The 72,089-nt window shown below is 43.5% G+C and overlaps 2 protein-coding genes and 1 long non-coding RNA gene across 3 annotated transcripts in view; 1 reads left to right on the top strand and 2 right to left on the bottom strand.

Moving 5' to 3' along the window:
* Positions 1 to 13,981, bottom strand: part of tedc1 (tubulin epsilon and delta complex 1) — a 19,467-nt gene extending 5,486 nt beyond the window's left edge. The window contains exons 1-5 of the mRNA XM_035385537.1: positions 13,625 to 13,981; positions 7,394 to 7,484; positions 6,758 to 6,972; positions 3,761 to 3,973; positions 1,236 to 1,301 (exon numbers count right to left, since the gene is read on the bottom strand). Coding sequence (XP_035241428.1) covers positions 1,236 to 1,301; positions 3,761 to 3,973; positions 6,758 to 6,972; positions 7,394 to 7,484; positions 13,625 to 13,756 — 717 coding nt within the window. The 5' untranslated portion in view covers positions 13,757 to 13,981. The remainder of the gene's footprint in view (positions 1 to 1,235; positions 1,302 to 3,760; positions 3,974 to 6,757; positions 6,973 to 7,393; positions 7,485 to 13,624) is intronic.
* Positions 13,982 to 15,864: 1,883 nt separating this feature from the next.
* Positions 15,865 to 29,063, bottom strand: dnal1 (dynein, axonemal, light chain 1). Its single transcript, XM_035388956.1, has 8 exons — positions 29,001 to 29,063; positions 24,573 to 24,611; positions 23,989 to 24,098; positions 23,755 to 23,810; positions 23,388 to 23,443; positions 22,709 to 22,835; positions 21,502 to 21,642; positions 15,865 to 20,016 (listed from the first exon to the last, which is right to left on the bottom strand). Exons 1-8 carry the CDS (start codon positions 29,001 to 29,003, stop codon positions 19,967 to 19,969), a joined length of 582 nt encoding a protein of 193 aa, XP_035244847.1. The 5' UTR covers positions 29,004 to 29,063; the 3' UTR covers positions 15,865 to 19,966.
* A 2,188-nt stretch (positions 29,064 to 31,251) lies between these two features.
* Positions 31,252 to 62,310, top strand: LOC118211617. Its single transcript, XR_004762040.1, has 3 exons — positions 31,252 to 31,490; positions 49,334 to 49,385; positions 62,299 to 62,310. It is a non-coding gene; the product is annotated as an uncharacterized LOC118211617 (long non-coding RNA).
* Positions 62,311 to 72,089: the final 9,779 nt, after the last annotated feature.

The raw sequence follows: 72,089 nt of genomic DNA, 5'->3' as shown, positions 1-72,089 counted from the left end.
AACGCCCGCCGGCTCGAGGGGATTCGCTCGCGGCTCCCGGAGGCGCCCCCGCACCGCGGACCGCGCCGCACGTCTCGCCGCCTATCGGGTTTTTTTTTTACGGGTTTCACTTTGAAATATGACACCGGGCTAGAAAAGATATGAGTTCCCCGGCTGTCAGACCTGCCTCTCACCATTTAAAGGGGGGAGGGAGGAAGGGAGGGAGGAAGGGGGAGAGGTGAGAGACTGGACTTTTTTTAAGTGCCTTTACTTAGATGTTACAATACATTTTTGTATTCAAATTTTTTAAATCCATTGAATAATATTTGAACAAATTCTAATTGTATTAAAAGGACTACTCTACTGAGATCACTACAGATCACTAAAACCTTAATTACATTTTAAAAAATTAAAATGCATCAAATCTAAACTGCTAATCCCCTATCAAACCACCCTTACTAGATACTATCCCATTCAAAATCCCATTTTAAACTGCCATTGTCCACAGTGCCAATTGCTTCAAGATACCAAATCTTCTGAAACAAAAAAAAATCATTTCATTGTTTGTCAAACAAGATCTAGGTGTCCTTGTCTGCCCGTCCCTCTGATAGTGTCTGTCCTTCCGTCTCTCTTATCGTCTATCCCTGACTCTTCCTGTCATGGACTGTCTCTATGATTGGCTGAAAGCGTTAGCCTGTCTGTCTCCATGTCTATGGAATCACCCATCATTTGGAAATGGAGAACTCACTTTGATGCGTTTACAGATAAAAGGTTGGGTGCAGGTGGACAGAGGGGCGATTATAGAGTTAAATATGTCCCTACAATCCCTCCTGTACTTTCTTGCCCTAATCATCTGTATCAGCCATCGACAAGCTCAGCAATCGTCTACTATTCCTTAGCGTGAGACTTGTAATCGTAAATTTGAACATCACAGCCATAACAGGCGTGTGTCCTGTGTGCATGGTGTGGATTCACAATCACACGTTTGAAGATCGTTTCCGCGATGAACGCCAGCGTACCCATCAGGGCATGTTAATATTTTGCTTCAAATTTATTTCATTTACCAAGACAAACTGTAAATCGTGACCGCAGACCGCGATTTACGATTACGATGATATATGACACTGATTTAATCAACCGATTCACACTGATTTATGACACTGGTTGCACTGGTGAGAAGCATGGACGTTGCGTGTCGAGCAGAGTGATCAGCATTGGGAGTATTGTGTGTGTGTGTGTGTGTGTGTGTCGGTCACCTTGTTGTGTCCGGTACAGCTTGTGGCAGGGTGTGTGTCCAACGGGCCACTGGTGGCGGACAGGACCTGTGGGAATGGAACACTGGGACTATTAATACTCATAGTAACATAAGGATACTCCATTGTAACAAGCCGTATCATAAACATACTAAGGCCTGGACTTGTTTTCTCTCTCCACAGGCACATTTGGCAAGATTACTTTGGCCACTGCCAAAATTTAAGTAAAAGTCAAGGACAAATATGGACAGAATGCAGGTATGCATGAATAATATTGTGCAAAGATTAAACTAAATATTGCGTACAGATCGAAACAGCTGTGGTGAGGACGTCAGCTCTTTGAAGAGTCGGTTCTTCTCTAAGTCGGTCTTCTAGAACTCCAGTGCTTTCAATTAACAGTAGTGATTGCTACTTCAGCTTTAAAATGTTCAGTTAAAAACATTCTAATCCCATATTAGCGGCCTTACTGCGACATCGGCTGTGTTTTACGTTTGGTACATGTCAGATTGTGCGATGCAGCCTGGGTAATGTATTGTCTTTCACTGCTGTCGCACTGTGAAAAATAATTATATAAATAAGCGATTCCATCCAACCGTTACGGTAGCCCACATCGACTGAAATCCATGTGCAGAATTTGAGGATGGCGCAGCAAAATAAAAGAAGATGTCGGAGTAATCATGACAATTTTTTGCCTGAAAAAAAAATGATAATAAAAAACAAAAGATGAATTTGGATCCTGTCCCTTTTTATTACAAGAGGACACTACGGACTGCCAATTTTACACAGCGAATTTGAGGGAATGTTATTTTTTCCAACCAATTCTGACAACACTGTTAGTCAAGCTCAGTGGTTCTCAAACACGGTCCTGAGCCCCACCCCCGCATATGCTGGTTTTCGTTCCAACCACAATCGCAATCCCGGAATTTTAACAAGCTGGTAGTTTTTCTTAATTAGGTGCTTTCCATGTTTAAAGGGACTATTTACCTTAAGCCATATTATGCCTGAAACAGCATTGCATGCCATAAAGAATATAATTCCCATGTTGATATTGTGTTACCCTGTTCTTATTGTGCAACATTGCAAGCAATTACATAAAAAGAGGTAACTTTTTCCTGATCAAATAAAAAACAGAGTTAAGTCAATAGCCTCCTAATTAGGTTGTTGAATATGTGTTTATTTCATTTTTTTTTCTTCCCTTAAACGTATTAACACAATGCAGGCTTGACTCACTATTATTTGCTTTGTCTTTGAATTCCTCATTATCTTCCAGATGGTTAGTTTTACTGGCCTGGTGTCCACACTTCTACCAATTAGGAACCTATTGATTCACCTCAATCTTAAGTTGCATTAAATGTATTATTATATAATAAGCGCAATATAAGCACAATATGAACGTGGGAATTTTATTCTTTACGGCACGCACAGCTATTTCTGACAAAATGCGGCTTAAGGGGGTAAACATGAAAAGCACCTAATTAAGAAAAAAATAACAGCTTGTTGTTGTAGTGGTAGCAGCAGCAGTAGTGTTAAGAGCAGGTACAGTTTTAAATGCACAGCAGAACGTTCTCTCGAGATTTCCCAAAAATATTTAGTCGCTTCATATAGCACACAGCCAAGGTTGCCAACCTAGAGGATTTTAACCAAATAGTAGGGGAATTAAAAATAAATAAGCATAGGGGAAGTTTCCCGAAAAAAAAAACGTATGGGAATCAATGACAGATTGTGGATTTTAAAAGGAAGGCTGGGGGACAAATTTTGAGAAATTAGCATGGGAGTCGACTTAAGATGAGGGATTTTGAGGAGTCTTTTTCGGGGGAATCTGGCAACATTTCGCACAGCTAGCCGAGCTGCACGCAGCCGGCTTGTTTATTCCCTCGTTTGTTCATTCAAGATGGGTGGAAATTATCTGGAGTGGGAGTTTCGCTGAGAGTCGTGCTCAAAGGTAATTCTCAACATGTTTACTTTCTTCGCTTACCTTAAGGATATTACATTGTTACTAACAAGTCTCAACTTAAGGCTGTTTATTCCAGATGCCGAACAGTTTGAGAGTGGTAGCAAAAGTGGCACCATTTTAAAGGGGGGCTAAGAACTTCATCCACGTGCAATAAATATTTTAGTATTGAAGGTTAAATAGTGACTGAATGTGTTTACAAAAATGTGTTAACAGTTGTGGTTAGAGTGCGACATCCTGTTGTTTACACCATGCATTGCTCTGCTCCTATTAGTTGTTCATTAGACATCCATATTCTGTGGTCGTAGCAGCTGCCACAATGCAAGATTTAGGCCCAAAATTTCTCATACTGCCAGTCTAAGATTTAACAAATCTGTCGCCTGTGAGTACGAGATATAAGATGGCCGATTTCGACTCGTGACTAAGTAATTCTTATACGATTCGCAGATTTTGTCCGCTAATGCAAAAGTATAGCAAATAGCGCACAGTGTGTTTACCCAGCCTTAAAGGGTTAAAGTGTTAAGGAGGAGGAGGATGGTATTAATGGCAGTGAAGGTGACGCGGGGGTGAGTCTTGCCTGATGCAGGAGCCTGGCTCTCTCGGCCCATGCCGCCTGAAGACCCCGCCACAGCAGCCGGAGTTTCCCCTGCTCCCACTGCAGCCTCCTCAGGCCCCCCTCCCACTCCCCTGGCCCCGGCCCCACCCCCTGCCCCGTCAGGCCCCCCCCACGCTGCCCCGCTCCTCGCCCAGCCCCAGCAGGAGGCTCCACTCTGGGCCTACAGTCGGGGACCTGGGGAAGACACAAGCGAAACGAGAAAAGGTTTTAACGGAAACTTCCTCCCTAAGATCAGGTCAAAGAATTGCTACCTTCCCTGGAGGGAGAGTCATCCATCTGGCCACGCTTCCCTCCTCATTAGCCCTGCTAGGCTGGAAGAAGGCTGTGACAGAATGAGCGGTCCGGCCATTTCGAACAAAGACAGAGTCTCCGGTCTGTTTGCATTAATCAGGGTGAGTCAGACAAGAGTTCCTCTGGTCCTTGAATAATGCACGACGCTGGATCTAATTCAGTCGCCACTTTGGGAGCGGAGGGACCTTGATACCCTATGTGTTCTGGTGACACTTGGAAGCTGGAACTGTTCTATTTGCCCCGAGCTGAACCGTACCGCCATCTTGGCTCCACCGGAGGCAGGCTCGCCTATCCCGTCCCCCACACTTCATAAGACACAGCCCAAATGCACTCCGTATTCGACACTGTATCACAAAACGGCAGCACTTCATTTTAAAAATAGTTTTAGTTTTAAAGTGTATGTATTTAACTGCGGCCCGGGCGGGGCGTAATTGCCCATGGTGTCACTCAGGGAGGCAGGCTGCTTTTGGTTAGCGGGAATGGCGTCACGCGCCAACAGCTGTTCTGGTCGACGGGGCAGCAGCGGCACGCCGGCGCGGCGCCCGCCAGCCGTCGGCCGCGGCCGGCAGCGCGCGCCGAGGGCCGGGAGGACGTCGCCGAAACGAGACAGGCCCGCAAACTCAGCCCGACTTCTCCAAATTAAGAGAAGGAGGAAAATCGGCACGGCCGCTCAAGTATGACCCCACCTTCCCCTCCCCCCCCCCCCTCCACCCCCCCCACCCTCCCCCTTCCCATCACTCCCCTTCCCAGCGTCTCTTCCTATTTTTTTAACAGGCTGCTTTGTGTGCGCTGGCCGTGCTCGTCTCTCAGTCAGCCCTCCGTCTGGGTGCTGCGGCGAAGCAGAAGCACCCGCCCGCTCTCTCTCCTGCACCCGAATAGCTGTGCTGCCACCTGCTGGAGTCGCGCGGTTACTGCGTCCACCCACCCGACGGCGTCCTCCTCCCGGGCACTGGTGTCCCCGAGCAATGATTCACCGGTCGCAACCGCCGCCATTTCTCTGCTCTCAAAACAGGAGAGGCTGTGAGGAGGTCCTGTCTGACATCACAGTAATTCAATGTGCGCGCTTTATTTTTTATTTTTCTGCTCTGACACTCCGGCAATGCCACGCACACCCAGAAGAAAGCGGCTAAGCTAAATGATGTAACCGCAGTACAATCACTTAACCTCTTACGGGTTATGCATTTCAGTAGCTATTAAAGCAAACATAAATATGAGCTGCATAACGAGACGACTGACCTCTGACCCGGCTGAAAGGGTCAGAGGACACCAGGAGAACTGCAACTGAATCTGGAAGACTCCTCTGACGCACACCAAGATTTTTTAGACCCTACAGACTTCATAGGACCAAAGGGGAGCTAGCACCAACTAGAAGACAAGTGCATCGCTCATTAGTAGTCTGTACATGCCCCACGCATCATTTAAAGGAATTAAGCAGTAATAGAAACCCTGTCCAACTTAATCCCAGCAAATCCCACGCGGGACAAGGCCAAGGCGAGGCAGACTCTCGTTTGTAGTCGACCGATGATACAGCTGCGGCAGAGGCATCGAACCCGTGACTACATGGCCCCAAAATATCTGCATCCTGACGAGTAAGACTGATGAGCAACACCTGCAGTATTGGCATCGGCCAACGGGGGCAGCTATCCCTGAACATTCATCTCACTCCGGATATTTGTCAGAGTTGCTGCAACTTTAGCCTTCAAAAAGCATCGACAACAGCTTCTTCAGCATAGCTCTGCTACTTCATGAAACATTCATAAGCGACTGCAGGGTTTCAATTATTGATAATGTAGTGACGCAACACATTAAGATGAAATTAAACCATGCCACGGGTCGGTCTGCGTCAGAAAATCATAAAGCACAAAATTAGTTTGTAACCATCTGAATTCATAAGCTTGTGTACGCATTATGAATTTACATGATAGGTCTGACCAACATATTTTTTATGGGTGCAGGGTTGTTTCATTGGTAGTTTTACTGTAGTGCTATAGAATTCCCACATTCACACTTTCAGACCAGTTTGTTGGGAAAATTGGAAAATTTGGAAAGCAGAATGTTGATGCACCTGAATATACAAATACAAATACAGAATATACAACAATTTTTCCCTGCAAGGAATATGTACAATAGCTACAGAAATAGGACAGGTTTTTTAATGAAATTTATAAAACATTTCCCTTCTTACATTTAGACCTATAAAAGTGGAAAATCAAGCACTTTAAACCACTCTGCAAAAAAGCACTTTCACAGCCTTTTTGAAAATTTGGCCTTGAGAATAAAGCACTTTGAAAATAAAGCACTTTAAATGTTTTCAATGACCCGTGGGAGCTCCGACGAAGACTCTCACGAACAAGCTATTGTTCTCACACTTAAAGTAAGTTACCAGTTTAAGGTCACGTCACATCTATTCATTCCCTTCCCATTCACCCGAATTCATGGGCCCAGACAACTGTACAGTAAACCATCAATACAGCCTCATAAGGATGTCAAAAATATCCCTGAAAATTAATGTCATCTTCCCTTTCAATCCCAACCCAAACCCCAACTATCCTGAGCAGGATGTCCCTTTCAATGGGCGTAATTTTCCTATAGGATTGAGGCCTCCGTTCAAACTTTTGTAGCGATTTTAAACAGTTTCAAGCAGCGAGGGAACGGTGGAACTCTCACCCCCGGCAGCGTGGTCAGGGTCCCCGCGGCCCGTTCTCCCAGCAGGCTCTCCAGCAGGCTCCCGGAGGAGAGGGCCCACCCCAGGGCCAGCAGGAGGTCTCGGCTCCCCGCCTCCTCCGCCCGAGCGCCCTCGCCCCGCGTCCGCGCCGGCGCCAGCCAGGGGGCCCCGTAGCCGAACCGCCACAGGACGCCGCACACCAGCCTGGCCCGGGCGTCTGCAGCGTCGCACGGGACAGGCGCCACACAATAAAAATAGGAATCCTGACCTTAAAACACCGCGACTACGGTAGCGTGACACACATCAGCCGCTCATTAATCGCCGTTTGGCACAATGCAGACACCACAGCTCGTGGCAGGGCCACTTTAATTGATCACCGTTAGGCTCCAAGTGATGTAATTAAGTTTCTCTTCAATTAATTATCAGGACCAGGTTTGTTTGTTTTTTTTTTGTATTCTGTTTAATCTTTAACGGTTAAAGTAATTCTGTGTCCTCCGTAGTGGTGCTAGTACTTTTTTTTGTTGCTGTGACGTATTAAAGATATCACACGAGCCGAGCCGTACTAGCCGTCTGGTTAAAAAATATTGGAAAGCTAATAAAACCATGTTTTAGTATAACAAGACAAAATATCATCTTACCCACGTCATGCTCCTGCGTAGTTTGACATGCGCACTCCCACCGCACGGCTTTGGAGAGCAGGCTATACAGCAGCCTCCACAGGTCTTCCACCTACAACAGACACCCTGTAAGATACACTCGCCAACACCCGGAGCAACACACTACTTTTTAAAATGCATTTTGCCCATTTATTGCTGCATATTTTGCTATATCAATTCAGGTTAAGTACCTTGTTCAAGAGTACAACAGTGGTGTCCCACCAGGAAATGGAACACGCAACCTCAGAGCTGCAAGTTCGGTTTCTTAACCACTACACAACGGTACACTACCGGACAGCGTGTATTAAAACAGCTTCTGAACTTCAAATAACCCAATAAACATGAATTCATTATTTCATCTTAGAGGTAATGAATGAACGAGGCATGAAAGGCTAAGCAGGGGGGCCCAAAATGGTGTCTGGGGACTTGCCAGTGTCTGTAATGGAATCTCAGGTGAGTGTGCGAGTGTATGTGTGTGTGTGTGTGTGTGTGTCTGTGCACGTGTGTGGTGCCAGGTTTTTCCTTTCCATTATTTTGCTGAACATGGCAGTTATTGCATGGCTTGACTAATTAGCACTTCAGACACTTTCAAACAAAGGAATTCAGGTGCAGATTATCCTTTTGTTCGCACTCGGCTGCACTGTTGACAGAAATGGCTCCTCTCAACAATAATTACCTACAGCAGCCATTTGGCCCGAGACGGTCACGTTTAGCCAACGCTAAATTTACAATGGTGTTTTCAAACGCTTTAAAGGGGGAAAAAAAAGGCTCGGCTGTCACTCGCTCTGACAAATCTCATTTAGGGTATGATTTGCATAATTCACTCCCATAATTCGCATCCTCCGTCAGCATCCGCGGCATTAGTGCAAATGCACGGAGGCCGAGGGGCGGCGAAGCAAAAAATCTCCCCTCGTTTTAATATATGAAAATGACACCGCGCGCGTTTATTAAATATCCTCATGCGCCGCTATGCTCTCTGTGATTAAGCCTCGTTTGAGTGTTTCCCAGGACGCCACATAAATGATCACATCTGCACCCTTTGCCCCCCTGTCCTTAAGTTAATAACACCAAATTAAAAAAGGCCCGGTTGCTGCTGCATCATTGACTTTTACAGAGGGCATTTATTCAACCTCGCTTCGACACCTATATTATTAGGCTACTTTCTTGCTAAGTGGTGGTGTGAGTAAAGATCATGACACAACAGAAAATAATTTTTAATATAAATGAACGTTTAAACAAATGTGAAATAAAACATGGCAAAAAAATTTTAATGCATAGTTCACTCGGGGATTCGAGGATATGAAGGAGGACGAGTATTGTTTGAGATGAATTAATTGATTTTGCATGTCATTATTTAATTAGCAGTGTTACATAAGCAATCCTCAGCTTCTAACCTCTATCTGAACAAAACAAAAGTTGAATTCCAGCTCAGTGCAGATGACCTGGTCCACAGAGCGGGATTTATAGCAGCACCTGGACCTGCTGGAGAAATGCTGTCAGAAGTGGGTCCTTGCAGTAAAGACTATTGTCTTTCAAGGGAAACCTACATCTCAGGAAAACACTTGCAGCTTTAGACTAGGCAAAAATGGCCCTCGTGCATGCTCTGAGTTACTGTTACTTCCCACAGGCAGAAAATCTCTGTCAAGGAGCTTTACTCTGGCAGCCAAAGCATTCAAAGGGAAAGCCTGCGATGCTATGAAAAGAAGACAGCCTACTATGAAATAGGCTACATATATTCCCATTAGAGGGAAGTCAAAAATGGTTGATAATATTAATCCCTCTATTGTGCTGCATGGAAAAAATGTGAGATACACTCATATGGGATTTACTGCACTAAAACGGGTAGAAAATCCAGCTGAAACCTTTTATGCAGGATTCTGTAAGGAACCTACTGCAAATACAGGGGAATACCCCCTACTAATACACTCAGGGCTGAATTAGGCATGGTAAAATATCAAATTCCATTTACTCACTGCACAGATATCTCAAATTGACTGAAGTGCACTAAATATAACAGAATATCTTAAAATATGCTCAAAAGACCCACTAAAGTACAACATTCTCCACACCCAAACGGAGAGGGATCTGTCTGCAGCACGCTGGCAACCTCCACCAGGAGGCTCCTCCACACTCGGGCCAGAAGTCACCTGACCTCTCCTCTCAGGCCAGATATCATCAGGGTTCAGAAAAAAATTTGTCAAGTAATGTTCAACAGTGTGAGGCAAACAATCAAAGAGGTTGACTGGTTTCTTGAACATAGAAAGCTAAAGCCGAGATATATCAATGTTTCATTTTTTCCCCAATAATTTCAATATCAGCAATGATAGCATACAAGCTGTATAATGCCGCTACTCTCTGGGTATGCTAGCTAAACTTATGCTAATGTTGACTACGTCTGTTAGCCTTGGTTGGTAATTGCAACTAGCCTAAGTGTTGTTACTGTTGAGCAAATGAGTACAGCGTGGGTTTTGAGTGAGGGCCAAATACCTACCACATGTTGAAAACTACCATAACATTAGATGTTCTGTATATTGAACTACACAGTATTTTCCCCCAAAACGTTTATGGCCATCCTTGCAAGTGGTCATCCATTCATCATACCAAAATCATGTTCATTTAAACTGTTTTTACTTTATTAGTTTAAATAACCGAATATTAGCCTACATAGTCAGCCTCAGTTAATTGTTTGGCGCACAGTGACACTCTTTGGCAGTAAATTAATTTAAGACACTGGAAGGAATATAATAATATTTATTCTGCAGTATAGTTTTCCAATATCCATGACTATAGTGTGTACCCACAGGGGGTACATATACTGGTTAGGATTCACTGGTTTTAATCAAACCTTAAAAGCTAGCAGGCATATTTTTATCAGCTAAACAAATTAAGAGCCCCTTGCTATTAAGTGAAATCATAAGTGTCCTTTTAACTACCATCTGGAACACATAATTGTTACTGCAAATAAGATATGAAAACTCTGTCTGTTTCAGATGCATCTATCCATATGGGATACTGGATCGCAGCCAGTAATTGAAGAGTGCAACATTTGTGTACAAGCTATTCCACTGCCCTCTGTGCCTCACCTTTAAAACAGCAAAGAGGGCCAAGATTCAAAGGCATATGGACGCAAAAATGCTCGGCATTTCAAAGGTATGCAGATGTTAAACCCACATGCCAAACCATTTCAAATGACACTGATTCTGCCTGGTCCTTGTGAACATCAGACATTTTCTTTTTACTGAACATGTTTTTAATGCCCTGCACCTGTTTAAACTGTTCAAATATGCAAATGTTTTTCTCTGACTCCCAATTTGCAATCAAGCTCCTGAAGTCTGTAGCAACTGCTACAGGTGTGCAATACCAAATTGAAAGTGGTAAGTCGTGCTTCAAGAGGTGAGATGTGAATTATGACTTATTTCTGATTGGTACTGGATACTGATCAAGTAATTGCACATAGGTTATGTTATCTTAACGTAAGTGCCACCAGAGAATTATCGACCATTAACTCAAACTGGTATACAATTACATGGCATAGCGTACAAGTGGCAACATCTTACTAATCAATGTTCATTTTATCAGTCCTTTGTTTACATAAAAAAATAATAACAAATGAAGGATTAATACAGTAATCACTGAAAAACACAGTAATAAAATAATAAACAAAGGACCAATACCTTCACTTTGTGGCCAGAGGTCACATGACTTCTGGCCCTGAAGTGGAGGCGCCTCCTGGTGGAGATTATCTGTGCTGCAGCCAGATCCTCTTTGGTGGCCCAAATACACTACATTGCCAAAAGTATGTAGACACCCCTTCTAATTAGTGGTCTTGGCTATTTCAGCCACACTCAGTGCTAACAGGTGCATAAAATCAAGCGTACAGCCATGCAATCTCCATTGGCAAACATTGGCAGTCGAATGGGTCGTACTGAAGAGCTCAGTGACTTTCAACGTGGCACTGTCATACCTATCCAACAAGCCAGTTCATCAGATTTCTACCCTGCTAGAGCTGCCCCAGTCAACTGTAAGTAGGCCACACAAACTCACAGAACAGGACTGCTGAGTGCTGAAGCATGTAAAAATCATCTGTCCTCGGGTAACACTCACTACTGAGTTCCAAACTACCTCTGGAAACATCAGCAGAACTATTCGTCAAGAGCTTCAAGAAATGGGTTCTTATGGCTGAGTAGCTGTATACAAGCCTAAGATGACCATGTGCAATGCCAAGCGTCGGTTGGAGAGGTGTAAAGCACACTGCCATTGGACACTGGAGCAGTGGAAACACATTCTCTGGAATGATGAATCATACTTCACTATCTGGCAGTCTGTTGGACGAATCTGTTTGGCAGCATGCACAGTGCCGATTGCACTGGCCCGGATAGGGCCAACTGTAAAGTTTGGTGGAGGAGGAATAATGGTCTGGGGCAGTTTTTCAAGGTTTGGGCTCGGCCCCTTAGTTCCAGTGAAGGGAAAGCTTAATGCTACAGCATACAATGACATTCTAATTGTGTGCTTCCAACTTTGTGGCAGCAGTTTGGGGAAGGCCTTTTCCTGTTTCAGTATGACAATGCTCCCCTGCACAAAGCAAGGTCCATAAAGAAATTGCTGAGTTTGGTGTGGAAGAACTTGACTGGCCTGCACACAGCCCTGACCTCTATCCCATCGAACACCTTTGGGATGAATGCCCCACCTCACTAATGCTCTTATGGCTCATTGGAAGTGGATCTGTAATAAAACATGGCTTGTATATACGAGATGTTCGACAAGTACATATAGGTGTGATGTTCAGGTGTCTGCATACTTAGTATAGTAAATTTAGTGTAGCTCAGCTCAGAAAAGTGTCCACTGAGCCCTGAACCTTTCCAAATACAAACCAGCTTAAAATCACCTCTGCTTCACAAATACCAATTAGAATCAAATCAGAAACTTGAATCTGGAACACTAAAAAAACTTAACCTGATCCAAACCAAGGACTTACACAGAGCAAACACTTTCAGAGTATCTCTCCTCCTTCAGAGACACAAAGCAAAGACGGATCCACACCAGGTTAGAACTGCTGTGTCAGTGACATTGTTTAAATCTCACTTGAAGACTTATCTTTATAAGCTTGCTTTATTATTGGGTTTAAAAAGCTCACTTTTACTGGGTTTGGTTTTATTGTCTGTTTTCTGTCACTGTTTTTATGCTTGACCCTTTCAACTGTCTCCATCTACATTTCTTTGTTTTTAGATTTGTCTATATTTTTTACTTGTCTACAAAGTGTATAGTGTTATGCTTTATTGCTTGAAAGGTGCTACAAGTTTACCATTATGATTGGTTCAGATAACAACAACTTAAAAATGCTAACACAAAAAGGCAAGGTTGCCAAAACAATCTATAGCTATGTATACCACTGTGAGATGAGATAGACAGATATACTTCCAACACAGTCTGAAATATTCCAAAATAATGAATTTTTAAGTATTGGATAGTCTCATTTTATAAATCTGACAAGTGATAATTAGCCTACAGGTCGGATAAACAGCCACCAACCGCACGGCTAGAGCTCAACCACCACGCATTGAGAAGTAACTCATACAACATTATAAAGCATTAGAGTAGAATTTATTATCATACATGAAAGCTTGAAACAAAAAAAATGCACCAAGCAGCACGACTCAAATAATAAATCCTTGTAATTAGCTACAATGTTTGGTCGTCATGTGTGCGCACAACTTCGATTAACGTACGTATCTGTTTTTGCTGCGTTTTGGTAATACAGAGTGTAACCTACATTAGTCATGCCAATATATGCTAGAATGAATTGAATTTCATTTTGAGAAAGTCACTACCAGAAATGAATTTTAAATGAGACAGTTTTATTGCTTAATAAAAATGACTCTTCGCTGTGGATTCCAGGGCAAATGTTGGCTATAATTCTGAAGCTTGAGGGGAAACCAGAACTGAATGTACTGTAGCTGGCAACAGTAGCCTACGACATAATAAAACGTTAGCTGGACAGTAATGCGGAGGTAGAGCTAACTTACTGTAACAGCAAGTCAGCTGCCGTCACAGTTTATCTGACTGTCAAGTGTCAGTCGTAAAAAGTGACAGCTAGTTAGAGCTAGAGTGTGTATTTAGGAAATAGAAGCATGTGAGTTGAATAACCTTATACAATGTGAGCAACAACTACAGTGAACATTGGATAGGCTACATAGCACGCCTATTATAACTTACCGCGTCTCCTTTATTAAATTTCGCCCGTCTGAAGGTGTCTGTACCGGGGACGGAATCCACTCCCAGTTCAGAAAGAAGCTTACAAAGCGATTCAATCACTTCTTTTATTTTCACACTCTTTCCACGTTGCATTGTGTCAACTAACGCTACCAATGTATCATTACTGTCTTTAAATTTCCCGACGGACACCCACACAAGAAACTACGCAAACGTACAGAAAAACACATAATTAGAAAACTGTTAGTTAACTCAGAAAAACTTTCATCGTCTATTTACTAATGGTTGTCATGGTTGTGTGGTTAAAAAACCCGTTGAGACATTAAATTTACCCGGTTATTTCTACGTACATTACATTTCCGGTTCCGGGACCAAGTCGTAACTACTTCTACTTGTAGTATAAGACCAATGTCAGTCGAGTCTTAACTTGTATTACAAGTTGTATGAAGCAACAAGTTGTATTTGAGGTTATTATTTGTGAAAATTATCTAGTTAAAGCTGTCTACCAGGTTATCGTTTCTTGGCAGAGAAAAGGCTGTAATCGAGAGTGGTGTATCTACGCGATGTATCTTCTGTTTTCAGTCCCACTAAGGCTATGTGGTGTCAATGGGATTTTCTTTTCTATATATTTTTTAAATTATTTTTTATAATTGGCTTGGTATGCTTTACTGGTCGATTAAATATTCAGATGAATATGCTATGTGAACGTGACAGTAAATTCCCTTTATAAAATTATTTTACATAGGCTATGCGACATGGTGCTTACTCATGGTTTATTTAAAGTGGGTGTGACATATGTTCGGAAAATTGCATTGCTGGATCAAATAATATCATGTATTCGTCCATTACTATCATGTTTTCGTATACAGCCTGCAATTGAATGTCAATTTGTCATTTCCTCCACCATTTTCTCCTTGGCAAGGAACTGGCACTTTGGTAGACCGGACGCTTTTGCCTGTTACACCGCGTGTAGTTTTCACTGATTTGACCTGTATTGTTCAAAGGCAAAGTCATTTTACCTAAAACTTCTGTGACTATTGTAAAAACACAGCAATCTGTGGCTGCGTTGAAATGGGCATGTTTCCTAGCTCTAGTCGTGACCACCTACGGTGTCCGCATGTTTTGTTTTCACAGTTAAATCGGCAACCAATTTAGACCTAAGTAGCCAAGTGAGGGGAGTGGTGTAATCAGCAGCTTTAATTTAGCCAGTTATGACAAACAATGTGACTTCTGTCTAATATTTTTCCAGTGCAATGTCACTGTTTTGTCTTCTCTGCCAGACAGATGACTTCATTTTAGCTCGAGATTTTATAATCAGCCCTGGTAGTGAACAGCACCAAAATGATTGTAAATGATCATAACTTCTTTTTTTTTTTTTAACATCTGGATTTCTGTAACTGTTTTCTGTGCCCACGATTGGGCCAGATAACAACCCCATGTTATCTGCACCATGACTGTGTTTCAGAGATTTCAAGTATTACCCCAAATATTTCTTAAAACCCTCCATTTTCAGTCGTGTTCCATAAAACTTTGAGAGGATTCCCCTATTCCCCCCACTTTCTATTGACTCTCATACATTTTTTGAAGACACCCAACTGATTAATTACAACTTCCCCACATTTGGGGTTAAGATCTACCACTTGCTAATAAGTAAGAATAATGTGTAAATGACATCTAGGCATAAGTTTGTTCAGCATGTTGCAGTTTTTCCATGCAAATTATATAAAGTGTGAATAATCGGTTATAAGGGCCTTGAATTTCTTTATGAGAATGTGCAGTAGATTATGCTACTACTGTGAAAAAGTATTACTTGGTCAGATGAATAGTTGACACTGCCATTACTGATTTGTCTGAACTAAATATTTTGTCTACTCAGTAAGAGAGAAGGGCAGAAAATGCAGACTGGACATGAAATAAAGGTTACAGGTAAAGGTTACACTACTGTGAAAAAGTATTACTTGGTCAGATGAATAGTTGACACTGCCATTACTGATTTGTCTGAACTAAATATTTAGTCTACTCGGTAAGAGAGAAGGGCAGAAAATGCAGACTGGACATGAAATAAAGGTTACAGGTAAAGGTTACACTACTGTGAAAAAGTATTACTTGGTCAGATGAATAGTTGACACTGCCATTACTGATTTGTCTGAACTAAATATTTAGTCTACTCAGTAAGAGAGAAGGGCAGAAAATGCAGACTGGACATGAAATAAAGGTTACAGGTAATAAAATTGAGACAAAACATGCTTTCAACATTCTTTAATGCAAACATATCTAATCTCAATATTGCATAAGCCATTTAACAAATTAGTCCAACTTGAATTGTTATATCAATTTATACAAATGTACCTATCAATTAAAATCCCAGACAAAAAGTAAAAATCATTTTATAAATATAATCATGGTCATGTTTAAACCTAAAAGGCATACAGTATATTTATTTTTCTGTCACAAGCAACAAAGTACATATGAAAAATATCCTGATGAACTTTGACCGCAGTGTTTAAGTTACAAGGATGTTAAGAAGAGATTCCTGCAGGATGACTGGACTGAGTGGCTGCATTCTTGTCACATAAACTTTCAGTTTCTGTCAACTGTTGATCAAATGATGATGGTCTGAGCACATACAGTACATTGGGCCAAACCAGTGGGAGTAAGGGTTCACAAACCCAACAAAGTTCTATCAATCACCTATTTGCTTAAACTAAACAAAATACTTTGGTCTCCTAATTAGATATTATTTTTATTTTTAATTAGTTTTATTTTCAGGGCAATTATGTACAGGAAACTGCCAAAACAAAGAGAACACTAGAGGAAATGTGGGATACAAAGTATATTGAAAGTAGGTGTTCCCACACAGACGTGGTTCCTGAGTTAATTAAGCAAATAACATCCCAGTATGCTCACAGTTGTTTATACTGTAGAATTCTGTAGTTGCCTTTGCTACCATGGCTAGAGGAAGAGATCTCAGTGGTTGTTCAGGCACATGTGGCCGGTGTGTCAGTGACCAAGACTGCACATTTCACAAGGAACAGCTGAAAAGTGATGTTGGCATGGAAATATGAGGTAAAGACATCATCAGCCAGCAGCAATTGTAGTCAAAAACCACATACTCCTCAAACATGTTGTCTGTGCATTGGTTCAAGATGCAAATTAAAACCGATGAGTAACCTTGAATCAGTTGACTTCAAATGTCAATCTAGACCGTGAGCAGTCTGTTTGATAAAATACAGTCCATTGAAAACTTTATAGACAGCAATACTGTTTTTGGTGTTCCTTTATTTTGGCAATGACCAATTTAAAAATGAAAAGAAAATTATGGTGGTTTTTTATTTTATTTAGTTGTTTTTTGTTTACATTTTACTAAGTCACTCCAATTACTGAAGATCGAGGATTCTGGATTGAGCTGATGCTCCCCTAGAACTTTAGTAGCCAAAAACAAAAACCAGGTCAGCCTCCAGGTTCAGACAGGCCAAAACTTTACAGACACTGGCATGAGACTGAGACACAATTCGATTGCAACAAGAATGCAGCCAGTGGGTACTAGTCCAGAGCAAGAGGGTAAACCTACGAAGGGCAGTGATCCCCGTACCACAGAATTGGCAGCTGCAATGTACAATGTTAGGCTAATACAGAACTTCAGAAAATTTAGACAGCAACAGCAAATAGGGTGCCAGGAGGAGGTCACTGAGAGCCGTCGTTACTGTGAAACGCAATTGGAGGTCAAACCTGAAGATCAGCTGACACCCAGCTGCATACACTGTACTCTGCCTCTCCAATTATGATCCAATAAATGTGCTCTGTTTCACGCAATTAACTGCTCCACTTAGGCACAGTCTCCAGTAGTCACAGGCCAATTTCTTGCACGATAGAGGAAGATACCCTTCGTTTAAAATTTATAATAGCAAAAACCACATTAGATATGCAAATGTCATCAAGCAAGTCTATTAGAATGCAGTAGAACTCGGTGCTTCCTAAGCTTGGTTCGGGGGCAACATGGTTAATGCAAGTTCTTGCCCCAGACCCATTCTCAGTTAATTATGTTCGATTGAGTGGTTGACAGAATGCCGACAATGGATTTGACATTTGACAAATTCACTGTGAAAGGGATTTGAGTGGCGGGCTGACCTAATGCATAATTCACATGATACAATTTGGAGATAGACTTGTGCCAGTGTGCTTCGCTGTGAACGCTGCGACCTCATCGGTGCCTCGCCCGAGTAAATCACGGAATCCCAGATTTTTAGAGACCAAGGTCATCCGGTGATTCATGCTACATCAACGCTAAGTGTGCATTTTCCCCCTCAGAAAACAGCACCACGGTAAGAGAGAGGGGTGCAAGTGTGCCCTACCATACTGAATCTGGAGTGAGTACCTGAAGTCTGAAACCTACCCAAATGGAATGCAGCTGCACAATAATAACAATAATAATAATAATAATAATCTGATTGGTCAAGCAGATATTTTACTGCCTAGTTTTTTCCTCATTAAATAAGCTATTACTTTTAAGCAGTACCACCAATGTGCTTTTCAAGAAATCCTATTAACATTACCACCATGGTGAGGGCCATTCTGTAGAAAAAGTACTATTTTGGTATACAAGTATGCCCAGCTCTGTGACAGATCTGCTGTCTGCTGATCCTTCTTAAATATGTATATCATACATACAAATTTCAGCAGACAAATTCATTAAATATAAAAATAATTACACCAATAGTGCATCAAGGTTTAAATGACCCATGCGTATTTGAATTTTTACTTCATTATATTTTTTCCAGTGTGTAGTACTTGAACAGAAATGACTTTTTAGCACATAATGGCACACTTCATCTATTTTGAGTGTTGTTTGTTCTTAATTGGAGATAATATATCTAATATATACAGTAAAGATATAAAACCATGTGACTCAAGTCAAGAGATACCAGAAATGCAAACAAGAATGAGTTGCAGAAATCAATAAAAATCATACATCATTCATTATTCCGTACTCAATTCATCAGAGGAAAGGGGAAAAGGGAATTAGAAAGAAAACAGCATTTCATGAAACCGCCATCTTCAGAACAGAAGATACTGGTTAATAGAACTGTACGTACCCAAAACGAAGAGAATAATAATAAATTAAAATAAAGCAAACCGTAATAATAACATAACTAATATACAGGAAGTCACTGGAGCAATATCTAACAGAAACCACTCCATTTCATTTCAATTTTCAAATAATTACCATAGAATATGTGTGCGGAATGGTATGAAATACACTGGAATACTGCAGTGTATTCATAAAGTGCTTCCATCTCTCAGTTCTGCAACTTCATTACTCGTTTTAATCGCTTGTCCTGAAAAAGACTGAGAAGCAAAAGAACTGACTCCCGTGACCCACAATGCTCTCTTGGTTCAGGGTGCCAGGAGGGAAAATACATTTCTAAGGACCAATGTCTCACCGTCTGCTTCCACAGATATTTTCGTTTGTTTGCTACAAAACAAATTATATCAGCATCACAGCAGTTCAGAACTCTTTTCAGAACTTATTTTACAACGGCTCAGAACAGTTTGAAATAATCATATTATGATTAACTCGCAACTACAAAAGCTTAGATTTTTTGCAACTATTAGCAAGTTGTCGGGTAATTATATTTGGAAAAGCTGCCTATTGTCAGTCTATTAAAAGATTTCATATAAATGATTTCAGAGAGCACTCTGTGAATGCACTCTGATTATTTTTGTACTTCAATGAATGATCACTACTTTTCACATAAACGTGTCATAATATAGACTATATTGATATAACCAATCATTATGTTGTTTTTCCAGTGTTTACGGCATTATCCTTTACCAAGAAAACTGATTAAATGAATCATAGAAATCCTCTTCATACACTGATTATAAACCTATTTCTTTTTTTAATACGTACAGCTTGACATTGTGCGTTTTGATTTGATTGATTTTGCTTAACTGTTTGCGTATGTTCTAAAAAAAGATTCTCTGTAGCAACATAATTTCAATGACGCCTAGTATATTAATTGTTTGCAGATATTTGACTTCATAAATATTCAGTATTTTAAATTATTTCTTAATCTTGTTGTGCAGTTAATTCTGTTCAAATACGCAAGGGCCTTTGTGATACATGGAATGATTCACAGTTGTAGAAAACCACTGTATCTCTTGTGTAGAGCTTAAGTCAGACTTCTGGGTCAGAGAGCTGAGCTTATAAATGTCAAAATCTGTAAGGAAAAAAAAATTTAAAAACTACGGAGTGTTTTTTCAAACTGCTGGTGCCTGACCCATTTAAAACCACAGATTTAAAAATATTTTTGTAAACAGTAATAAAACGTAAAATGGAATGCGTTAACTTTCTCCTTCTCCTTCATCCTCGTCGTGTTTGATCACGGGGTTACCTGAAAGAAAGAGCTGAGTGAAAAGCTAGCTCCACCTTCCATGGTAGGAATGCCTAACAACTCTTACGACAAGCAAGATTAACAAATCATAACAACAAATCCAAATCACAAAGTGACTGTTTTAGTCCTGCAGTTTCACCTTTCACTTTCAAATGTGACCATGACCTATTGTGCAGGAATTAATTCAAACCTTAACTCACCCTGTGAAACTACACAGCTGTGATTATCAGGATATCTTGGCAGGATTTGTGACAATAAAAAAAAAACCACATTTCATAAAAAACCAACAAAGCATAAGAAACACGCTGACTGGTAATATCTGGGTTAAAAATGTCCCGGAGGCGGACGCGTTTGATATTGGCATCTATAAAATGCTCAGAAGCTCCCCAACTGGGAAACTGATGTACGACAACCTGAGGACAGAAATTGAAATGCAAATTCTGTTAAACTGCCTCTCAAGCTGTGGCTAACTTGATAGACCTTTTGATACTTCCTTCTGATGGCTGCAGGGCACCATTAAAAAAAAAAAATCTTATTAAACAAGAGATAGAGATTTGTTGCTGTTGGTCACACGACCTAAGAAATAGATTTAATGGACCTAATCTGTATGGGCCCCCCTTGGGACAGCACTGGTGGGTTTTGCTAAATAAATTGCAGAGCTGGATTTGATTCCATCAGTGACATAACACGGTTGGTGAATTACGTTAATCGACAAACGCAGGACCCTTACAAATGAAACGATGAAGCCGAGGTCCAGCGCTACACAGATCGATACACCAGTGACAATAAACCCTGCTTCATTTCAGCTGTATTATTTTATGAGTTTCCTTCCATTTGCATTCAGTTCCAGAATGTAAAGTGTTCATTCGCCAGGATTTACAAATTACATTGCATTAGCACTAAAAATTTGGAATTGTAATTCTTTAAGACTTGAGGTATAAACATTCATCTGTAGCTGAAAGGTCTGCACATAAAATATTTGCTGCTAGTACGGTTTATGACACTGCAAATAAAGCAGCTGGCTTTGAATCTCAACTGATGTCATTCAAATAACAACAGGATGATTGTTTATCATTAATGCCGTCTAGCTAACAAAGATAACGCCAATGGCTTACTGAGGACTGGGGAACAAATACTCACAGGTAATGAAAATATTACTACTTTCCCATAATTACAGCACTGGTGTGTGACTGCATTTACTACTGCATTGTATTTTTTTAATGAAACTATAACACGTTTTTCAATTGTTATTGTCAGTATTGTTTTTATATACAAGTGTTCATCTACGGTTTTGCCATGCACTACATTGTAAGCCACTCTGGACAAGAGCATCTGCTAAACAACTATGGGCAAATTTAAATTATTGATAACACTTGTATACAGAGAACCAAATGTACTTTTGTTAGTGCCCCCTCCCTCCATTACCAATTCTCGGTAAGCGAGTATTCTTAGTCAGAGGATGCGGAAGTTTCCGGCGCATCTCACCGTCCAGCTTCTTCAGTTTGGGGAGTCTTTTGGTGGCCTCCTCTGTCCAGTTGCCGTCGGTGGAGTACTTCTCTTCTAGCGGGTTTCCCACGAACACCAGGTCCACCAGCGCCGGGAGGTCCGCCAGCTTCTGGAACTCCCCTACGTCCACACGCACAACGTGGCCACATCTCTCATTACCTGGGGTCAACCTGGGGTCCAGGGACCTCTCAAGAGTCGCTTTTCCACCGCATGGTACCGGCTCAACTCGACTCGACTCTACTCTACTCGCCTTTCGTGGTTTTCCATCAAGCAAAAGTTGTGGATAGTACCTGGTACTTTTTATGGTATCACCTCCGTCGAGGTTCCAAGCGAGCTGAGGCGATACCAAAAGGTGACGCGAAACACTGCAGACCACTGATTGGTCAGAAACGGCAGTTTCATGCGGCGTCAATATGACGACCAGCTACATTGAAGGGGTACGATCTGCAGTGGAAAACAAGCACCTGGTACCAAAAGCGAGTAGAGTCGAGTCGAGTTGAGCTGGTACCATGCGGTGGAAAAGCAGCTAAGGAGTCCATACAAGAGTCCCGAGGGTTCTTGGCAAAATGACGGACACTTCGTTCAGTTATCCATATTTGTGAATTACATATTTTCAACTGTAAGATAAAATCAACTCTATCAGGATCTGGCCCAACACCTCACATCCTTGGTAATATTGTAATCACCTTAAGCATTAAATATTTAAATTGTACTAAAAAGCCTAATGTCTGTCCTACATGATACTGTGTAATAATATCTTTAATGGGCCTTAGATTAAGGCAGGGGTCCCAAAATGGGGGTGATTTGAGGATGGGGTCATCTGAAATTTTTTGGGGGGAATAGAAAAAGTGTTGTTTTTATCTCTTTAAAATATGCGAATGCAGGCTACTACATGTCGAACACTGTAACAACCCACCCATAAAAAAGCAATGAAACATGGTATATCGGCTATGTAGTCACAGCTAAATGGTGTTGTCAACAGTTAAATGAGGCTTGTGCATAGGTGGAGTGTTGGACTTGCGTAAATGTGAGAGCATTCATTTGGGGTCGCATCATAAAAAACGTTTGGGGGGCCCTGGATCAAGGGGTCCTCTGCCACATGGTGTTCATTTTGGGGGGACTTGTAAGAGAATGGTTTGAGAACCCCTGCCCTGGAGAACGGTAAAGACGGTTGACAGACACTCACCCCACTCCTTCACAAGGTTGTTGGACATGTACAGGACCCGGAGCCTCTTCATGACGTGAATTCCCTTCAGCTTTTCGATCAGGTTGTAGGAGATCCACAGCTCCTCCAGTGTGTCGCCCACCGCTTCCTGCAGGGGGCGCCACAAGCACACGGTTCACGCTACTTCATGACACAGGCTGCGTTTTCTAAAAAGCGTACCTGCGCACTACTGAGATTGTGCAGGACTATCGAAGTTTGTGGCTCACACAGTGTCCTATCCCAAAACTCAAGTGCTTAGGAGGACAGAAAATCATGCATGGGAACGTATTTTATCCATACTTATCCTTTCCGGAGGCCCCAGCAAGTACATTTCTCAACAAACTTCACTAGAAATATTACCTTAGCATTGAAATAGATATTTAGTCAGTACAAATATTTGACTAAGCTCACGGCAAAGTGATGCAAAAGTATGTTTGAAATTTTTTTTAAATCCTGTTCACACTGCATAATTTATCAGTCAAAAACCACCAGAATGTTTTCCAATAGCATTCAAGAATATATAGATATGGACAACCAGGATGTAATTGCTTTATGCTTGACATAGTATGCTAGTACGTACTTTGGAACACAAACAGAACCCTGTTACAAACCCCCGGGCACCAGGCACCAATAGAGGAAGTGGCAGAGCGACACTACTCACCAGTCCGTTCAGGTTCTTTATGTTGTTGCGTCCTAATGATAGTATTCTTAAATTTTCTGAAAGAGAGGAGACAGTTATTTTCAGGCCAAGTAAATAGAATTCAGGATCTATTTACCCATTTCCCACATTTGATTTCATCACTCTTTCAACTGTGATGAATAGACACAAATACACACAAGCATAATATATATATATATATATATATATATATATATATATATATATATAAAGATAGATACTTGACAATATCTCCTATTAGTCAAACCAGTAAGTCTGATTTGAATTGCACTGAACAGAAATGAACTAACCTGTATTTAGACAGACAGATAGATACATACAGACAGACAGCTAGATAGACAATACTTACTCAAACCATTCAGGTTGGCAATTTTCTCTATACAGTTTGTAGACAGTGACAGTTTCCTGGGGAAGAAGCACACAGACAGAACATCAGCGGCGTTACCGCGGAACTCCACAACTCGGCATCGGCACACAGAGGGCCCCCCCGCGCTTCCGTTACCACGCATAGGGGCCTGAAAACCCAGCAGAACCATAGCTGGGGGTTGGGGGGTGAGGGGGTGGGGGGGGGGGTCGCACTCACTCGCAGCTGGTGAGGGTGGACAGGGAGGCGTCCATTTTCTCAATGGGGGGTGTCTGAGCGTAGAGCTTCACCGCCTTCGCCTCTCCCACTTTCTCGCCGCTCTTCTCCTCCTGCCAAGCCAGCGATAGCTAAGTTACAGCCTAACTCGGTGATCCCAGCAGACGGCCATTCTGTGAGGTCACCACGCAAGGGCAATTTTACTATTATATTATGTGAGGTGCCATAAAAAATCATTCGCAGATTCATCATCTTGGCGTCTCATATTCCTTATACTGCTCTCCGTACTTTGACAGGAGAAAATATGAGCTTTCCCATTAGGTGATTGGTGGCTTATGGCCGTAGTCTTTTTTCTAAAGTTCCATTATACGAGAAGCTGCGAGAGGTGGGGGCTGCACCTATACAACCAGTGTGTGTTTGCAGCTATTTAATGCCATGGATGGCAAGACAGGAAATTGTATGAAATACTGAAATGAATACATCTAAAGGTACAGCCGTTTCAACAATTTCATACACAACTATATGATGATGCCAACTGAACCCAAAGCACGTTAATAAAAATAAAACAATATAAAAGTACCACTTACCCATTTTACAAGAGCTTCTTTTATAGTCGTTGCTTTTGCCTTGGAAACAAACAGACACAGAGGTATTTTTAACATAGTACATTGCAGTTCCCTTTGCAACTCACTGTTGAGAATTTATTTGTGGTTTCTTTGTATCGTTTATTAAACTTATTAAATTTTGCTGTGCAGACAGTTTACATTCAGTTTTCAGGCACTTTATTAATATTTTGTGTTAGGGAAATTTTCTTTCTTTATTTGTTTTTACTTTGGCTGTGTCTCCAAAGTATGCAGCACTTCTCGCATTAATTTGTACCGGCGCCAGAGAGAATCGACAGACTTCCACAGGAACCCAACAGACTTCCACAGGAACTAAAACAATTTCTGCAGGAATGGTCGCAGTTACAGACAAGCCGCTATGTTGTCAGAATGATCTAGAGGATAATATAATCACATATAAATTCTAACCAAAAGTTAAGGGCTTGGGTGAACGCTGACATTAATTACAAATAATGTTGATAACTTTGAAGTCTTGGTTAAGGCAGAGGACATGTCATTTTGAAGAAACACTGCCTAATGGCTAAATTTTACAGATTTAGAAAAACCTGGCATTTTTTGATGACTGTCTTAATTATGTCCGCATTCAGGTACTGTCCTCCCTACTTTGCGCTACATACGCTACGAGAGGGAGGGGGGAGGGCCAGCTCACACAGCGAAACGAGAGTCAGATATATGTCACTTCGACATTTAAAAGAAAAAAATAACGAATACATAAGTATGGTGTGTTTGGTGTGTATGCAACTAAATATCAAACAAGCACGAAACCGTCCAGACCCACGGCGCACCTGTACTAACTATAGGCTATAGCTAGCTAGCTATGGCATGTCCTCACCTCTGTGGGTCTATTTTGGATACATTTATTGTATGGGAAACAGTGAATGGGTCAAAAGATACACAGGGCAAAAGTAACTTACTGGATATAAATGTATATACAGTAGCACACTTCCTATTGACCTTCACACCAGTCAAATTAAACACTGCACTGAACTATTAGAGTACACGCAGTTGTGTTACCATACATCAAAATCACTTTAATACCATATAACAACATGTTTATTTTAATAACATGGCAATCATTGATTTCTACCCAATAAGTGGGTCATATGATCAGAAAGTTCGAGAACTAGTCTGTGGAAGAACTGCATCCCTTTTAACACACACAGCTTTTCTGAACTGTGATGGTTAAGGCATGAATCCACACAGATCACATCATAGAGGGGCACTCCCCTAGCCCATATGAGAATAAGCCAGGGTCAATACATCACACTGGTGGTGTAAATCAGTTATCTTTCAAAAGACCTACTATAGCGCGAAATAAACTTAATATCCCCCAAACCATGCCTCAAGCAACACAGCCTCAAGCAATTTTACTCATTTTTAGCCGTTTTCTCTCCAATGTTCACAATACTCTTATGAATGACTACACTGCAGCTGATCAAATAAAACAAAGTTCTCCAGTGTAAAACTTCACCACCTTCTTATATAAAGACAGATACAGATCAATACTGATTGATACAAATTCACAACAAATTGCAGTAAAATGTCTTACAAATTTTGCAGTAGCCATCTCAAACAACAATTCAAGTAAATGCAATACATCTCAATTCCCATGCAGTATTTTTGGTAGAGATTTATAGGTTATCCTCAATTTGGCCATTACAATCTTGGTCGATATACAGTGAGCACCATAATTCATTGGACAGTGACACATTTTTTGTTATTTTGGTTCTATACTCTAGCACTTTGAGTTTGAAATGATACGATGACAATGAGGTTGACATGCAGACTGTCAGCTTTAATTTGAGGGTATTTTCATACATATCGGATGAACCGTTTAGAAATTATAGAACCTTTTGTACATAGTCCCCCCCATTTTCGGGCATCAAAAAATATTGGACAGTTTAACATAATGTAGAATAAAGTAATCATTTTTAATATTTGGTTGCATATCCTTTGCATGCAATGACTGCTTGAAGTCTGTGAGGCGTAGACATCACCAGACACGGGGTATCTTCCCTGGTGATGCTCTGCCAGGCCTGTACTGCAGCCATCTTCAGTTCTTACTTGTTTCGGGGACTTTTTGCCTTCAGTCTCATCTTGCATGTAAAATGCATGTTCAACTGGATTCAGATCCGGTGATTGACTCGACCAGTCAAGAATTTTCCATTTTTTGGCCGTCAAAAACCCCTTCGTTGCTCTAGCAGTATGTTTCGGGTCATTGTCTTGTTGCATGAAGAAGTGCCGTCCAATGAGTTTGAAAGCATTTGGTTTTATCTGAGCAGATAAAATATTTCTGTAGACTTCAGAATTCATTGTTCTACTTCTGTCTGCAGTCACATCATCGATGAAGACAAGTGAGCCCGTTCCACTGGCAGCCATACAGGCCCAAGTCATAACACCCCCTCCACCATGTTTCACGGATGAGGTGGTATGCTTTGGATCATGGGCATTTCCTTTTTTTCTCCACACTTTCCTCTTTCCATCACTCTGGTACATGTAATCTTTGTCTCATCTGTCCACAAGACTTTGTTCCAGAACTCTTGGGGCTCTTTTTAGTGCTTTTTAGCAAACTGTAATCTTGCCTTTCTGTTCTTCAGGCTTATCAGTGGTTTGCATCTTGTAGGGTACCCTCTGTAGTCCTGCTGGTGTAGTCTTCTATGTATGGTAGACTTTGACACATCTACACCTGCATCCAGGACAGTTTTTGATTTGTTGGGCTGTTGTCAGGGGGGGTTTTCTTCACTATAGAGAGCATTCCCCGGTCATCCACTACAGTGGTCTTCCTCGGTCTACTGGGTCTTTTGAAATAATTGAGTTCACCAGTTTTTTTCTTGTTAATGATGAACCAAATTGTTGACTTGGGCATTCCCAGGGTTTTTGCAATGTTCCTGATTGATTGATTTTCATTTCTGAGCCTTATGACGGCCAGCTTAATTTGCATCGACACTGCTGTCTTCCTCATGTTGTCACACCCCAACAACAATCTCTAAAGGCAATTGCAAAGTCTAGAATCAAGACTAGACAAACAGCTCTCTTCTGCATTCACTAACGACACAAATGAATACACCTGCCTAACGAAACACATCTGTGAAGCCAATTCAACAAATACTTGTAGTACCTTAAAATGGGGGGACCGTGTACAAAAGGTGCTGTCATTTCTAAACGGTTCATCTGATATGGATGAAAATACCCTCAAATTAAAGCTGACAGTCTGCACTTCAGCCTCATTGTCATTGTACCCTTTCAAAGGTGCTAGAGTACAGAACCAAAATAACAAAAGATGTGTCACTGTCCAATGAATTATGGTGCTCACTGTATTTAAACAATGTTCAAACCACAGGCAGAGTATCAGAAGAAAATTTTAGGAAAAATACAAGCATCTTTTATGAGTAACATCATGAATATGCAGTAGCCCTCGGATTTCAGTATCGTCAGAAGTCACGTGGTTTTATCCATAGCGTAGCTCTCTTGATTCTTCCAATTGTCCCACATGTACAGTAAACAAGCCTTGTGTTCAATGGGTATTAGGTTACAAGCTAGTTAGTGTTAAAAACACTCTCGTGAAAATACATGTGGTTTAGCTAAGCAGATGGAAGAGAAAACACGTTTAACTACCAAACAATCAACGACTCTCGTTATACAAAAACGCTAAATTATTCTAGCCAGCTGTCGACCTCGGAGATTTGGCTAAACCAGGGCGTCCGATCTTATGCGAAAAAAGCCGATGTGGGTGCGGGTTTTTGTTTTTGCCCAGTACTAAGACACCTGATTCTATTTATCAAGTTCGACTTGATTCACAAGTTCATGTTAGACTAGTTACTTAGCCTAACGTCGTTAGTTGAATCGGGCGTCGTAATACTGTGCTAAAACAAAATCCTGCACCTATATCGGCCCTTTTCGGATAAGACTGGACACCCCTCGTCTAACTTAATGTTCTCAGTATTTTGAACTAAACGACATGCAGCTACTAGACTAGTGCTACATAAACGAGCTAGCTTGTTAGTAAAATGACGGTAAAACGTCGGGCAAAAACGACGGCGCAATTTAACTATACATACCGAGCAAAGTAGACAGCTGGTCAGTTAGCTAACTAGCCGTATCATAATATTTCTATCGATAATTCAACCTACGTTAGCTATCAATATGTTTTCATTTTGTTGGAATGACAGCACAGGGCTCATGCCAGGAGCTCAAGCTAAATGCATTCACATATTAGCCGAAGTGATAGGTTGATTAGCTGGCTTGCAAGTGAGTTATTAAAAATCACAGAAACCGGTGTGGTATGTAGTAGCCACTGACATGCACGAGTAGTAAATAATGTCGTACAAGACAGCTAATTTCGTATTTTTATCAACGATGTTCAGTGCAGCCAACCGTTTTTCAGGCACTCACCATGTTGTCCTCCTCGGTTGCTATGACACGGAGTGACACGCATGCGCGTGCGTTTTACGTACACACGTCTAACGGGTCAGTACGAGATGTTTTTTACAGGCACTTTCACATACTTTCCACGCCGAAGATACAAAAACAGCTTCGAAAGATCTTCGCTGTACCCACGCAATCAAAATGGGACATCAAGAGCTGAAATTGGTACGCCACACTCCTGAACCACTGAACCACATGTGTTGAGTGCACCTTTCTTTTGAAATACCCGATTTCCGATTTTGGGTACAACGTAGCAAATTGGGTAGCCTACATTTACCACAATTCAGTAAGTGCCAAGTCTCCTTAGATCCAGAATTAATCACCTGTAGCATTTCCATCATCACAACTGAGTGGTCTGTCCCCTCCAATGAAATGACCATGTATTGATCACAAAGGAGCTGGATGAGCAACTGATGACTACCACCAGTCTTACTGTGTTTTTAAATATTATTTCATTTTTAGTGTAGGCTATGTTTTTGATTGCAACTGCAAAGCAACCGACTCCTCTACCATTTTTATAGTTGTTTAGAGACTTACTGTATATATTTTATATTGCGATTTTTAGTTAATATCTATTTTTATAATTAATATATTTTTGTGAATTTTGGGCCAGTCTCTTGTAGAAAGGAACCAGCTTCTAATGGGTGGTAATAAGACTTGCAAGCTTGTTGAAGATCTCGCTTCTCGTTTCAACAATAGCAGGGCTTACCAGTCCTGGACCTGCAACCCCAAGTTTTCTTAAACGACAATTAAATAAACATGCACATAATTAAAATAAGTTTATGGGAAAAAATATGGAAGACTTTAGACACAATTTCAACAGTCTTAATTGGTAAAGATTGACAGGAATGACAACCAGCATCTACATTATACTGGCTCATTTTGTCAAAGTCCCTACAATACCACATTTTCAACACTGGATGGCACTAGCATGACAATAGTGGTGCCTCGCCAGCTTTGGCTCCTGGCTAAATAAACTGGGATAAAGGTTTTCATTCTGTGGCTTAAGACAGACTCAGTTAGTAAGATCCACAGTCCACTTAGAGTGAATGGACATTCCATTGAAATGACAAGGGCCAAGATGATATGCACCCCAGGAAGTTTAATGCGTGGAGTTCAGTTGTAGTTTATTATTGATGATAAACTTATTTTCCTTCTTCAGTTCCTTTTTCCATTTTAATATATTTTATGTGTGAATGGTCGGGGGTGTTGTGAGTTGTAAATACTTATATTAGTCATGGTGTAAAGAGGCACCCAGAGCCGGAGAGTCTGGGAGTGCATGTTGGTGCAAATTGCCAGGGAGTGAACTAATCGTTAATAGTTTGAATGATATGATTTTTGAACGTTAATAGCTTTAATGATACCTCACTGGTAAGCTCCAAACTGCTTAGCACCCGATTGGGATATGAAAGGGTTGTGGTCGCCTTCCGCAGATCAAGTAGTGCAGTATAATGCTAAGCTGAATTAGCGTGGAGTAGGCTACCTAGAAACAATATAGAGACTGACAGATAACGATAAGCCAGCTCAATTGCTCGCAGGTTTGCCCGGCAGAAGTCATTTTAGGTGACACTAAGCCTGGTCAGGGCTACCAAGCATGTACCCAACCAAGCGCTGCGACTAAACTTAATTAATGGGTAGACAACTCTCACTCTGTCCCGCTACGATTGCACCTGTCATGTGCTCCAGGCGCCCTGCTAACGGGAAAGGTCTCTGGGAGCACGTGAGACACGACTGGGTTGAGGCCCTGTAGGCAGGTACTGAATTAATTAACGCGATACAGTCCGATCCCCGGGCATGGAATCTGATTTTTAGTTTTTAATTTATCGGCATACTTGTTATGTAAATTTTTAAAAAATGATTTCACGACTGAAACGTACGCATATCCTACAGTGAGAGTTATCGTATAGGCTACATTAGGCACTATATTATTTGACTAATTGATTGTTATGACATGACAAGAAGTCTGATAGGGGCCTATATGCTGCAGGAGGTTCATACTGAACATGTTTTGTTTGCTACGTTGCATCAGAATCTTACAGGGGACTTTATATGAGGTAATGTTGCTCGTCACCTCGTATAAAGAGGTTAAGTTGTTGGTGATGTTTCTGACGACTAGACTTAACTGCGCCGTGGAACCGATTACTTTTTTTATGTATTTATTTATTGTAACACTGTGGGTTGAACGGTGTGGGAAATCCAGCCCCACCGCTAGTGCTGTGGGGCTGCATTTCATAGCGGCTGCTTCTGACACTGGCATGCGCACTGCAGCCTCATGTCAATTTGAGTCTTCTTGGGAACTAGGCAGCAGTCACCATCCAAGCTATAGCCCTCCCAGTTCCTGTTTCCGCCTGAGCCTTTCGTCCGATTTTATGCTAAAACAGCACCGGACCCTTTGGCTGAATAGCGTTAGAATCTGTGGATCTAACTGTCCAGAGGAATCTGAAGAGTCAAGCAAAGGTAAGCGATCCACCCGCTCCGATTATTTGGGAAATGAATGCGTACACCGTCTGTGAGCTGTCTCCATCCCCCGGCCTGTTGCTAGCTGCCTGCGCTTCTGCTGGGATAAACGATGGCGAAATAGCTGTCAGCTTGATGGCGTTGGTGGTCCAGTTAGAATTTCATTCTGTCAGTTTCGGAAAATCAGCTCGTTTAAAAATATTTATTTTTTACTTTAGATGAATGCTGAATCAGGCTAGAATGTGCTACAATCTAACTAGCTAACGTTACAGCTTTCTAGAAACAATAAACTGATACGGCTGTTCGTGCCTAGTTCGTCCTATTCTCCGTTATGAACGCGTTGCAATTAGTTATGTAGCAAAATGTCACGAAAATTGCGAGGTGACGCATTAACGCATGAAAAAAAATCAATGTAAATGCTCCTTTTATTGCACTCATTGAAATGGTAAGGTTCTGTTGTTCACGGAGGCGATTCTGTGCTTGTTGTTCTTGCTCAAATCTGAGCTACTCACCAGCCAACGGAGCCGTGAGGACCGGTTTGTGAAAATCCTAGCTACCAGCTTGAATAGAAGCTAGTTGATGGGTAGCCTTGCTTTGTTAGACGCAATTTGCCACCAACAAAAAAACATAGCGGTGCATTTGGTTAATTTGATGAATGTCGGCGTGTAGGTTAGCCAATTGGCTTTTTAAAACAGAGAATCATGCAAGTTATTTTTTGTTTTTGGAGATCAAGAGTCACGGTTTTGCGCGTCGCTGTTTATGTAATTAGTGTGCACGTTGTGTAAGAAATTAAACATCAGGCTACCGATTATGCCAAGAATGGTGTGAATATGGATCGAGAACTTCTAACAGCCTGGTTCAACAGCCTCAATGAATTAGGCTACTGTCTTCCCATTGCAGTAACATCATTTTGGATCCTGCAACAACGTAGAATTTTTCCGAGGAGATAGGCTAGTTGCTATGAAGGGACGCGACCAGTGCAGTTTGTGTAGGCTATGTGCAGTTTTAATTATACAAAAGCGGGGACAACAGCGCTTGGAGCTGGAGCTTTTTTCTTCGACTAACACCAAGAAAACAAAAAATAAACCCCACTAATTTCTTCTGTTGCTGAATTGGTCGTGATCTTTCGTTAGGCTATTTATATGCGATATAGACGATTGTATGGCGTAGCCTGGATGTGTTCCTCTCTGCGAGAAAAGAACCACCGGAGATGCATATAAGCGGTGACTGGTAGGACTCATGCTTTTAAATATTAAAACTTGTTGGAGGACTTCGTTATTTAAACACATAATCTCCTTTCCTTTTTCTCTCCCGCTGACGCGTAATATCTAGTGGTAAAGGTGTAGCATACATTATTAATGTGTTTGATGGCCACGGCACAACGTGCTTCGCAGCAGGCCTATCACGGCCCTCGCTTGCACTCGACTCCGTGTTGGCCAGGCGATGGATGCGCTCCCCGTTCTCACCGTTTATCAGCGCCCAGCATCCTTGGAAGTACAAGAGGTTATTGTTTCATAAGCTACATTTTAGCCTCCGCACAAGAAGAGTGGCTACTTTAGGTTTAACGAAGTGGACCGTCTGTTGGTCGACTCATGCGAGCTAGAATTTCGAGTTTCTGGCCCATCGAAGATTTGGCCTGTTTACTGGCCCTGATGGCTATTACTATACCGAAGACAACCTCTGCTTTAAAAGAACACGAACTGTTTGCATGGATGTTGTCTCCAAATTATGCAAGCTAATTTTAGATATTGTAGATCTTATAAGGCCTAATTGTAATAAAACGGTTGGCAGTCCAGCTAGTACTTGGATGTACGGTATAAGTTTGGCTGATTGGTTGGGCATTTCCACACATTAACTGGCTCAAATTTGTGATTAAGTTAGGGGGCTATGTTATTTTCTGGCATAAATCCTTTTCTGTTCACATTTGACATGGAATTAATTGACAAGTAAATTTCAGCAGATAACTGAAGGTACAGTTCTGATGGCTACAGATGGAAATCAAGTAGGCTATTTCAAGAGGTCTGATATTTTTGGTCTCTTCAGAAGAGTTTGACTGTTTCCTCTAAAATGGTGTTTGGTACTCTCTCTTTTTTTGGATGGTGGATCAAAACAGACTGTAATATTTGCAAAGATGGCACAATACAGTATGCAAATTGTATACAGATATGTATACAGTTTATACCGTTGGTTTGGTTTACAATGCAGATATGTTATCACAGTGTCCCATGTTGACCCATGGTTATACAGTATTATAATAGTCCTAAGTGACAATTGGAGAATGTGCCTGCATTCAAAAATATTAAAAAATTAATTTTCTTAATGCATTCTTTATAAATAGGATTTACTCTCTTGAAACATTTCACCTCAAGAGCATTTGAGGTGTATCAGAACATTACTTGCCTCACTGGCCTGTTCGATGGATAACAAAAAGATGTTGGGAGCCACCTCCATGTTCAATCATCCAGGCTTCCCTAGGCATATTTTTCCAAATTTCACACAAATCAGATAGTTTATGCCTAAAGTAGTTATTATTGATCTGAGTGAATTATGTTATATTTTCTTGGTAAAGAACTGTCAGAGGAACTCATAACCATGTCAGGGTGTGTTTAATGCAAAGATATGAACATTTATTTCCCTTTAGAAGAATCTCTGTTCAGACATGAACCCGAGCCATAGCCATGTAGCCTAAGGCTTACGAAATGTTTGTAAAATAGCTTTATGCTTGGTAAACAACAAAGCATAGTTTCACATCAAAAGGAAACTATCTGACTGTTGTTTTACAATGCAACCAACATTTGGCAGTTTCCCAGAAACAGAGAACTGCAGTGGATCCACCCTCGTTCCCAGTTCATTCCTTCTGTGATGAATGTATTACAATTGGCAGATGCACGAAGTATGACAAAAATTGCAGGGAGCTGATAAATCCTCATAGCAAACTCCTCAGTGTAAATCAGCGGAGTCTCTCGGCGAGAGCTAGAGGGAGGAGTTGATGACTGCATTGAACAGCCATGGATTTGTCAGTTTGTCCCCTCTCATTATACCGGCCAAACAATGCGGAGTTCACAGTTTTGAGCCAGCTCAAAATCCTTTGTGCAAACAATAAGGGGAGGAAAGCTGGAAGGTTGCAGTCGGAAAGGTTGTAAACCACCTCTCTCGCATCAAAGCAAATTTGCCGAACTTTTCATAATGCGGGTCCATGGTTGGTGTTTGCCACACAGACGTAAGCCAACAGACCAATTGCATGAGAACACTCAATCTTCTCAATGCTCTTGTGGTCATTGTATAAGGCCCATTTGTTCCTTTTATGTTAGGCTGTTGATTTTATCTGCTGAGCTTTTCTGTGCCCTTCACTGAAAATGGCTGTAAAGCGCATCTTTAGAATTGACTTAATTGCATCGTTAATTGGTTAAATCAATATTAATGAGGTAGGGGGAGTGGGGTCGAAGATTTAATTAATGTTTGACCCCACCCCCCTCCCCAAAGAGTACAAACTGGATTGAACTGGAAGGGAACTGGATGACTGCAATTCCGAGCACACTTTCATTGGGACTGTTACCATGCCGATCTGTCCCGCAATTCAAATTTCATTTCCTTGTATTCATGGGGCAGTACCCAGTAGAGTATCTCCACCCAGTTTTTCACGCAATCAAGCGAAACAGTATATGGCTCAACATGTAACCATAGCTTGCCTTACACCACTCTTATTAAGGGCGGTCATGACTTAGCCTATACCCCGAGTACAGTTACAGTAACCTTTGGGTAACCAGGCATGACCATGGTAATAGTTAATAGGGGCAAAATGCCTTATATAAATGCCTTTTAAATACATGTTTAAAACTGTCATGAAGATAAACATGTATGAAAGTGCCACACAATTTAGAGTAAGATTCATTTACCTTTACACCAGTGTGTTGTTGACTCACGTATTTCTGTAAAACTCCTCACGGCAGGGCCCACTGTGTCCACAGTCTGCCCAGTGACTAAGAGCGAGACTAATGTAGTCACAATGAGGATATCAGGGGTGAGCTAATGCATTAAGTAGGCAGAGTGTGGAACATTGACGTGATTCTGTAAAACAGCGTGTTATGAGTCTTTTGAGAGTTTAAAAGCTTTTGTTCAGTCTGCTCCAGCCCTTGAAGGGGAGAATGACACGACGAGCAAAGACTACAGCTTTGAAATCACATACAGTGCACGCATACGCGTACTCGCTGTTACTCACGTATACACACACTCAGACGCACACAGCTACACAGTTATGTTTTTTTTTGTCATTTATTTGGTCCCTTGAAGAGGTGGTTAAGGACTAATCAACTAGGGTAATATCTCTAATGGTCTTGTAGAGGGAGATATTGCAGTCCACCAGTGTACTCCCACTTGCTCATTGATGAAAAAATGATTTGGGGCGTTCTTAGAAACGGAGAGAAAGTGAATGGGGCTTGAGTGCTATCACGAGCAGCTTATCTCTGGAGCTGTAAAGTTAGTTAAACATTAACGTAGAGTTCATATCTTATTTGCCCGGGCCAGCCCAGCACCAGCCCTTTCACTGGCATGGGTGTAGGTGTCATCCCCTGTCGGGGCTTGGAGTACTGTCCTCTGGCCGTTATCATTCTGACTCATCTCTGTACCTTTTTGCCAGCGAAGCCACAGTTCGTAACCAAAGCTGCCGGTCAGAGTAAATTCCACATGTGAGCACAGTGTATTAGTAATGCTAATAGCCCTGCCCTCAGTGACAGCCTTCCAGATGGTGACTGAGAGGGGCATTAGCACTGTTGGAACTGTGCTGGGTTGCAGTGGCAACACTGCCTGCTTGTGCTGTTGGGGTCTGACAAGGCCCCCACGCCCAAGTGCCACATGGCAAAATCCTGGTGTGAAATAACCACGCCAACGGTTTGAGGGAGCTTTCTACGTGTAGTTCAAGGGGATGTGGTGTCCGCTATGTCGCAAGGGCAGGGGGCTCTCCCTTGCATTGGCCAATCAGACGAGCTGTTTGAAAAACTTTCAAAGGCGACCCCTGGGAGGTAAGGAAACCTCAATAAGTTTTAGGGGACAGCTGTCCTGTAAGTGACTGCCCTGTAGAGCCGCAAAAGCGGACAAAGCTGCCGGATGCTTTGCGTGCTGTTGGATATTCACCAAGAAAGAAGGTAATCGCATTGACAGGATCCCTTCCCAACAGCTGCAGAAAAAGACATTGCTCGCACAGTCAAAGTCCTTTTCCTGGCTCCTAGAATAATGTTCTCAGAGACTTATTCACAGTAGTTTGATTTATATAGCCTATTTATACTATGGTTGCATGGCATCATTTCTTTCATACCCGGGTATGCTTTCAAAACAATACCCTGGCACAGGCCTCTGACAGCATTTTGGGCTCCATGAAAAGATCTCACATTGGGCCTCATCAACCCAGAAAATTTGAGGGTGCTTGGCAGTCAGCAAGTGAATTGATGAAGTTCCAGTTAAATGATAAAAATTTAGTGGATAAAAATGCAAGTGATTTCATGAAGACTTGAATGAATTGAGTTAATCAGGCTTGATTTGATAAAGGCAACCCCTCCTTTTTGTCATTCACTATTGTTTTGCCTGTTTATCGTTTAATGTGCGCACTGCCTGACCTTTTGTCATTTATTGTGTGTATTGTGCCTCCTGTCAATCAACAAGCCACGCCCATTTAATTCAATTTAAGTTCTCTGCTCCCAATTGCTAACCTTCTGTTGGCAAATCATTTGCTGCGACCACAGCTGCCACGTCCCAAACTATCTCTAGTAGTCTAGGATTCACTTCAATACCACTGGCTTGTGTAATTTCGAGGAACGACTGCAGCCAAACAATTTGATACTGCCTCACATCGTGACTAGAACGACTGAGCACAAATAAAAGTTTTCATAGTAAGTCACAAAGTTCCTGTTGTTTTGTCTTCCTGCCACTATGTTTAAGAATTGTTAGAAATTACAGTAAATTGACTGTTTGAAAGCTGTGGGAGAACAGCTATCGAGAGTAGAAAACTGTGATCAAATTTGGTAGGCGTGGTCTTTTGATTGACAGGAGGCCTAATTTACACTAAAGGAGAAATGGTAAATTAATGCGAACATTAAACAGTGTATTAGCAGAGCAGCAGTGGTGATGATAAAAATGAGCTTTTTCGTTTATCAAATCAAGGATATTTTAATCACATCATTTAAGTTCTTATCAAATCACTTGCAGTAATGTCACTTCATTTTTTTATCATTTAACAGCAAATTTATCTATTCACTCACACTTTCATCAACTCTATTTTTATAGAGGAATGTTTGTTACTTCCACCCCTCATGCTCACAGCATAAAAAGCCCAAAGGTAACATGCCCCTGTTCTCATTTACTGAAAGGTTTACCGGTATATCCTCTATTCAGAGAGCTCTCTTTGACTGAAATAGAAAACTAAAATGTGATCTCAGAACATGTAGAGTGGATATAAGAAGTCGACACACCCTTCTTGATATTGCAGGTTTTTGTGAAGTAAAGCCTGAAATCTAGATAAATCATGTCAGGCCTCGCATCTGACAAAATTCAATTGGAAAAAACAAATTATTTTTAGGAAAAAGAATTGAAAATAAAGACTTACAGTACCTTGTTTGCATAAGTCTGCACACCTTTTTATAATGGAGGCTGTAGCTGTGTTCAGAGTTAACCAGTCACATTCCAACTGATGTCTAAATTAATTTGCATACAGCTGCCATTAATTAAGTGATTTAGAATAACCCCAAATAAAGATCATTTGTTCCTGTAGGATTTCCTTGAAGTTTTCTTGGTTGCGTCCTACTGGGATAGCCATGGCCTGCAAGGAGCTTCCAAAACATCTATGGGATGTCATTGTTGAAAGGTGCTGATCAGTATAGGGGTATAAAAGAATTTTGAATCCATTCGATGTACCATGGGACACCCTGAAGACCATCATCTGTAAGTGGAGAAATGTGGCACCACAGGTACATTGCCAAAGATGTCCCTCCGAAGTTGATGGCAGAACAAGGAGAAAGCTTACCAGGGAGGCTACCAAGTGGCGTACAACAGCCTTAAAGCTACAGGAATTTCTGACAGGAACTGGCCCCCCCTGCATGTGACAACAATCTTTTGTATTCTGCACATGTATGGCCTATCGGGTAGGTTGGCTAGACAGAAGCCATCTCTCACCAAAAAACATCTGAGCCCATGGTCTGATGAGACCAAGATTGAACTTTCTGGCCTTAATTTTAAACGATATGTTTGGTGCAAAGACAGCACATCTCATCACCCAATGAACACCATACCTACTGTGCAGCATGATGGTAGCAGCATCATACTTTGAGGCTGCTTCTCTTCATCTGGGACCGGCAGGATATTCAGGATAGAGGGTATAATGGATAGCTCCCAATATCAAGATATTTTGGCATGAAAACCTCCTGGCTTCAGAAAGCTGAAGATGAAGAGGAATTTCACCCTCCAACATGATAATGATCCAAAGCACACATGCAAGTCCACCAAGGAATGGTTTCAAAAAGGGAAGATCAAAGTGTTGGAATGGCCCAGTCGGAGCCCAGACTTCAATCCCACGTGGAATGGCCTACAGAGGACTGTGTACAGAGGATCCCCTCTCAATTTGATGGAGCTTGAATTTTTTTGTATAGAAGAGTGGGATAAATTTGCTAATTCTGTTGTGCGAACATGATAGAGACTTATTCTAAAAGATTTGCCACTGTAATACAAACAAAAGGTGATTCCATAAAGTATTAGTTGAGGGGTGTGTACACTTAAGCAACCAGGGTATGGTGGGCTTTTTATTTTCAATTACTTTTCCTAAAAATTATCTTTGTCTTTCGCTTGAATTTTGTTGGATGCAAGGTCACATTTAATGGTGGAAAAAGGTCTGACCCCCCCACCCCAAGCTTCTTAAGATAAACAACTGGGGACCGTTGATAGACCACTCCATTTTTCCATCACAAGGATTGCCAGTTCTGGCACTTATGCATTTTGGCCAGAATGATTGAACGGTACATGTCAGATCAGTATCAGACCAGTATCATTTTTCAACCTAGAAACTTCCCCATTTAAAATTGATGAGCCTTATTTATTTATAAGGAAATAAAATGAGCGTGACATCCTAATGAAGCTGTTCTGAGAATGTATTCATTCATACCTACAGTACCATGCGATATACTATAAATAACATTGGTTTGAACAGATGCAAAGTCTTCCTTTCCACAAATGCAATACAGTGATCCTGTAGATTTGTTCTTGAAGTGCTATCAGTGTATTTAAACAATAAAATTGCCGTTAAATACCACCAAAATGCTGGAATGTGCTTTTCCACTCATAGACGTAGCAACTTTACTTTCTCGTCTTAACCGTTGGAAGAAATCCCTTAACCGCATTTACCAAAAGTACATGTTCTTCAGTTTCCAAAAGGGTAAACGGTAACCCCCCCCCCCCACCAGTACAGAGAGGATGCAGACAAGGTTGCTGGTTTTACAGACAGCGAGGCTGAAATATGTGGGGGGGGGGGGGGATTACAACATCACTTTAAGTATTAGCTTCAATGTCAAATGTGTCGAGAGTTCACTCACAGCAAGCCAAGGTCAAGGAAAACGACAGCGCTGCACCTTGGTCCCATGACAGAGCAAACAGGGTGCCGCTTTCACTTACATTCATTACTTTCGTGTGATGTCAGGGACCACATGTGCTGCCATGTGATGCCTTAACCTGAGGACCTGTAAATGGTAGTCGGTGGTGAAGTATAGCTGTGATTTACTGTGGAAAACAACCATTTCAGCTTCTGAAAGGTTTCATATCCCCACAGTATTTTCATTTATTTATTTATTTTTCTCCCCAGAGGATTGCAGTGTTCTAAGTATAGGCTATATACTTTCCTGTATTTGGGGTTGAGGTTCATTCTGTACGATGCCTTAAGTGGCCAGTGTGCTTGAAAGTGTTTGTGAATCCTTTTTGCCACAGAGGTGAAGATTATGGATTGAGATTTCCTAAGTGATTACAGTGACAATGATATGTGATGTAATACTGCTTCCTCCCTTTTCAACTACTGGTTGCGGGGTGGAGTAGGTGGGGGCCAGATCACCAACCTACCTGATAACCAGACTTTTGACTATAAATATGGACCCATCTTTTCAGCCCCATCATGCTGACTCCTCTTTTTGGGGAAACCGTGCCACCCTTTCATACAGTGTTTAGGTGGCACAAACCGTGTTGTTCCAGGGGCACTGGAGCTGCTAGAGTTTGGTGAATCTTCCCTGCACTAACTGTCAACGAGCCGTTGTCCTTTCATTTGAGCTGCTAAATAGAGAACTGCCGCATGGAGCCAGGTCTGGTATGACCGGAAAAAAAAAATTAACAAGAAACTTCTGGAAGTCCCTAATGAGTCCCACAGGAAGGTTTAAGGCAATTAGCTTGAGCTGGTAAGGAGGTTGACCTGAGATGCACGGAGGCCCCTCTGTCTCCTCGCAGTGTTTATCCAAAAATATTCTAGACCAGAGTTAACCTTGAGAGGAAGTCTTGGGCACAGCGAGGATCGGAAAAGAGAAAGAAACTGCTAGAAACTGGGCAGACAGACAGGAATGATAAAAAAATATATATATACAATCAGCTGTGAAAAATAATTTCACAAATGTATTGGTAATTAGGACATGAAGCTGGTGTTGGAAGTGAAATGACAAACTGCACTATAGACTGTTAATGCTGTACTATACTATAAATGAATGTGGAGCAAACCTACTTTTTGCAAACAATACGTTTCTGTTGTTGCTCACGCAGCTGTTACTATGACAGCGCCTGTCGGTCATTCAGGCAACTGCGCAACAGTGTGTGGAAGTTGGTGTTACAGCAAATGTGTCCAATGGCAAAAACCGATCCTGCGTGCATATTTCCGCTACAAATAATACATAAATCTCTCATTACGAAGTCCTGCAGTGCCAAGAGTAGAGCCCAGAGATTTCCTGACTGAGCACTAACACAAATAACCCCTGGGCGTGAATTTAAGTCAAACAACCATAGCATGAATGCAAACAAAATTTGTGTTGATCAAGGAGAACTGCAAACAAAAGCGCAAAGCAAAGCGTGCTACCTGGCTGGAGTACATGGTGAGTGTTTATATGCTGGCTATGTGGTCATTCCAGATGAATTGGTTCCAAATTAACATTTCAAAGAAACAGTTTATATGACCGCTAAATTACACGAGCCCCTTCAGATAGGCTCCTCATTTACATGTCCTAATAGACTCTGATAAAACTATTTTAAACTTGCACAAAACCGCAACTTCCTACTTGGGCTTGCAGCTATGTGCAAGCTGTTCCCTCCAATAATTTCTTCCATGATTTCACAATGAACAAAGCATGCTAGGCTGGAGTCTCTTGTGCCGCTCTGTGTTCTGTCTGTTGTTAGTCTTGTTGTAAAGGTGTTTTTTCGTTTTAACTTTCCAACTGTGCATTATCTGGCCAATGGTTCTTCAGAAGCCAGCTTCTTCATCTTTTCTGACATGATTTTGCACAAGGCGTTGTTCAAGTCTTTACAACCATCAAGGGTATTTCCAAGTCTCTCACAATTTCTATCCTAAAACCAGTTGTGTTTAGGAACACCTACCATTGTTTCAGAATGAGTCAGACGGACGTGCGTAGACAGAGAGGTATTCCGATTAACCAAGTAACCTGAACAAAGTGTTTACTCGCTAGTGAAATGGCAGCCCTTCCATTCAGGATGAAATTTTGTTTGGAACGAGCTAGTTCGCTTTACTCTGCTGCGATGGAGGTGTTTATAGGGGCGCTTAATTCAAAATGAGTGCTCATTCTGACTAACCACTACTGGGCTGAATGTAAATTGAGTCAGGGGCAGAGTACTGTACCTTGCCTGACCCTGCTGCCTGAAATCCAGAGAGCCTGCTGGCAGGGTAGGCGTCAAATGCAGCGCAATATAACTGTCAAAGCTTGAGAGGATGTAACTGCTGAAGCCACTGTGTGATTCAGTCATCAGCTATTTTTAGTCTTCAGAGCCTGAATGGCCCGAAAGCCCATTGTTCTCTTAGCCTTACTTTTTGCCCATATTGGCTGAGGAGCCATACCGTTCTTGTGGAGTTTGTTCTTTGTTTTTTCCCCCCAGCCCGACCATTTCCCCCCCCCTCATATGACTCCTGACATTGTCCACCCCCAACTTGACATATGAGGTTTGTTGCACCGGTTTGTGAGAAACACATTGGCAGTTGACTATGGGCCAGACCCAACAAGGCTCTGAGATTAGAAGACAAATGTCTGCACATTCTGATTGGGTGTAATCGCTAACGGCCCTGCCTCAGTAGAAACTGAAAGCTAATAACCGCATCCTGTAACCCATGACCACTCTACCTTTTGCATTTTTGACACCTCTCAAATATAAACTTCCTGAAGGCACAAAGACTAGAAACATGCTTTTCATTTTGCATGGTCTCAGATGCACCCTCCTCTATCATCCCTTGTTACTTTCATTCTTCTGCATTTTCTTACATTCATATTAAATCCATTGCTCAAATCTGCACGCCTCCTATACCGAAAGGTACAGCCACATGCTTGATTTATCGGTCTCTGACTCTGACACTTTGCATTGAAAATGTCGCATACATGTATTTGGGTGTAAATTGGGTTTTTGTGCCCAATTTTCTTTTGTATTTCCACTGCAAAGCGTCTTTGTGACAGTGTCTCGTTTAAAAGCGCTAGCCTATACAAATAAAGTTGAATTGAATTGAACTGAACTGAATGTATGACTTTATAAAAGGACAAGATTCACTTCAGGCTCAGCCATAAGCCTTGACAGCCAAATGGCTGATGGTGCATAAGATGTAATTTGGTCTGAACCAATTTCTGCTTCTGAAACTGGTTTTATCCATTTTTTACTGAAGAGATTTGCTCATGACCATCTCAGATGAGAACATTTTTTGAAGCATATATTGCCACAGTGTAGCCTAGCTGGTTATTTTGAACCCGTGCCATTTTATCTTTTTATTATGCTATTCTATACATCGTACTATATATGAATGCTTTTATTGGTTGATATTGCTTGTTTTAAGCTTTGGCAATGCAGCGCGAGAATACAATGCCAGCGAATCACAGAAAGTTATTTCCCTACACAGTAAAATGCTTGGTGCTAAACATACTTCATTAGACTTGATTTATTCCTGTTTGAATCAAACACATTCAAATTGCGTTTGCTGGAGGTGATTTGTGAGTAAAAACGTGCTGTGTAAGGGAACCTTTCACAAGGTGTGGCCCACACCAAGGTAGAGCGACTTTTTGAGAACATTTACTGTGAGAAACCGATGCAATCAATCACTCTGTATTTTGTTTTGCACCATTTACTGTCAGGCTGTCATAAAGTGCTTTGCAGCGGATTCTTTCTGTAAGAATTTTAATATGTAATAAAATGATATGAATGTGGAATTGAGGCCCTGAAGATGGATAGAATGATAGAGAGAAGATGGCTGACTCTGTTTTGCTTGGAGTCTGGGGTCCACCCTCAGCTGCATGCTGATAGGTCAATCCCCAAACCTGAGTGACCTTAATGCTTCAGCAATTCTTGTGTTCTCTTTTGTACCTGTTCTCTAGCATTTCCTTGTCTCAAACTCAAATGCTCACCTTCCAGGAAAGGGATTGTTAATAGTTTCATATTGCTCATAACCAGTTGTCTGCATTACAACATTTGAATGGCTGGAACCCTGCTTGGAACACAACTCTCGGTCTCAAAGGCGCCTCCAATCAAGAGCGAATGCATGTCTCTGTTTCAAAGTGCCCTTCTCCTGTTGAGCCCCACCCCTCCCCACCGTCCCTGGCAGTCCCGGGAGGAGTGTGCAGGAGGGGGTGGGAGGAGGTGGAGGGGTTGGCGGGGCATCTCGTGGGGCCTACATCTGAGCTGACCTGACGCACGATAAGTACATTGTTTGGTTAATACTCGTCGCTGTTACGATGTTTGTAAGCTTTTTGGAAAGGCAGCTACAATACCAGGTGCCTCTTCAATACTATACAGGTATGTGAAAATCAGTGGCCATTTTGCTAGTTTGGCCAGTCCAAGCGAAAGCTGCCAATGTTGATAATAAGAGGTATAGTTCCTTCAGTTCAAAAACAAACAAGCCAGAATTCTACAGAACAAAAGTGAAGACGAGCACAGTTTGCTTAGTAGCTACAGCCTATTTACAGAAAGCTACATTTTGCAATTTGGCAAACCGAAACCTGGAAAGATTTGCACATTCTGACCATGCCTGCAAGCAAACTTCCCTTCATCAAAACAACTTCATCATCATAGGTTAAATACTCTACTCCAGCTGTTCTTACCTGTGGGATAACCTACTTATACAGTAAAATGTCCAGTGTTAATTCAACTCTTAACAGAGTACATATGAGTCCAATGGGGACCATATGTGCTCTGTAACAGTTGATTTAACACTGAACTGTAACATTAACATTTACTGTTGTAAGTATATTAATTGATTATAACAAATCATTTAGCCTAAAGGGACAAAATTGATGAAGTTATAACAACATAAATGGACCTTTGTATTCATCCTTTATTTATTCATGTGAGTGCCATTAAATTGAAATCTCTCTTTCAACAGTGCCCTGGCCAATAAATTGCCAGTTCCTGTAGCATTGGGTACTAAACTAAATGTGCACACCATTAAATCCAGTTTCAGTCTTCCGCTGTGTTGCTACTGCATGGAAATTCACAACTGCCACTTTGTTAATTGAGCAGGTGCTGTCAATTAACTAGTTTCCAGCTGCTCCTTAACCATCATAATGCAAACTAACTTGTATATTTGGCACAACAGTGTGTAGCAACTGTACGGACAGTTATAGACCATCACAGAGACAGATGTTGGCAAAATGATCACACTTAAGAGATGAAGTTTGTCTTCATTTTCAGAACAAAGACTACTCTCTGTTAGTCTGAATTAGACTTTGACTCTACTATGGGGTAGTTTTAATGGTATTTTAAAGCTGTGTAGCAAGCAGCAAATATAAAGGCAGTGAATGTGTACCAGCTAGATTAATTTAAAGCAGCCATGCTGGTAAATATTGCCAAAATAAATGCACTTAATCCACAATCAGTTTAAGACTGTCTGTATCCAGGTTATGGAATCTATTTTAATGGCAGTTAAATGCTGAATTCCAGGACCGTCTGGATTTATTTGGCAAAGTTGTGAATGCAGGACTCTACCACACTGCCCTCTGTGTTGTTACAGTTTGTTACCATAGGTGCACAGGGTCAGCTGGTGTGTCAGGATTGTCGCTGAGGGGATTTCCGTTTTGCTTAGAGGATTGGCAGGGATTTCGGGGGATTCGCCTGATTGGATTTCGCCGGTGCTGAAATGCTACAGGGCTGCTGGGCACATAGTCACAGCTATAGACTTGAGTCTATAAAATGAAATGTACCTTCCTCAGCATGCACTGTAATCTGATTGGATGAGCCCGAACAAGGTTCATGAATATTCAGCTAGAAGGCGTGACAACAACAAACTCAGTCATAAACTGTAAATCAGACAGGAAAAGGCTCAGGTTTTTTAAAGGGGAATGCTGACCAGCTAGTTGCCTGGAGGAGATAAAAATCACTTTTTAAAAGTGATTACTTCCCTGTCAAAAGTATATAGTACACTTTTCATTCTGTCATTGAGAACCTTATAACACATTTTTGAAAATGCTAATTGCGGTGCTAATTAAAACATACACTTGCTAGTTTCCAGCTGGATATGGGGTGATGTTGGTGGTGGTCTGTAGAGGAATACCACGTTTATTTATTTTCCGATTGTAAATGCCCTCCAACACCTCGTATTTAAGGTAGCATGTTATCCACTAATCCCACCATCGGCTATTTCCTGGATCATCAGTTTCACCCCCCCCACCAGACCCCGAGACCCCGAGCTGTGGTGATATCTCTGAAGCGTGTAGATGGCAAACCGCTATCTGCCTGCCAGGGGATGCCGCCGGCGACAGCATACGGAGGAGCACAGCACAGTACAGCACAGCATAGCAAAGCACAGCGCTGCCCTGTTCTTGACAGGCTAATATAGGGCTGAACCACAGCCCCGCGCACCAGAGTTCACAAAGTGCAGCCTTGCACAAAACAGCCCTATACATCACGGGGCAACACCGTTTAACATGACAGCGAAATATAGCGTAGCACAACCTGAAAGCAATGCTATACAGCACATCGTAGCGCTGTACAACATAAAATAGTTCAGCGAACAACAAATAATTAAACGCGGCGGCGGTGGAGAGTCGAGGCGGCGCGAGGCTCTCTAAAATCAATGGAATGTAACACTTCTCCGGTGGCGGCGGGCCGGAATCGGCAGACCGCTAACCACTGGAACGTGAGGTGCGCGGATAGCGCGTTTCGGCGAAGACTGGCCTCTGAGCCCGCCTTAACCCGGGAGGGACTTCCGACCCGGCCGTAGGCGCGTCTGGCCCAGGAGGCCCTGCGCTAGAGGCGGCGGGAGCGGGAAACCGAGCCGCCGGCTTCGTCAGGAGCCCCGCCAGGGCGCCACAGGGCCCCCCCCCCCCGGGGTGTGCAGTGCAGGAAGCGAAGAAATAAACAAACCAACTGGGAGCACGGTTTCGCAAAAACAACCCTCCCCCCCTGCCACCTCCACCCTGAGGAAATGCTGCGACCAAAATTGGATGACAAAACCGCGTCAGGTCGCCATATTTCTCTCTGATACTACACTAGTCGCGATTTTGAGAGGACAGATTGCAATTCGTTTGCAACGCCATTCGGTTTTTTCCTTTTTTATATTTTAGTTTTTATATAAATAATTACGCACTCTCGCTACCTGTAACTGATTGTGTTCCTCTTCAGTAAACATTTAATTATAAAACTGCTCATTTGTTTGAAATATTGCTTATTATTAATTATTTAAACCCTGAAAGGGGGACATTTTTCATTATAGCATTGGCGATGTGGTGTGTTTTATTACTTGATTGTCGTATCTTGCCATTGGCACTTTGTGTGTGTTTATTCTTGAAAGATGTCAACATACATTTCCAGAAGTGTGTGTGTGTTTTAGTCTTTATTTCCAGTAGCCTATATTAAGACACATTAGGTCCTTTCGCAAAACTGTTCTTGGTTTGGTGTGCTGACTTTCAAATATAAAGAAGGTAGTATGAGTTATATGTTTATATATCTTTATTTGGCTTAAATATATCCAGTCAAGCCTTCCTCAGCTATATATATTTCTTTTTTAATTAGCCTACTTCTTATTTCATAGTTCTGGTTAACTGATAAATGATGTGATTTCATAATGCTCATTCGTTCAGAAGTGTAAATGCAATGCCAATGTGTACTGCCAGTAGGCATCCCTTTGGGGAAGTTTCTTTTCTAAATTTCCTCTGAAGGCCAAGGGCATTTTCTATGCCAGACCTGGGTTAAATACGTATTTGTTTTGGATTTGAATACTTTTCTGTGCTCTATTGATCTTGCCTGGTGTAATTGAGCCTGCCAATATGACTAGAAGGCAGAGTTCACACTTTTTGAGAGTGTTTCATTGGTTCCAATACACCAGACAAGATCAGCAAAGCGTAGAAAAGTATTTGAATCCAAAACAAATTCGTTTGACCCACCTGTTCTATGCCCATGTACCTCCAGCTTGCCGCTTGGTGAGATTTCTCCTGGAATTGTATGGCTACCGCTGATGTGTCATCGTTTCATTTAATAGCACTCTTTTGTTCCCCTGGTCTTATTTTCAGTAGTCTTGGATGTTTCCCTGAACATACCTGAACCAACATAAATATTTGAGTATTTATAGAGTACGTAGCCATACGGGTACGTGTTATTCAGGTTTTGATCTAGAAGCCCTCACCTGTTCGCAGGTAGGCCTATGTGAAACGGTCACCCCTCGATGATGTCATTGCAGTGCTGCCATCCGTAACCGCCTGTTTTGGCTCGGAAGAATATGTTCGTAGAAATATACACTGACCTGTCTGTTCAAACCATTTTGTCTCTAATATTCTCACAGCTCTGTTATGAGAATAATGGTGGATTTTTTCAAAGTCCAGTGTAAATTACGGTCTCCGGTCATTTCCAGCGTGTCAATATAATCTCCTGAATCCCTGTTATGTGTGGTGTATTTTGAGAGGATGGATTGCAGTATGTTTGTACAATATTTGGCTTTGTTTTCTTTTTGTTTATTTATATTTCAGTTGTTTTATATCAGTAATATGAATGACACATTATCATTTGCGAGTATGCACATTATTGTTCCTCTTCAGTAAACAGTTCATTATAACACTGAAATATTTCTTATTATTAATAATTGAAAGCCTGAAATTGGTACATTTTTCAATATAGTACTGGCAGTAGGAGTATAGAAGTTTATCTTGTCATTAGCACTAGCAGCCGTGTGCAATTTCTGTAGAAAGATATCTATGTACATTTTTAGATCTAGATTTATAATCTTTTTACTCTCCATTTTTCCTTATCTTGTTGTTTGGAATGCCTGATTGCATTTGCGAGCATGTCATATCATTACATCATGCGTTCCTTTGTCAATCTGGGAGAACACAAGCCTTCATTTACCCAGAATTGAATGAGCAATTGCATTAAGCTCTCAGCCAAAAATGAAGGACAATTGTGGAGTAAACCCAGGGACCAACGTTGTGATATGGCATAATGAAGCCAAAACATTAACACGTTCCCAATTCTTATCTGTGTGGTTTTGTACGGAAATAAATTACAAATTGATGAAAAATCTAAAATGTCTGCAGTTATCGCAAAAAACGTTTCCTCTCCATTGTGAGGTCCTTGTGGTAATGGTACTCTCCCCGTCATCCTACGTGCCCGAGCAGGGAGTTAATTTCTTCTTTTTCCTTTTCCCTCAGACATACCGCACTGTTGAGTACACCCAGGACTCCTTGACAGCTCTTCGCGAAGGTTTGTATGATTTCAGTTTTGTTTGCGATTGTCCTTCAGTCATTAAATCCCCAGCTAAAAGCCACCTCGCAGTTAGGCTGAGCGAAACCGAGAGGATTTGGGTGTCTGTTTATGACAAAAATCTTCGGTGTAAGAATCAACATAAGAGACGAGGCCAAACCAGAGCAGTCAAAATACCGTTTCTCTCCTCCCTCCCCCCTTCTTCTCACTCTGTTTCTGCACGCTCCTGCGAAATGAAAGAGGCAGGAAGACTAGCTTTACACAGTAAACAAAATGCCTACAGACAGTTTGAGAAGTTGATGTTGGTTTGTCTCAGGCTGTGGCGAAAAAGCATTTTCAGTTAGCGTTTCTCATCTCTGTTTTCTTCTTTGTTTATTGTTATTTGTATTTTTCGGAGGTGGCAACAGGGCTTTGTGGTACCAGGAGATTCAAATCATAGGTGGACCCAGAATCATTTCTGGAATGTCTTTCTCGCATCTGTTGTGCTCGTTGATTTAGTCGTCTTATTTTTACATTTGGTGGGGTTTCGGAGGCAGTCCGTGCCTTGATCTTTTGGGGGGGGTGGTGGGGGGCAGGTGCTCGAATGCACAATGACAACACACAGTGACCTAACACAGTGATCCTAATGAGCCGATTGTGACCGGGGCACGCCCCCGCCCTGCTCGCGGGGTGATGCCATGAGAACCGCGCCGCGTCTGTGAGGCTATTGTCGGCCTCGGGGGGCCGTCGCACGCTTCCCTCCTCCTCTCGGTTTTCCCCTCCTCAAAGTAGACGCTGTTTGTGTCGCCGCGTCCAAGTCCCCGGTCGCCGGCCTCTCCCCGCTCACGTCATTGTTCACAACGAACGCATTATTCCACATACAGGCCCCTCGCCCTGTCGCTCTCCTGTAAACATTTACAACAGCGGCGTCTGTGACCAACGCTGCTGGTAGCCGCTCAGTGCCCGCTGTTGGTAAGGGTTCTGTGAACCTTTAGCTAATAGCCGGGTCTACGGGCACATGCACTATATGACCAAAAATATCTGGACACCGTTTGGTCTGGGGCTGTCTTGCATGGTTTGGGCTAGGCCTCTTAGTTCCAGTGAAGGCAAATCGTAATGCTACAGCATACAATCACGTTCTAGATGATTCTGTGCGTCCCAACAGGAAAGGGCCTTCCTTGAGGAAGGCCCTTTCCTGTTTCAGCATGACAACGCCCCCGGGCACACAACAAAGTTTTGTCAAGAACGGTGTGGATGAACTTGACTTGCCTGCAAGGAGCCCTGACCTCAACCCCGTCCGACACCTTTGGGATCAATTGGAAAGCCAACTGCGAGCCAGGCCTAATCGCCCAAACAGTGCTTGACCTCACTAATGCCCCTCTGGCTGAATGGAAGCAAATCCCTGCAGCAATGATCCAACATCTAGTATAAAGCCTTCCCAGAAGAGTAGAGGTCATTATAACAGCGAAGGGTGGACTAACTCCATATTAAATCATATGATTTTGGATGAGATGTTGGATGTGAGGTCTCCACATACTTTTGACCGCGTAGTGCATGAGCTGTAGGGAAGTGAGGTCACTGATCTTAGTTTATTACTTACAAAAATGGTTAAGGCGGACAGATCAATTATTCAGTCAGATAGGCAGAGAAGGAGAGGCTGGTGGAGGTAGAGTCTGAATTAAAAGACACACATTCAGACAGACATTCAGCAAGGCAAACAGGTCGGTCAGCCAGTAAATGAGTTAGTGATTGCTCTGTCAGGCAGACAGACAGGCAGACAGGGAGTCAGTCATTTAGACTGTCTGGATAGAAAACCGGGGACCAGTAAGACAGCCCCACGGTAGGTCAGTCAGTCAGCAAGCCAGTGACCGCTCTGTCGGCCACTCCGGTTACCCAGGACGCGAGGTCTTGAGTGGGGCTCATTCACCAGTGGGCCGGGCCTGTGTTTAAGTGCGCTAAGTAGGTGTGACATAAGAGCGGGGAGCTGTAATGTCACACCGGACAGACTCTGAGCGCCGTGCCCCCCGGGTCCCTACTTAACCGCGCTCGCCGTCCTGCTCTCAGGGGAACTTAACACCAGGACAGGATGCGGAAAATGTGGCTCAGAACTGAAAAGGAGCTTTGTCTCGTCTTGTCTTGGCTTTGTCTTTGTCTCATCCCTTCGACCTTGCAGGAAGCAGTTACAGTAGGTACTGTTCATTTTGAGATACAGTGCGACCACCTAGCGCTGCTTCAAACCCACACACAGACATACACACACACACGCACACACACACAAACATGTACACGCGCATTTTCACCCTTTCTGTAAATTTTCACGTTTAACATGTTAAATCCTTCGAAACATCGAACGTTCCTTAAACGTTAGCCCTGAGGAAGCATGGCTGATTTAGTGCAAGGCCAGGCCCTGGGCCACCCAACTGGACTGTTTTGTCTCCAGTGCCTGTTGCACAAGAGGAAACAGATGTATGTATGTTCATTTCCCCAGACCGTAACTAACATGCCAGTGGATGTCAACCATGACCATTGTGTGGAGCTGTTTTAGATGTATGATAATGTAACTGCGCATAATTAGAAGAGAGTTTTTTGAAAGTTCCTTTCTTTCTTAAAATGTCACAATTTCCGAGCAGTCTAGTCTTTATTGAAAGGCCTCATATTGTCAGCTGGCATGTAAAGTTGATTAATTCTTTTAATGGTTACTTCTCTAAAAAAAAAATGAATTTTAGGGGTGGGGGTGTGGGGGGGGGGGGGGGGGGGGGGGGGGGGGGGTGAAGTTGCTTTCACCACTGCGCTTAAACTACGTGCATGCTGACATCTGCTTATAGGCAATTACTACAATAGACAATTACTGTAATTGACAAAGAAAGTGGATATTGCGCATCATTCACTGTTGAGGTGGAGACAGATAGTCGAAGCGTGAGGCGCGGTAGGCATTTCTTTTTTCTCCGACTAAATAAATTATTTAAATGTAAACCCACTCACCCCCTCGCCAGAATTACTTTTGCATGGAAACGGGTCTTCTGAGTCATGGGTACAGGGTGAGATTACTCGTTGTCTTCCGCCGTGTGCGAATCCTCGGGACAAAAATCTGTCACCGTAGATCTCCGTTGCCATCGGTAAGCTGATCAGAAGCTAGGTGGCTTTGTTTTAATCTAAGTAACCGAGGCTCGAGCCCTTTGTATTGAATTAACACAGGTCCTTCTACTTAACTGGGATTAATTATCAGTCAGGTACTCAGTTGTGCAGCTGAGGGAGAGGTATTTCAGTGTAGCAAAACAGTTAGTCAGTTGCGAGGTGCAGTTTCGTTGGTATGGTGCTGGCATTGCCCATTCACACCGATAAATGTACCAGCACCACATTGGCATCTTACCACCTTGCGACCTTTCTGTGTAAAAAGGGAGTACACTGTAGTGTTGAGAGAGCAGCTCTTCATTACACCTTGTGTGGGCGGAGTTACCGTACACTGTCAGCAAGCTGTCAAATGCAGTGAATCTACTTCCTATTGACTCCGTTCTGTGCAAGTTCGGTTGTGGGCTACAGTCTGAAAAATGCTGACGACACCACTTGCCTCTGAAGAGGACCGCGGACGACTACGCCCTCCAGAATCGGCACTGGATCGCACACGAACGCAGTCGCAGAATAGCGAATTGGACACTCCAAATTAGGATGGAAATTGGCCATGGTGAGGCCCCAGTTGGGTGCAAAAAATGTTTTGCTATTTTTAAATTCAGTGATTGCCTAGCTGTGTTGTGTACCACAGGGGAGGTCTGGCTGCGCCCCGGTCAAGCGACACTGCAGAGGACGTACAGAACTATACACGTGTGCTATGGGAGAGGACCGCGTATGACCGCTCCCCACGCAACAGAGCGGCTGGCTGTCGCCCCTCAGCACTAGCGCTGTCATAATTCGATAACTGACCACGGGGTGCATCAACACACTGAAATCCATTGCTTCAGCGGGACACACTGTTGTCAGCTGTTGTATGGAGTTGGACAATTTTGCCAGTGCTTCAGCGTAGATGAATTGTCCGTGTTATTAGCCCTAATAGGCGAAGAGTCCTTCCCCTCCGCTGGGGAAGCTGAAAAGCGTGGCCTCCATGCCCGCGGGGGTCGGATTTAGCACGAGACAATGATTGAAGGAAGATTTAGAAGTTAATCTCCCAGGTGCGGCGTGCCCTGCCACAGACGAAGAAAACAGGAAGTGGTGCTTTGAACGTTGATTGATCCCTGGGCATGGTGTCCTTGCTGGTTTCCATCTTGGGGGCGGCATCAGTTGCCGAGCCCCATCTTCTCAGAGGTGTCATTCTCACGGAGTGCTTCTTGATCTTGGCAGGCACCCGTAGTTGCAGACACCTTCACTGTCAAAGGAATATCATACACAGAGTTGATTGATGGATACTTGCAGTGCAAAATCAATTGCAGAGGGAATTCAATCTGCTGTCATTTTATTCTCTTTGATCAGTGTCAAACATTCAGGCACTGAGCAGCGGATTCATTCACAATTGCTTTTAAATGGAGGCATCAGTGTGGAACTCCCAGCAAGGCAGGCCACTTAACAGAACATGGAAATAGCTGAAACAAAATGGCCGTATTTCTGAGCCAGGGGCTACAAATCAGGGATAGGCTTGACCAAAGCAGGGTGCGCAGACCAGAGATTGCTTCTGAGAAACAAACCGACCAATAAAATGGGCTGGTTTCAACAAGGAGCACACTAATGCGCGTGACAATTGGCATGCAGCGCAAAGGGGCGGGCGGACGGAATCAAACAGGAAGCGCTTGTGCGGGTACTGTTGCGGCGCGGAGTGATTTCCACGCTCCGTCGCTGGGATCAAAGCCCTCCAAAAGGACTCGAGTCGCCTACACAAACAAAGTGTTAAAATGTGAAAATGTAATTTCAGGGTTCTAGTAAAACATGGGCGGGGAGGTGGGGGGGGGGGGGGGGGGGGGGGGGGGGGGGGGGGGAGGTTGGGGGTGTTTTATGCCAGTGCCCCTTAGAGGAGAGAGTTATGAGTGCACATGAGAATGAGAATACCTGGCTATTCCCAGACTGTAAACAAAATTAGTGCATCTTTGAGATGAACTCAAAGATGCACTAATGCACTATTTAATAATGCCAGTCCTCTGTTGCTGCTTCTTTTCACATTTCTGGTTTTATACGACAACTCAATGGTTCTATACAGTAGCTATAAATATGAAATATTACACAAATTGATGCCCGACCAGTTGTGTAAAATCAAATGAATTAAGCTCAGTGATTTACTATGAGCCTTTGCCTTCAGTTTTGGTGAACATTTCACAGGTTTGGTGGGTCAGTGCCTGTGTATTGTTCTTTTAAGTAACTGACTAAACCTGTATTGCGTCAGTACATATCTGGTTGTATAAATGGATATTGAGTAAAAAAATGTTAATTGTGTTGTCTTATAAGTATATACATTTTTAGGCCTAAGTAAGTTAATGTAAGGCTATCAGCTAGGAAGCAGTTTGGCCCCTTGCACAACAAAGTTACTAGCGGGTTGCCTTACTGGCATGACTGCTGTTAGGCTACATCCTGTTTGTTTGCTTAAATATAGACGTGATGATCTGCATGTTCTTTCTCTCCCTCAATGTCACGCTTGAAGTGTTAGCTGTTGTAGTAATCTAAGTGGAAATCACTGACATTATTGCAGAAATGCGCCTGTCGTGGCCCCCATTATCGTTTGTAATTTTCATACGCCGTAATACACGGCGCGCAGTATATCCTGGAGTTAGCCCTCTCTTGTGTGCTTTATTGGAAAAAGGATGAAGAATAAAAATAAAAAATGTGTACGTTATATTAACTTATTTTTCTTGTAATCTGTCGGGGGATGATACGGAGGCTCGTTCAGAGCGTACTATTAAATATGATTCAGTGGTGTTGAGAAAGCACTGAGGGGACAGAGCAGAAAGCAGGTTGTTTTGAAGATTTCGAAAGGAAGAAAATAAGGGGTGTAGTGAGAAGATGCGGCGTGTAATTTTGGATACGGGTGCAAATCGCTGACACACTCGAGTCTCGGTTTGATGCAGATTGACGGAGGAAGAGTCAGACACAATGACATGGGTAGACTCTGACTCGGTGATTCAGTTATGATGTTGTTGACCCCATGCAGCCTTTTAATTAAGGTGGCTTGTGCAGATGAGACTGATTCAAATACTCAACGGACAACTTCAGTAGTGCTGAATGTACACATATACCAGAATTAGGCCATCTGTTTGCCAACAATTATGCATCCATCCTGCTCTTATCAGTAACATTTTTCTCAGTGAAGCGAGTGTGTGGTTGCATTTATGATTTATTCATTTTTCATGTAAATTTTTCAGTTTACTGTGATGATCACAGTGATTTATAGAGTGGAAACGTGGGTGGGGCTGAGGATTCTAGAAGAGTTTTTCGATGCTGATTCTCCAGATTGTAGACTTTAATCTTCGCAATAACCACAGTATTACGCAACGGAGAATCCCGGGAGTCTTCTGAATTAAGAAACGTGATGTTAGATTGATGCTATGGCCTTCAGTTAGGAATATTTCAGCATTGTTTAGGAGAAATAATGTTTTGTGTTAGTTCAGTATTTCTCAGTACTGTAGTTCAAAACTACAATACCCATGAGCCTCAGGATAATGGAACCAAATAATTCCAGATAGCACCACTAAACTCGAGCGCCCTCATTGTCTGGACTAACTAAGGGTGCATTCACACCAGCCTTGTTTAGTCCATTTGAATCAAACCCTGGGGCGTTTACCGCCTTTCTGCAGTTTGTTTGGGGTGGTGTGGACACTGTAATCAAACCCTGGTATGGACCAGACAACCACTCTCCGGTCCGTCTCAAAGAGGTTGCTGCTTGCACTGCATTTTATTGGTTAAGATCAACAACTTCACTTCCTGTTTTGGTGACTGGTGAAACTAGTGCCAGTGTCTGTCTCGGAATGCCTGTATTAGTAAATTATTTCAAAGTGGGATATACTGGTTATAGGCTGGGCGTTTGTAACGGAAGTCTCAGGTGCCACGGATTCTGCAACGTATATTTTGCCATTTCCGTGAGTTCTTCTGTTTTTAGTGCTTTACGCACTTTTCAGCAGTTTTGGATGGTAAAATGTCAACCTTAACATAGCCTATGCATTTTTTTTGGCCTATTGCCAAATGCGAGAAACAAAGTGTGACAGTGTATACAGATTCTGGAATACACTGGGATCAAGATTCTCATTTTTGTCTGTTGTTGCAATCTGATGTTTGATGGCCCCTGTCAACAGTGTGGATGCCCAGCCCTGTATTAGTACTTGTACCAGTACCAACACTTGTTTTTGTTGTGCTCTACCAATGAATTGTGAAAGAGAACATTTTAAGCAGGTGATGTCTGTATATCAAAATTAGCATGATAAAGATGGCACATTAGCTAAGCTAAGCACTAGCCAGCCTAAGTCTTGTAAGCAACCAACAAGCAACTTGCTACGAGTGTAGCAAGAATATATATATATATATATATATGGAGACACACACACCCATATAGGCCAATATGTTTGTGTTTGTGTGTGTGTGCTTACAGTGATAACCACAAATGATTTATTGGGCGTATTGCTGTGGGCAGGATGAGTGAACCGTTAAACTTGATTTAAAGAAAAAATGATTCTGGCTGTCTTCCTGGAGGATGCCCTTCACAGAGCCGTGCCACGCCAGCCGGATCCCGCGAAATCTGCAGATACCGTGCGCCTCACCAAAACACAGCACGAGCCGCGCGCGCTCCGACGCTCGGGAACGAAAAGGATAATTAACGTACGAACTCATTCGTTTTGTTTTTGTTTTTTACGGCGGCCTCTGTTTGGCAGGCAAGACGGGAGGCGCCGCGACGGAGGGCTGTGCTCGGCTTTGAGGGACGGCGCGTACGCGTGAGCCTGAGCCGCGCGCGCGTGGTTCGAGGTGGCAGAAGCGTAAACACTCGAATCCTCCAGCGTTCATTAAGGCTCAGTCTCGGCCTCCGGCTCCCCGGGGACTGAAGAGCCTCATTCCCAAAGCGGGGGGGGGGGCGGGGGGGGCGGGGGGAGGGCGGAGGGGGGGGGGGGGGGGGTTAGGGAGATGATGGCAGATGGAAGATGAGTCTAATGAGCGCTGGTAGGTGAGCTCTGGGAGTTTTTTTTTTTTTTTTTTTCTGAGATTCGGCGTGATTTTCTCGAGGCCGTGTCAGCAGAAATCGCCCTGGCAACCGTCGGTGGTTGTTTCGAAAATGAGAGATGGCTTTCAGACCGGAATACGGCTTTTCGCCGATCGCCGTTGGACGGTGCCCAGGAACCAACAGGAGCTTTTCAATCCGGGGACCAGGAAGTAGGACTGTATACTTCCACCTGGCTCCCCGTCTCCTTTTAAATTAAGTGGCTGCTGAGCTGCAACAGTCAAGAAGGAACTTTAGCATTTGAAGTGGGAGTTCTGCGCTTATGATAGCTATTTAATGGCAAGACAAGCCCTGACCTCCGAATTTATTTTAGATAATGCATCTCGAGATTGATGAAGATAATTACTTCATGCTAATTAGCGGCTAATTGCCAACATGGAGTGCTTTATTTACCTTTTTGATTTCTGAATGGGAAGATTGTCAGTCGTGATGATTAGAGAGCGCTCTGAAATCTCCATCCCACCAGGCTGGCTTGACCTTGCAGTAGGTGGAGTGGGTGAGGATAATATATTCGATGATATTTACAGATAAGTACCGATACTGACCAGTAGACCCTCACACCATGACTACGTCATCAAAAGCACGTGCGCGCATTTTGGCAACGGAAGTACGAATTTGCAGTTATGGAAGTGTGTGAGACAGGGAGGGAGTTGGTACATAAAACATCTTTTTCTCAACTATGCAAACACAGGAAATGTCCGACTGTTGCATTTAAGGCTGTGTATGTGTATATATCCTAGGTTTCTCAACTAAATACATGTATGTATCTGGCCACTAATCAGGGAACCATTTTGTGTTGCTAGACTTAAAGTTCTACTGGGCACAAGTGCCCAGCACTCACGTCCCTGAAATTCAAGTTTAAATCCATACAAATAATAATAGCAGTGATAGCATTTTCATTTGGCATGCCACTACTTGTGGAGGGAACTGTAGGCCAAAATCAGCAGCACAAAAACATGAATACTATCTATCCTTGTATTGTAAAAATGTGTTTTGTTTGCAAAAACACCTCGGTGTAATCAACATTACCAAAGTTGCTCTGCTTGCTATCCCAATCTGGCAGCGCCCCAGTCAGTTATGCCATAGGGATCTGGAATATATTCACCGGTTGGTAGGGTAAGTTTACCAGGATAACTTGCCCAGCCTTTGAAGTTTAACTGCTTCACGTAGTCACTCAGCCTGCTTCCAAAATTGTTCTGTTGCCAAAATGCGCACGTATCTTCGTTAGTCGTCATTGCTATTTACAAACTTTGAATGGGTCTTCATCCCTCTGGTACCCTGGGTGAGTGTGTAGATGTGGGGTCCTTGTGTGCTCGCTTTTTATGCGGAGCAGTTACCTGTCAGCCCACATTCACTCCTCTCCTCTCTCCCTCCCTCCCTTTCTCCCCCTTTCTCTCTTTCCCTCCCCTCCATCAGCAGCCAACATGCTGAATGAATAGGCTACATTTTCTATGTATGTAAAAATCGTTTGGACGCTGTAGCCCTGCGCGCGCGCGCGCACGCGTGAGCAGGTGAATCTTCTTGAGAGCCCAGCTTTTCAAGGGAGATGTGTTTTGGCCACGGGTCACCCGTCCTGAAAGGGCACGACGTGAGGGCCTTCATTTCAGACACACAGTATGTCTGTCTAACTGAAGCAACGCTTCAATAAATAATAATTATATAAATAATGCACGAGGATATTACTTATATATTTTTGACCGGTTTTTTTTTTTTTTTTGGGTAATTTGACTATTTTATTCTGGAGGGAAACTGGATGCGCTCAGCCCTGTGTTTGTTTTTTAGTGTTTTATTTGTGCTGGGATATCTACAGTGTATCTGCAGATTTGTGCAGGCAGGGCTGTTGGGTGCTTATCCCATATGGTGCAGCTCTGCTGACCCTGCTCCCCTATAACAAAATCACACAGCAATATAATTTAGACCAGATGGTAACTGCCTTTATTGTGTAAATGGTACCAAAGTCTGTATTATCTCTCTCCTTCTCTCTCTCTCTCTCTCTCTCGTTCTTTTCCGTACATTTTCCCTTCAATTCCTTTCTTCGCTCCTCTCTCCTCTCTCCCTTTTTCCCTGCCTCGCCCTCTCCCTCCGAGATCAAGGTCCCTAAAGGTAATTTCATGCCAAGTATGTAAGTTTTTGTCACACATCTGCCTCCCTTCACGAGAGGGAATAGGTTTAATGCGTGTCACTCAGAAATGACTAATTTCATGTCAGAATAAATCCCCTTAGACCTGTGACCAGGTCAACTTCAATCAGAAAGGAAGGCATTACAGTTTGAATGCATTTTTTATTTTTTTATTTTTTTTTTTGCTGGACATTGTGAGTGCTATGCATGATGGTTGCGTTCTTGTCAGAGTCACTTTGTTCTGGTTGACCTTTTCCGGAGCAGCGCAGCTCGAAGGAGATTTTTTAGAAATAATGAAAATGGCTTCTGAACCTCCGTTAAGCAAACTTCAGAACTTCCCCGGCCTCGGGTTCCCAGGTGAATATTTCCCGCAGTGTGTTGGGCAGCCGGGCCACAAGTCCCCCGCAAGGGTTCGGCAGAGGAGAATAGTGTGCGGGAGCACAGCGGACAGTGTTTTTGTGGGGTCATCTTCCAGTGTGGCACAGGGGAGAGTGTGCTGGGCTTATGTATTAGAGGTGCAGGCACTGCGATGGAGAATCCTGTGTCGGTGTAGAGGAATAGGTTTGATGTGGAGTAGTGGGTGTCGGTGTAGAGGTGGAGTATTGGGTGTAGATGTACAGGTGGAGAATTTTGGTGTGGTTTTAGCTATAGGTACAGGGCAAACAGATTAAATGTTAGCTCCGTATGTTGTTAGAATGTTAGAGTGTTCCGGTAAAAAAAAAAAACCGTTGAGCTAAGAAAAGACGTCTGTGTCTTTTCTCTCTCCCTCCCTTGCGATCTCTCCCCTGCGTTTCCATGGAAGCGACGGGGCGGGGCCCGTATCCGTTTCTGGATAACATCTGCCTTCTCGGGGAATGAGAAAAGCGCGTGGCGAGCGCACAGTGGGCGGGGCCGGCTCCATCGAACGGACGATGCGGCCGCCGCGGATTTCGCTCGTCCTCTGCCCGTCCTTCACGGGAGAGGCGGACACGCTGCCGCCATACGGACACAGACAGACGGACGGAGCGAGAGAGCGAGCGAGCGAGCGAGCAATCCTGAAGTCCTCTCGGAAAATCAGCCTCTCGCTGTGGCCATTTTTGAACTGCCTGCTGAGGACTCGCGGTCTCTCATCTCGGTTCAGCCCAGTTTCCCCCCCCCCCCCCCCCCCCCCCCCCCGCGTGCGCTGTCTGAGCTTCGCTCCCCTTTGGCCGGTTTTTAACCCGCCGGTCGTGCTGATGTTGCAGTACTTTTAATTACTGGGTCATGCTAATTCATCCCCTTCACTTGGACTGGGCGATATGCATCGTGAAGATAATGATGAAGTATTTTTTGGAGGGCAGTAGCGATCGTCGGCACCATGTGGTGCATTGCCTTTCTTTTCGTCTTTTTTTTCTTTAAATATACGTACCTGATGCAGTACTAAACAAACTTCAGAAATGCGTGAATACACTGTGTTTGTTATAGCGTTGTTTTATAGGAGAGTTTGTGTCCACTGTGTGAAAGAGTCCGTATCTATATTGGTGTTCACCTAGGCTAGCCTCATTGCCTGCACTGTTTTTGTATGTTGATTTTTAGTAAGAGAGTCTGTTAAATGAATACATTTAATTGCCTGGGTCTGACTCCGGTTCTGTTACATTGTCGATCGATGAGGCTCGGGCATGGTGTTTAAAGGGGCCTTCTGTTTAAAGCTTATGGGGCTTGTGAGGTCCTCAGTAAAAGGCCGTGGGGTTCGCTGGCATGCTGTTACCGTACCGGGAGACCCCCTCTGAGGGCAGGGACACACGGCCTCTGTTCACGGGCGAAGAGAGAGAGCCGAGCCCTTCGGTGGAGGGCGGAAGCGAGGGGAAGGCCGCGGCTCGACGTTTCGGCTAAGCTCTCCAAAGGAGACGGCGAAAAAGGGGGGATGGGGGGGGTGAGCCTTTTATTACCCTCCCAGACATCTTTCAGGAGGGTAACTGGAGCGTGAGGGGGCAGCCCCTTCCATCATTTTGATTTCATAACTTCTCATCGTCTCCGCGTGTCACGGCAGGAAGGGGGGAGAGTGTGAGGGGAGAACGAGGGGGTCACCCCTGTCTTTGGAGGTAGTCGTGGGTAGTGAGCTCGTGAAGGACATCAGTTAAATTCATCCGGGCTCCAGGAGAGAAGGTCAAAGCTATACTTCAAAAAAGTCATATAATGTGCAGTATATACAGCTCTGGGGAAAATTAAGTGACCACACAGTATTTTTTTTAAAGAAGGGATTACTCCACCAAGTATAGATTGTTGAACCCGTCTTAAGCAGAGACATTGTCATTTTGGTTAGTTATTTATGGGTAGAAACTTTGTCATTATTAAATGTGAAACCACACTGTATTTTTAGTATTTTGGTCAGTCATTTTCTGTGAATCAATCTTCTGAATGATAACATTTTTGTGTGTAATTAAAATCAAATGTGGTCAGTAGTTCATGAAAGTTATATTTTATAAAGATAAATACCCATAAACTGTGAAGCTGAACATTTTATGTGGTCTTTAAATTTTTTCACACAGACACACACACGCATTACATTATGAGGAGCAGTGAGGAACCGTGGGGGTATCATTTTTAATGGTTCCCGCAATTTGTTTCCAGATTGCTTGATCAAGCACTTCAGTGGTTACGTGAAATGTTCTTCCCAGCAGGAAGGAGAGGAGCGAACACTGGTTCAGTGTGACTGGAGCCATGATTTGTCCTCAGTGCCAACGCGTTCCCCTTTTGACTCCCTTAAATAAGTCTCGAGCTTCATCAGAGGCAGTTACAGTGAAGGGTTCGAGTTCGTACCGACTGCAAGTGTCCGTGCGTCAGCTCGATCATTGGCCCGCTTTCAGACACACAGTTCTCGGCAGGAGAACTGTGTGGTGGTGGTGGTGGGGGGGTGGGGGGTTGACGGGGGGACTTGCTATCCCATTGACGGTTTCGGGCGGGAGGTGTCAGAAAAGCGGCCGCGAGGATAATTGGTGTGTGACGGCCAAGCGTTCGCAGCGGTGTTCAGGGTTTTTTGGGGTTTTTTTTTTAAAGCCTGAGAGGGTCGGCTTCTCTTGTCGTCGTGAGCCGAAATTCAACCGCTAGCGCCGGACTGGTCGCTCCCTAAGGGGGGGGGGGGGGGGGGGGGCGGTGGGGCTTTTACAGAAATAGACGTTAAACCACGGGCCGGGCCTAGAATTTTTTTTTTTTCGGTGAAACGGTCTGCCGACACACAGCCGCGAAACCCGAGAGTAGTAAAATTTCTGTTCCGTTCTCGAATCCGTCGGAAGGGTTACAGAATGACTACCGCGCCACATGCGCGCGACTTCCCTCTTTCTTCCTCTGTTACGCGGCTGGTGCCGTTCGACCTTTCAATCAAGGTGACCTTTTTTTCCCGGAAAGGTGGCCTTTTTCGAGATTCGATCTTGACAAAGGTCACCTTGACTGAAATGTTGATTTATTTTGTTTCTCGGCGAGAGAGAGAGAGAGAGCGAGAGAGAGAGAGAGAGAGAGAGAAGGGAGAAGTAACACGCTTTTATGCAGCAATCGCTCTTCCTGTTCGCGCAGTTTTTAGTAGCATGTTTTTTTTACCCCCGCTCCACAGTGAGGTTTTCTCTGTGTTTGTGTCGCTAATGTGCCGTAAGGGTTAACTCTGAAGCCTGTTGGAGAGAGAAAGGGAGCAAGGCCTTGCTTAAGTAATGAATTACAGGAGCCCAGCTGAGGCATGCAGTTCTAGTTGGGAATAATTAACATTTCTGTCACTAAGCATTCCAGACCCCAGCGGTTTTGTGCAATTAAGCAGCTTCTAAATTGTGACGAGCTATTTTGTTTGGGGGGGGGAGAGACTGGCGTGCACACTCGATATCTTTTTGCGACTCTGTCGGTTTTGTCTTTTCCCTAAATGTCGGCTGTGCCGCGCGGGATAACGGGCTCCTCAGACGGAGTGAGGCGAGCGAAACCCATTGCCAGCGCGGTTGCCTTTCAGTTGAGAGTGCGCTTCATTTAGCCTCATTGGTATTCTGTGTGTTGTGAGAGCTTTGGAACGATGTTCTCATTTTTTTGTGTGCCACCCCGGAGTCGCTGACTGCGGTTGGCAGTGGCGCGTTCAGGATTCGATACCAAAACTGCAGGTCAGCTGACCGTGCTGAGAACCAGCGCTTTACCTGGAAGAGCCACCCGACAGCCTGATTTGAACTGTGTTCATATCCTCCCTGACTTGGGAGCACTTTTTAAACGGTCGTGAAGTTCCCCTACTAGACTTTTGCCTCTCCTGTATTGGATTTGTAAATTTAAATTTAATCTTAATCCTCTAGATGTAGCTCTGAAGTAAAAAAAAAATAATAAAATAATAAAAAGTAGAAACAGGAAATATGTATAAAATGAGGATTACTGCAGCAATGGTGTAGTTACTAGGCAACGGTTAGCGGCCTTTTACCGAGGGCCTTTTTTTTTCCTTTTTTTTTGCGGTCTCGAGAAACGTTCCGTCTTTCTGCGGTATGGACCGCCGGAGGCTGCCACCGCAAGAGCCCGTCTCTCTCTCTCTCTCTCTCTCTAATCACCAACTAATAGTCTCCAACTCGGAGAGGCACGCCATAATGCGGAGGCTGAACTTTGTGGGTGCGCGGTAGTCCCTCGTGAGGGACTGTCAGGCCGTCTGGGGGGGAGGGGGGGGGAAGTGAAACCGAAAATTCGGCGATATTAGCGCTGGTGTCGAATGTCTCGTGGTGTCGCTGGGAGCGGCTCCTCCCACTGCTTCTGAACGCAGCGACGTTTCGCAGGGGGGGCCGGCCATGGAAACCGCGCTGTTACCTATAAACAGAGTTAGCGGTGGAGTTGCTGGGAGCTCTCTCTCCCTCGTTTACACTCTTCGGAGCGGCCCGTGTTATTCCCGCCGTACCGTCGCGTGCTACGAAAAGATCGTTCCGCGTCCGCCGGATTCGTCCTCGGCTGGGGCCTCGTTCGTGTTGTGTGCGGGGTTAGGGAAAGGCAGCAGGTAGGAACTGATTAGCCTGCTTCTCTGCAGACGGCAGGCGCTCGCGTGCTCTGTGCGTCGTTTGAGTAGGGAAACGAGCGGGCCGGATCTGAGGAGAGCGTCGCGTGTAGATGTATCACGTTCAGGTTCAGCGCGAAGAGGAGCAGGCAGCGTCCGAGAATAGCATTTCCCCGAATTGGGGCTAGTGTGTACTGTGCCGTACGGTCGATTTGAATAGGAGTGGCTGAGGAGAGCATTTCCCCCCCGAGTAGGGGCTAGTGTGTTGTGCACAGGAAAACAGGAGTTGGCAGAGAAGGGGGAGGGGACAGGAAGGCCCACTTTTTGTTTCTCGTTCGCGGGGAGGCGGACGCAGGCGCGAGTATTTTCACTCATCCTGCATGTTCTGAGGACAAACTCCACAGGGATCCAGCGAAGTTCCCAGAATCTGTACCAGTGGGAAGGCCGGGGGGGAGGGCGTTCTATCTGAAATGGATTCTGAGAAGTTGACACGGGGGTGATTACAAGCCGCTGGGCTTCTCTCCATCTTGACTTTGCTTAACATCAGCGAACAAAGACGAGCTTAGTGGCTCAGTTGGACATCAGTAAACAGTGGCTTGCTCCTTTCCACTGTGGCTCTAGTTTTACATCAGTAAACAAAGGCTTGCTCCTGTTCATTGTGGCTCTATTTTAACATTAGCAACAAAGGCTTGCTCCTGTCCATTGTGGCTCTATTTTAACATTGGTAACAAAGGCTTGCTCCTGTCCATTGTGGCTCTATTTTAACACTAGTAACAAAGGCTTGCTACTCTCCATTGTGGCTCTGTTTTAACATCACTATTGAAAGGCTTGCTCCTGTCCGATATGTGGCCCAAGTTACATCAGTAAACAAGTGTCAGTTCACTTCAGTGGGTCAATCAGTGCATAATAGCCAAGTCCCCTCAAATATCCTCCTCAGACAAGTGTCATTGGATGACAAAAACATGTTGCACTTGCAGTGTGAAATGTATAATATTTCAAAATATTATTTTTTTATTTTTAATGAATGTCCCCTGCAGTGTAGGTTTCAGTGTAGTAGAATATATGGTTCTTGGGATTAAGACCAGAGACTCGTCAGCTGCAGGGGACAGAAATGAATTGCCACATCTTAGAAGGTTGTGGCTTAGGTCTGTATTATTAAACAGGTCAACTTCCCTCCATTGTGGCTCAATTTGTGAGTAAACAAAAGCAGCCGGTGCTCCCCCACTGTGGCTTCCAGAGGTCACTGGGAAACCGAGTTTTTCAGCGCTGGTATGAAATGAAGAAATGCAGATATAAAAGATGTGCTGCTTTCTAGCATGGCTGGAAAGAAGTGATCCAAATGATAATAATGCACAGCACGTATGGGATCTCTAGCCACCCAAAGCAACGGCAGCAGTGCTGATTCACAAGCTGATATTAAATTGTGCAATTCTTTGGGTTTGACTGTGTGCAAAACAAAACGGAGCAATCACTCCTATCAGATCAAAGTTGAACATATGGGCTGCATTTATGACACTATAATAATACTTGTAGGCTACCAATCCTTTCTAGCTACGTCATTACAGAATACTTGGCAAGCTAACTAACTTTCCACTTAACAGACCAAAATGGAAGCTTCCACGACACTGCTTTTATGTTAACCTTCCACTCCAAACTTACCTTGTATAACTAACGTACAAACAAGGAGATGGGTGGTGCTTGCGGCCTATTCTGTACATTGTCTAGCTAACGTCAAAAGGGCATGGTGGCTAGCTAGCTACTTCATAAGGCTATTTCATGTTTAAAGATTGCAAGCTAGTCAGTTTAGTAAACATTCAGTGTAATATCACTGAGTGAAAACTAAAGTGAATGCATGTTAGTGCTATCATTTAAAAGACACAACATACCCAGTTGTAGGCAAGCACCTATCAGTATGTGTACTCCATTTTTGTGTACTGACTCCACTGTCAAGAAATAACTGGGTTAAATCCATAGTTTTCTGCAAAAACACTTATTGCTGTTGTGCCACTAGGGTTTGTTTACCATTTTAGTACTGTTCTGTTTACGTTTGGCTGTTTGTTTGTCTTGGTTTTTTTTTTTTAATTCACGTCTCCTTCACAGAATTAAAAATAAATGGTATGGGTGAAAATATTTTCAAGCAACTGCATAAATAATAGATAGCCATTAATGTTTAAGGCAGATGAAACTGGTCAAACTAAGAAGACATTTTTATTGCCTGCATTTTGAAAATTCAGCTTTCTGAAAGTCTGGTGTAACCCTCAGGGGAGTAGCCTTCGAAAGGACGCTGCTGAAGTCTAGTCGAACAGCAGTTTCGTGCACCTGAAGTTCTCAAGAAGAAAAAATAAAAAAAGAGAGCGGCAATGGCCAACCCAGCTGGTCGGCCCTCAGTAGCAGATTGGGTTTGCATACCTGCAAACTAGTCGCTTTTCTGCGAAATTCGCCACTTTGAATCCAAAACAGGTCATTTGTGTGATTCGTGTACATCCGATGAGTTTTTGAAATGGGGGGGAGGGAGGGTAGTGGTTAACCTATCACGTTTTCACCGCAGGTTCTCGCCACAATCAGTTACAACTGTTACACCACGGCCGTTTGTGTTCTTCACTCGCTGGGTGACACTGTTAACGTTATTACTGGTGTCAACTTGTTTTTAATTATTGTACTTGATTAGAAATGACATATTACTAAATATGATAGAGACGGTTCTCCTCAATTAGTTTAGACGAGAAAAACATTCTATTTGCATCGCAAAATTGTACACATTTCAATCGACATTAGCGTATTAAAAACTGGATAAACGTACACACTCCGAAAATGTTCATGGCAAAGTTCTGGAATACGCGGATTTTGTCATTTGAACGAGCACATGCTAGATGGCATTTTTGAGTTTATAATTTATTTTGAATTTATTTGATCTTCATAGCATGGCGTGACGAAGGAAACCGTGTTTATCTACAATTGAATTATTCAGATTGTGGGCAGACTTGTTAATCAAGGAAAATGATTGAAATTCAAGACTAATAATCAGGGGAAGTTTTCTGCCGCCTCGATTTTCAGCTCAGCAGCCACCAATGTGCCTTAAGTTAAACTATCAGTACAAGTCAGTTAAATAATGTGTGTAATAGAACACACCCTGCCACACCATATTGCCACTATAAAAACTCTCTCTCTTTCTCTCTCTCTCTCTCTACCAAAATATAACATAAGCTGTGTTTTCCATTTGATTTGTCAGTTTTTGTTTTGTTTGATCAGCTTTATTGTATAGTGGATGCAATGCATTTTAATACAATTTTGGACCCGGCTCTGCACTCTCTTGACTTTTTTTTTTTTTTTTTTTTTTTAAGTGCCCTGAACTGATGTCCCCCTTACATTACTTTTGTAATGTAAGGGGGGCATTAGCAGTAAGATTACATTCATTCTAGGGTGAGTTTTTCCCTATATCCTCATGCTAAAAATCTACTGTAAATCCACATTTTAAAGCTGATATTTTTAAAAATTTCTTCCGGGAGGGGCTTGCCCCCGGACCCCCCTAAGGGGGTTTGCATCTTTGTCACCTTTTTCCACCCCCGACGAGTTCGCGGGTCTGGTTTGAAAGCCGAATAATTCTGGAAGCGATCGGAACGGGACGAGGCGAGCACGCTCGTCTGGAAACGAACGCGATTAGGAGCGGCGGATGCGACGCTGATGTTTTCCTTCGCTCGGGGAAAGGAAGGCGCCCGAGGAGAAAGCGGAGCTCGCTGCCTGGCGCGCGTCACAAAACAACGTTTAAAGAACGCGAAAGTTTGTTCAAACAAAAATGGCGAATTCGAGAGAAGATCTCGTTAGCGTTCCGGCCGCACAGACCCCCCCCCCCGAAATCGCTCGGGTCGGGCGCGGGCGGCGCTCGGCCTCGGAGATGTAGCCGCCGTCCTTCTCCCCCTCTTTCTCGTCGCCCTCCGTTTTTTGGGTTTTTCGACGTGGAGGGGACGAGATTTACCGTAGCTCCCCGCAGCACGCCGTCGCCCGTGGCATTATCGCCGGCGCTTATTAGCCGTGCGGCTAACGCTCTGATCAATAATTCAGATGAAGCGTAAAGAACCACAGCGGGGCCCGTGTGTTAAGCAGCTGCGCTAGCAAAAACAACACCGGAGTTCTTTAACCCGAGCAGGTGAGGGCAAGCTGGAGGGGGCGGGCCGAAATCCCACCCACCCAACCCCACCGCAGCTGTCAGTCAATCTGAGGGAATGATGTCATCGCTCCTAATGTTTTCCTGCCAGAAGCCAGATCCAGAATCGGTCCAAGCGTACTACATCTTCTTCCCAGATTTTTGTTTTTAGCACAGCTCTAAGAATTCAAGATCGTGTTTTTTTTTTTCCCCCCTTTTACTAGACAGTTGTAATTGTTTTCATTCCTGGAATGTGAGAATTGGAACCCCCTCTCTCCACACACATCTGTATTTCCCAACGCCTGTACCCGCACCTCAGCCAGACATTGGGATGCCATCCAAGATGCAACCAAGTCAGGCATTACCAGCATGGAACAGATGAATAAACCAACAGTTAAATTGACACCCCCACCGCACACACCTGACATTGATACCACCACCACCCCCCCACACACACACACACACACACACACACTCTGACAGCCAGTTTAATGAGGCTGAAGGTTAAGACCACTGATCTCCCACTCATACGTATTTTATTTATTTATTTATTTATTTGACAGGGACGATTCAAATTGATCAGCATCACTATTATGTGATGTAAATGTGCCAGATTTAGCTAGATCGCTAATTTCCATCTGTTGTCCCTGGGCAGGCTGATGTTAACACAAGACATACTGTATGACCTACATACTGTGTGACCTAACTGCCGTTGTCGGAGTAAAGACAGCCATTTGGAGCTCTGTGTTAGAGCATGCATTCCACAGGCCTTATTGTGGCTGCCGAACCTTGTCGGAGATCGGCGGAGGATGCGGGTGCAGGTGGCATGCTGGTGGGGTGGGGTTCATTTTGGGCCAGCCCGCATGTTTGTGTGAGAAATGTGATCCCTTTAGGGTTTTCTTTGAGAGAAAGTGTGCTTTGAACATTGTGTGTGTGTGCACGTGTGTGTGTGTGTGCAAGTGTGTGTATGTATACATGTGTGTGCGTACATGTGTGTGTGCATGCATACGTGTGTGTGTGTGTGCGCATGTATACGTGTGTGTGTGTGTGTGTGTGTGCGCATGCATACGTGTGTGTGTGCGTTTGTGTGTGTGTGTCAGTGTGTGTTTTAAGAGAAGGAAGGAGGAAGTACAGGACAGCAGCTGTTAGCCTTGCAGAATGGCCTGAGAGAGGAGGAAGTTCCAGCCCTGCTTTGGGGCTTAGCTTACATTATGGAATGAATTATCAGTAGCTGTTCCTCAGTCTCACTCTCACTCTCTCTCCCCCCCCTCCTCTCTCCATCCTCCCCTCTCTCCCACCTAGCTTAGCGTAGCGCAGCGGCGCGGTGTGGTGCACGCGGGGCCAGCCGTTCCCATTTACAGACACTCTGAGGGGCTCCGTCTGCATTCGTTAGCGTGGGCAGTTAGGGGGAACGCCGCGGTCCTGCCCGACTCCTGCGCTACAGTGAGGCCGCGTCTCTGCTTCGTTTCCACAGCGGGCCGTCTCCAGCGCAGGGAAGCCTTGTAAAACAGGACGCCCGAGGGCACGCGTTTGTGGGAAACCCCAGATCCGGGTCTTTAAATGATGTTTGTCCGGGTGCTCCTATGTCGTCTACAAAACGTCTGTGTCATACCTCATCTCAGCTGATCATTTTACTGTACTTAAACACGGGGTTGAGGAGGGTAGGGCACCTTGATTTCTTAAAGGAGCGCCACTGTCTGATCAAGGGGAATTTTATTTCACACTCGACAGTGCAGTGTCTGACCTCCCCCCTCCATTTCTCATTCCTCCAGATGTACACATGTACGCACACGCACACACACACACACACGTGCACACGCACACACACACACACACACACACACACACGTGCACGCACACAGACACACACGCGCATACACACACACAAACACACACACGCACACACACAGACACACGCGCATACACACACATGCACACACACGGGCATACACACACACAAACACACGCACGCACACACACAGACACACATACGTAGATGCTGCTCTCACCCACGCCCTACAAAAGGTCAGCTGTCAGTTTGTCTCGTGAGCAGCAGTAGCAGTAGGAGGAACGTGAAGAGAAACAGCCGGGATGAAGATTGACTCAGGCAACAGACAATAGCTAAATATATCCTTACTAATCATCTACATGGCCTACAGTTACTGCCTCTCTCTGCACTGGACTTTGGACTGGACTGCTCCCAATTGTAATTCTGCAGTCATCAAATGCCCACACACACACATCCACATATACAGGCGCACTCACACACACACACACACACACACACACACACACTATCTCTCTCACACACAAATACACACTCATAATTATACTTGCACATGGACACACATGCATGCTCACATAATATTACACACACACACACACACACACATACACACTTACTGTGACTGCAGGAAGAGCTGAAATGTCACTGACACATGACTGAAGGATTAGTCACTGTCTTGAGTCATTGGGTTCCCCTATAATATCCCACAGACCGAAATATGTGCAGTGAACACACATCCATTCATACCCCCCATCGCCTTCCTGTTGCGCACACACACACACGCGTATTCACATACACTGTATTCACACATGCTCCTTCATACACACACACACATGCACATACACTGTATTCACAAATGCTCCTTCATGCACATGCACACACACACACACGTGTATTCACATACACTGTATTCACACATGCTCCTTCATACACACACACACTTGCACATACACTGTATTCACAAATGCTCCTTCATGCACATGCACATACACTGTATTCACATATGCTCCTTCATGCACATACACACACATGCACACACATACACATACACACACACGCACTCAACAGACACCGGCTTGAAAAGTGTCACTGTTACACTCAAGTGCCTGGATTATATGAGGAGAGCTGACCTTGAGATCAGAGCATGTTTTCCAGTGGGTGTTTTATGGCGGGCATTATGTCTCTCCTGACAACAGCCATCCCGGCCTTGCCCCCTGTTATAAGGCCATTTTCAGCGACGGCACACACACCGCAACCAGACTGCCAAAACAGGCGCGGGCGCGCCTATCCTGCCGCCCCGCCGCTGAATACAGACAGGACCAAATTTCGGGCCAGTTTCACGAGGCTTTTTCTTCTGTCGCTAATCGTGAGTTCACCCGTCCTAATTAAGTCTTCATTTGCATAAAGGCCTCTCCTGTCCGGCCCCTGGGCTCGGAGGGGACGCGTCCAGAACAGTCCGCGGTCCGCGGGTTGTTTTCCACGGGGACGACCTTGCCCGAAACCAGGCAAGGGCCCCGCGATCCACGTCCGGGCCGGGGCGCGACCCTTCGGA

The sequence above is a fragment of the Anguilla anguilla genome, chromosome 1 (genome assembly GCF_013347855.1).
Source record: "Anguilla anguilla isolate fAngAng1 chromosome 1, fAngAng1.pri, whole genome shotgun sequence".
Lineage (NCBI taxonomy): Eukaryota > Metazoa > Chordata > Actinopteri > Anguilliformes > Anguillidae > Anguilla > Anguilla anguilla.
The sequence above is the reverse complement of the archived record's forward strand: the minus strand, read 5'-3'. Positions and strand labels throughout refer to the sequence as shown.

Coding starts and splice junctions, on each gene's coding strand:
- dnal1 (XM_035388956.1), bottom strand. Junction 23,811..23,988: donor TCCACCCTCACCAGCTGCGA/GTGAGTGCGACC, acceptor CTTCTTCCCCAG/GAAACTGTCACTGTCTACAA. Junction 23,444..23,754: donor TGCCAACCTGAATGGTTTGA/GTAAGTATTGTC, acceptor CCTCTCTTTCAG/AAAATTTAAGAATACTATCA.